The 52,808-nt window shown below is 36.2% G+C and overlaps 1 protein-coding gene across 2 annotated transcripts; it reads right to left on the minus strand.

The window, feature by feature from the left end:
- Positions 1-22,277: 22,277 nt before the first annotated feature.
- On the minus strand, positions 22,278-39,520 carry LOC106068737 (fructose-bisphosphate aldolase C-like). Of its 2 annotated transcripts, none has more exons than XR_001217960.2 (9): positions 39,382-39,520; positions 37,322-37,628; positions 34,307-34,376; positions 32,212-32,368; positions 30,737-30,901; positions 29,572-29,760; positions 28,376-28,486; positions 24,709-24,799; positions 22,278-23,246 (listed from the first exon to the last, which is right to left on the minus strand). XR_001217960.2 is itself a non-coding variant. In XM_013228193.2 (9 exons), the coding sequence occupies exons 2-9, from the start codon at positions 37,617-37,619 to the stop codon at positions 23,169-23,171; spliced, it is 1,263 nt and encodes a 420-aa protein (XP_013083647.2). In that variant the 5' UTR covers positions 37,620-37,628; positions 39,382-39,520; the 3' UTR covers positions 22,287-23,168. The 2 variants fall into 2 exon arrangements, 1 of the variants encoding a protein (XP_013083647.2); XM_013228193.2 differs by having other exon boundaries at positions 22,287-23,246; positions 24,709-24,903.
- Positions 39,521-52,808: the final 13,288 nt, after the last annotated feature.

A 52,808-nucleotide genomic window follows, 5' to 3' on the forward strand; every position in this document is an offset into this window, starting at 1 on the left:
TGTTTCGTAAATAAATACGCTAGCCAGTAGAGGAAATAAATCCAAACAAGCAAAACATAAATAACCGTTAAAAACACAACAACAAAGCTTATCTAAGGGATAGAAAGCCACAATGACAACGATATCTCTCAATAATGCAGAAGCTATTTCCCTTTTTCTATATCAGAAAAAAAAATCAATATTTAATTGACTAATTAATTAATTTTTTACTGGATTCATGTTTCGATATGTAAAATAAATAATCGTTTTAAGTTGAAACTTGATACTAGAAATGGTGTGGAAGAAAAACTTTAAGATTGGTCTGCATAGAGAACAAGAGACGATCAGGCCCACCAAACGGAGCTCTACTCTTCCGTGCAGTCACAACACCATCTCAAAAGAGATGCCAACTATTTCATATCGTGTTGTATGTCCATCGTTGAAGTTACCATTCTTGTATCAGTTTAGCAACAGTATCATGCCCCGTTCATACCCTGTCGATACCCTGTCGATGCTGCCTGAGATGAAACGGATGTATCTTTGCAAGGTTCTCAAAGCATCTCATACCCCAGCCTTCCCAACCTCGCTGTCATGTACTAGCTCTAAATATCATTACCATCTGAAATTCTTATCACAAAAATAGTTTTCAAAACCAATTCCACGTGATGTCAACGACAGGACTATTTCCATGTGACATTCTCTTCAAGCCAACTTCCCCGTTTTCCTGTTTCGTTTTAATAACCAGATGGAAACAGAAGATAAGATTCGAACCAGACTCAACACCTCAATGGCATAACATTGTTCTCCTATCAGTCATACCCTCCCCCATTTTCAACTCCATCCACTTATCCCCCCTACCCCTTTGTACAATTCTCGGTGCTGATTTTCAGACAATGTCCGCTTTTAAAGATGTCTGTTTTCTGTTGTCGATCTCAGGTACTTTACTCATCTTGCACACGCAGATAAAAAGGAAAGAGGAGGAGGGGGGGGACGGTGAGGATATGGGGGAACTGTTCACGCCTGGCCACTATTGTTCATTTCTTAACCTCGACTCCGCGGCACCCACGTTATTCCGCAGAGTAAGCCGACTTTCTTTGTTTCAAATCCACACTTTTTATGGCACTTCTAAAAGAGGTTTCAGAGAGAGGGTGGGGACACAAATCTGATGAACTTGAAACTTTTGGATTAGAGAGTCCTCTTCACTGACGCCGATGCTATTGTGTTCCCGATACGCTGGTGCGATAGCAGCTGTGTAACATTAACCAATCGTTAGCGTTGTTACATCCACGGGAAGAAACCCGGGCCTGCAGCTTAAGAGTAGGATTAAGCCGCGAAAGCAGAGGCTACCGCTGAAAAATGGCTTCCGTTGATGGCCAAATGCGTACCTTCCAATTAAAGGACTTAGGGGGATGAGAACGCGAGAGTTAAGACAGAGAGTATAGTCTAAGGGAGCTTAAGCGAGGGACCTAAACATATGTTTTTAGGATCTTTGTGTTTTATGAGTTTGTGAAGTAGCAGACACTGCGAGGCAAGTGTCAGACAAGGGCGACAAATAGTTCGTCTGTTGTTTTGTTTTCAGCTCGTATAACCAAAAGATCAGTTGTCATTTTTTGAGGGATTTAAAAACTATTTATAAAAAAAAAAGCAATTCTTCCTTTGGTTAAAAATAAAAGGGTTGTTGGGTTAGCAAGAACTTTATTTTTCTCTCTCTATTGGTTCGTCTAAGTATGAAAAGTATCTTACCTATGTCAAATGTAATACAATGAAATATACTTCATGTATTACTATTCATGCTACAGTAAGCCAGAGAGTAATCTCATGCAACTAAGACCTAATGAGGACAATGCCACTTATGTTGCATTATTTACAACCAATCTCTAACCTCTTCCGACCGTCACCATAGAAACACATACACACCATAACAGAGGCGAGGCTCAAAGACCGAGCACACCAGAAAAACTCCCCCATATTTTTTCCATACACAGAACCAACCGTGCGGGTGACCGCCATAAAAAGGCCCATTGAAGAACGACATGTTTGTTGGGGCTCACCCCAATCTTCACCATTGAAATAGACTCAATTCTAAAGCACCCCAACTGGGAAGGGGGGGGGGTATGTTTCCTCAGTGGTCCAATCATCTTAATGGGGAATATACTTATCAATCTCATCCATTTGTAGTAAATAGAATGCGCTTAGTATTAATAAGAGTTTATCGGGAAATAAAGTGCATGTCCCATGTCTTCAATTCTCCTGGATAATCTCTCTGACTTTTGAAGCACTATTCTCTTTAAGATGGCCCAAAGAAAATTTATCTGCTCGGTCGTTGTAATGAGGTCGTGACAACATGAAAGTAAGCAGAACAAAAAAATCGAACCAATAATTTGAATTTTTATTTTTGTGCTAACAAACGAATGGCAAGTCTCTTGCTTTAAACACTATTTTACAACAATTTTTCCCAAAGTGGGGTACGAGTTACCCCCAGTGGTACGGGAAGACTTTGGAGGGGTACGCGTTGCACCACATTAACTATGCTGATTTTCGTTACATACCCATTTATAAATTGCTAATAAATTAAAGTGGGGGGGGGGGCGAGGGGGTACTCAGCATTACAAAAATTATAAAAGGGGTACACATAGGTCAAAAGTTTGGGAAACACTGTCCTACAACAACGGGGCTGGATATGTAAGAACGATCATGAAGTGGGTGTATGAAATCCAATCGAAAAGAATACCGGTCTATAACAATCACCATAGTTTCTCCTATGTAGTTGAGGATGTCATGATGTATATATAGATTTATATTGTACTTTAAAGTTAAAATGTCATTGTTTCCCCTAGTATTAGCTCACATGGATGGAAAGTGAATTGTGGATGTCGAAAGTAAAAAATTCAATCGTAAAATTTTGTAAATATAGTATGGCAGGCTAGAGCAGTGGATAGAGTGTCCCGCTAATAACGCGAATGTAGTCATTTTGAGCCCATGGTTGCTTTGTCGTCGTCTCGGTGGCACCAGGTTCGAACCCCGCCGCCAACCCCCCACCCCCTCCCCAATCCTGCGGCAGGTTCGGTCTAGGACGTGATAATTTACAATTCTGAAAGAATATTCGAAAAAAAATAAATATACTGGTCTATTTCTTTTGTTGTTGTTTTTTTTTCTGCGTTTTTTTTTACGACAATTAAAATACGAAAGTTTAGTTCCCTGTAGTCTAGTGTAGACTGTCTAGTGTAGTCTAGCGTAGACTGTCTAGTGTAGTCTAGCGTAGACTGTCTAGTGTAGTCTAGCGTAGACTGTCTAGTGTAGTCTAGTGTAGACTGTCTAGTGTAGTCTAGTGTAGACTGTCTAGTGTAGTCTAGCGTAGACTGTCTAGTGTAGTCTAGTGTAAACTGTCTAGTGTAGTCTAGTGTAGACTGTCTAATGTAGTCTAGTGTAGACTGTCTAGTGTAGTCTAGTGTAGACTGTCTAGTGTAGTCTAGTGTAGACTGTCTAGTGTAGTCTAGTGTAAACTGTCTAGTGTAGTCTAGTGTAGACTGTCTAATGTAGTCTAGTGTAGACTGTCTAATGTAGTCTAGTGTAGACTGTCTAGTGTAGTCTAGTGTAGACTGTCTAGTGTAGTCTAGTGTAAACTGTCTAGTGTAGTCTAGTGTAGACTGTCTAGTGTAGTCTAGTGTAGACTGTCTAGTGTAGTCTAGTGTAGACTGTCTAGTGTAGTCTAGTGTAAACTGTCTAGTGTAGTCTAGTGTAGATTGTCTAATGTAGTCTAGTGTAGACTGTCTTGTGTAGTCTAGTGTAGACTGTCTAGTGTTGTCTAGTGTAGACTGTCTAGTGTAGTCTAGTGTAGACTGTCTAGTGTAGTCTAGTGTAGACTGTCTAGTGTTGTCTAGTGTAGACTGTCTAGTGTAGACTGTAGTAATAGAACTTTAGGCAGGAATTATTGAAATAAAACTCTACTATGTGTTTCAATCAATTTCTTCGGTGTATGTGGCGAAAATTAAAATAACAAGCGAATCAAATAATATTTTTAGCTAGATCCAGAGCTCTACGTATTTTATTTCATTTTTGGTAAGGAATTTACAGATGTATTAACAAACTGACATTTCAACAACCTGTCTAGACTGCCAAGAGAAGATAGAGTCACGTGACAGAAGAGATTATTTTTAAAGTGATAGTTATGGCGGCGGATGCCATTTCTGAATTGAAATTAGATCACCATCTTTTTTTTTTAAATATATATATTTAGGTCACGATAAATGTTTGCTTGTCAATATACGAAGACAATTACACGCACAGGAAAGTCTAAAGAACATGACGTATACTAAAAATTTAGTGCTGCATTGGGTCAAGTCAGTTAAATACTCCTTTCAAACATTGTGATTTATAGGGCAGATGATGTCATTTGTTTCTATGGACGCGGGGTGTCATAACCTTAACCATAACCATAACGTCAGGTACCCAACAGAGTGGGATGCACACTGTGGGGTGCTTAAAATACCGAAGTTCAAAATTCATGTTTTCACCCAGATTCGAACATTAAACCCCTTTATGACTAAGCCAATAATAATAAATTGATCCGTAAAAATAGCGACCATTAGAGCATGGAACGGATTGCCCGAATCACCCAGGAAAACGAGACTCTGTCTGGATTTACCAGATAGCTACTTGCCTTTGGGAGGTCAAAAAGGAGAAAAAAGCATTACATCAATTTATAGTAAACCATCTACTTCTTACATTAACTATATCTGTGATACACAAAATAGTGAAGACCCGCGTGCCGTGGGTAATATCTGGCTAGTATCTAATATATTATATATATATATATATATATATAGTATATATATATATATATATATATATATATATAATTGAATGTAAGGTGTATGTATGTGCCACAAAGAAATAAAAACCGTTTGACCAATTGTGATAAATATTGGCATATATGATCTTTAGATCATGACGGAGACCGTAGTGTAAGTTTAATGTCACTCTCAAAACTGGAGGGCCCTAAGATAAAATGAAAAGCTAAAGTAATCTCTATTAAAGAATGAAACGTTTTAACAAGTTAGGTAAACCCATTTTCACAGTATTTTTTAAAATAAGATATGAATATGTCAGCTAAACAGGTAACTCCATTTTCACACCGTACTTATATTTTCGTGGCAAATTAAAATATTTGAAGGAAACATTCTCCATGTTTGACATAGATCTAAATCCAATCCAATGGATCAGTAATACCCTAAATCCAGCTGGCCGTGGGTCATATCCAGCTAGTTGGAAATAGTTTCATTCAATCGTTTTGTTCAACCCAACTTTCATGCTTAGAGCATGCTCAACGAGCTTAGCTGCTATGGTCTACTCACTGTTGTGGACCAGTCTAGTGACTGGGGGTGGGAGGCAGAAGGTTTCCATGTTTCCTTTTTTTAAAACATTTTTTTTTTGGGTCAAAAGACACAAATCAAGAACTTGGAACGTAGACTGGTTGAAATGAGAGTATTGAATACAGGTGACGTCAGTAAGGGGGAGGGAAGCAAACAATTGTGTTGGCATTAAAAAAAAGATAGTGAACATTTTGTGGTTTTATTGAAAGACTTTTAAAGTAGTTCAAACATTAGCCAGATAGTTGAAGCAGAAGTAATACCGTGATAACCTGGTTATACGTTTTCTTTCTTAATTTTTCTTTCTTTTGTTTATTGCAACAATAAGTGCAACTGGCATCTCATTAATGCATCTCATTACAGCTTTTTTTTTAAAACCCAGATACGTTGCCAGATTTACGGTGCTGCAAGATAGTGTGTCTAACCCTCAAGAGCCTCCATAAACCAAAATATATATAAAAAGTATTTTAAACAAAAAGAAGGGAAAAGATTACAATACTCTCTTTTTCTTCACAAAAGTGACATAAATATTTCAGATATTAGATATTTCATCTGACAAACATACATGAATTGTGTATTAAACTATTGAATCTGTTACAATGAAATGAAACGGCCAGCTCTTTTTCCTTCTCTCTTTTATCTTTCGTTGTCTGAAACCACATTTTTGTGTTGTGTTTTTTTCTCATCCTGCTCTTGACTTGAATTGGAAAAACCCGCTCTATAACGCCCCCCCCCTCCTCCCGACACTAACACATGCTTTTGACTTATGAATTCAAGTATCACCAAATCACCAATACTGACGTTACTATTTTATTTTATTTAGCAGCTATAGCAACTTTGGGTAGTTTTTTGTTTGTTTGTTTGTTTGTTTGTTGTGCATCCTTTAACCACGAGGCAAGTACTGCAGGTTATTATAGTCTTATCTACACACAGTACTGCAGGTTATTATAGTCTTATCTACACACAGTACTGCAGGTTATTATAGTCTTATCTACACACAGTACTGCAGGTTATTATAGTCTTATCTACACACAGTACTGCAGGTTATTATAGTCTTATCTACACACAGTACTACAGGTTATTATAGTCTTATCTACACACAGTACTGCAGGTTATTATAGTCTTATCTACACACATTACTGCAGGTTATTATAGTCTTATCTACACACAGTACTACAGGTTATTATAGTCTTATCTACACACAGTACTACAGGTTATTATAGCCTTATCTACACACAGTACTACAGGTTATTATAGCCTTATCTACACACAGTACTGCAGGTTATTATAGTCTTATCTACACACAGTACTACAGGTTATTATAGTCTTATCTACACACAGTACTGCAGGTTATTATAGTCTTATCTACACACAGTACTACAGGTTATTATAGTCTTATCTACACACAGTACTACAGGTTATTATAGCCTTATCTACATACAGTACTGCAGGTTATTATAGTCTTATCTACACACAGTACTGCAGGTTATTATAGCCTTATCTACACACAGTACTGCAGGTTATTATAGCCTTATCTACACACAGTACTGCAGGTTATTATAGCCTTATCTACACACATTACTGCAGGTTATTATAGTCTTATCTACACACAGTACTGCAGGTTATTATAGTCTTATCTACACACAGTACTGCAGGTTATTATAGTCTTATCTACACACAGTACTACAGGTTATTATAGTCTTATCTACAAACAGTACTACAGGTTATTATAGCCTTATCTACACACAGTACTGCAGGTTATTATAGTCTTATCTACACACAGTACTGCAGGTTATTATAGCCTTATCTACACACAGTACTGCAGGTTATTATAGCCTTATCTACACACAGTACTGCAGGTTATTATAGCCTTATCTACACACAGTACTGCAGGTTATTATAGCCTTATCTACACACATTACTGCAGATTATTATAGTCTTATCTACACACAGTACTGCAGGTTATTATAGTCTTATCTACACACAGTACTGCAGGTTATTATAGTCTTATCTACACACAGTACTACAGGTTATTATAGTCTTATCTACACACAGTATTACAGGTTATTATAGCCTTATCTACACACAGTACTGCAGGTTATTATAGTCTTATCTACACACAGTACTGCAGGTTATTATAGCCTTATCTACACACAGTACTGCAGGTTATTATAGCCTTATCTACACACAGTACTGCAGGTTATTATAGCCTTATCTACACACAGTACTACAGGTTATTATAGTCTTATCTACACACAGTACTACAGGTTATTATAGTCTTATCTACACACATTACTGCAGGTTATTATAGTCTTATCTACACACAGTACTGCAGGTTATTATAGTCTTATCTACACACAGTACTACAGGTTATTATAGTCTTATCTACACACAGTACTGCAGGTTATTATAGTCTTATCTACACACAGTACTACAGGTTATTATAGTCTTATCTACACACAGTACTACAGGTTATTATAGTCTTATCTACACACATTACTGCAGGTTATTATAGTCTTATCTACACACATTACTGCAGGTTATTATAGTCTTATCTACACACAGTACTACAGGTTATTATAGTCTTATCTACACACATTACTGCAGGTTATTATAGTCTTATCTACACACAGTACTGCAGGTTATTATAGCCTTATCTACACACAGTACTGCAGGCTATTATAGTCTTATCTACACACATTACTACAGGTTATTATAGTCTTATCTACACACAGTACTACAGGTTATTATAGTCTTATCTACACACAGTACTACAGGTTATTATAGTCTTATCTACACACAGTACTACAGGTTATTATAGTCTTATCTACACACAGTACTGCAGGTTATTATAGTCTTATCTACACACAGTACTACAGGTTATTATAGTCTTATCTACACACAGTACTACAGGTTATTATAGTCTTATCTACACACAGTACTGCAGGTTATTATAGTCTTATCTACACACAGTACTGCAGGTTATTATAGTCTTATCTACACACAGTACAACAGGTTATTATAGTCTTATCTACACACATTACTGCAGGTTATTATAGTCTTATCTACACACTGTACTGCAGGTTATTATAGTCTTATCTACACACAGTACTACAGGGTATTATAGTCTTATCTACACACAGTACTACAGGTTATTATAGTCTTATCTACACACATTACTGCAGGTTATTATAGTCTTATCTACACACAGTACTGCAGGTTATTATAGCCTTATCTACACACAGTACTACAGGTTATTATAGTCTTATCTACACACAGTACTGCAGGTTATTATAGTCTTATCTACACACAGTACTACAGGTTATTATAGTCTTATCTACACACAGTACTACAGGTTATTATAGTCTTATCTACACACATTACTGCAGGTTATTATAGTCTTATCTACACACAGTACTGCAGGTTATTATAGTCTTATCTACACACAGTACTACAGGTTATTATAGTCTTATCTACACACAGTACTGCAGGTTATTATAGTCTTATCTACACACAGTACTACAGGTTATTATAGTCTTATCTACACACAGTACTGCAGGTTATTATAGTCTTATCTACACACAGTACTACAGGTTATTATAGCCTTATCTACACACAGTACTGCAGGTTATTATAATCTTATCTACACACAGTACTACAGGTTATTATAGCCTTATCTACACACAGTACTACAGGTTATTATAGCCTTATCGACACACAGTACTGCAGGTTATTATAGTCTTATCTACACACAGTACTACAGGTTATTATAGTCTTATCTACACACAGTACTACAGGTTATTATAGTCTTATCTACACACATTACTGCAGGTTATTATAGTCTTATCTACACACAGTACTGCAGGTTATTATAGTCTTATCTACACACAGTACTACAGGTTATTATAGTCTTATCTACACACAGTACTGCAGGTTATTATAGTCTTATCTACACACAGTACTACAGGTTATTATAGTCTTATCTACACACAGTACTGCAGGTTATTATAGTCTTATCTACACACAGTACTACAGGTTATTATAGTCTTATCTACACACAGTACTACAGGTTATTATAGTCTTATCTACACACAGTACTACAGGTTATTATAGTCTTATCTACACACAGTACTACAGGTTATTATAGCCTTATCTACACACATTACTGCAGGTTATTATAGTCTTATCTACACACAGTACTGCAGGTTATTATAGTCTTATCTACACACAGTACTACAGGTTATTATAGTCTTATCTACACACAGTACTGCAGGTTATTATAGCCTTATCTACACACATTACTACAGGTTATTATAGTCTTATCTACACACAGTACTACAGGTTATTATAGCCTTATCTACACACAGTTCTACAGGTTATTATAGTCTTATCTACACACAGTACTGCAGGTTATTATAGCCTTATCTACACACAGTACTGCAGGTTATTATAGTCTTATCTACACACAGTACTACAGGTTATTATAGCCTTATCTACACACAGTACTACAGGTTATTATAGTCTTATCTACACACAGTACTACAGGTTATTATAGCCTTATCTACACACATTACTGCAGGTTATTATAGCCTTATCTACACACAGTACTGCAGGTAATTATAGTCTTATCTACACACAGTACTGCAGGTTATTATAGTGTTATCTACACACAGTACTACAGGTTATTATAGTCTTATCTACACACAGTACTACAGGTTATTATAGCCTTATCTACACACAGTACTACAGGTTATTATAGCCTTATCTACACACAGTACTGCATGTTATTATAGCTTTATCTACACACAGTACTGCAGGTTATTATAGCCTTATCTACACACAGTACTGCAGGTTATTTTAGTCTTATCTACACACAGTACTACAGGTTATTGTAGCCTTATCTACACACAGTACTACAGGTTATTATAGTCTTATCTACAAACAGTACTACAGGTTATTTTAGCCTTATCTACACACAGTACTGCAGGTTATTATAGTCTTATCTACACACAGTACTGCAGGTTATTATAGCCTTATCTACACACAGTACTGCAGGTTATTATAGCCTTATCTACACACAGTACTGCAGGTTATTATAGCCTTATCTACACACAGTACTGCAGGTTATTATAGCCTTATCTACACACATTACTGCAGATTATTATAGTCTTATCTACACACAGTACTGCAGGTTATTATAGTCTTATCTACACACAGTACTGCAGGTTATTATAGTCTTATCTACACACAGTACTACAGGTTTTTATAGTCTTATCTACACACAGTACTACAGGTTATTATAGCCTTATCTACACACAGTACTGCAGGTTATTATAGTCTTATCTACACACAGTACTGCAGGTTATTATAGCCTTATCTACACACAGTACTGCAGGTTATTATAGCCTTATCTACACACAGTACTGCAGGTTATTATAGCCTTATCTACACACAGTACTACAGGTTATTATAGTCTTATCTACACACAGTACTACAGGTTATTATAGTCTTATCTACACACATTACTGCAGGTTATTATAGTCTTATCTACACACAGTACTGCAGGTTATTATAGTCTTATCTACACACAGTACTACAGGTTATTATAGTCTTATCTACACACAGTACTGCAGGTTATTATAGTCTTATCTACACACAGTACTACAGGTTATTATAGTCTTATCTACACACAGTACTACAGGTTATTATAGTCTTATCTACACACATTACTGCAGGTTATTATAGTCTTATCTACACACATTACTGCAGGTTATTATAGTCTTATCTACACACAGTACTACAGGTTATTATAGTCTTATCTACACACATTACTGCAGGTTATTATAGTCTTATCTACACACAGTACTGCAGGTTATTATAGCCTTATCTACACACAGTACTGCAGGCTATTATAGTCTTATCTACACACATTACTACAGGTTATTATAGTCTTATCTACACACAGTACTACAGGTTATTATAGTCTTATCTACACACAGTACTACAGGTTATTATAGTCTTATCTACACACAGTACTACAGGTTATTATAGTCTTATCTACACACAGTACTACAGGTTATTATAGCCTTATCTACACACATTACTGCAGATTATTATAGTCTTATCTACACACAGTACTGCAGGTTATTATAGTCTTATCTACACACAGTACTGCAGGTTATTATAGTCTTATCTACACACAGTACTACAGGTTATTATAGTCTTATCTACACACAGTATTACAGGTTATTATAGCCTTATCTACACACAGTACTGCAGGTTATTATAGTCTTATCTACACACAGTACTGCAGGTTATTATAGCCTTATCTACACACAGTACTGCAGGTTATTATAGCCTTATCTACACACAGTACTGCAGGTTATTATAGCCTTATCTACACACAGTACTACAGGTTATTATAGTCTTATCTACACACAGTACTACAGGTTATTATAGTCTTATCTACACACATTACTGCAGGTTATTATAGTCTTATCTACACACAGTACTGCAGGTTATTATAGTCTTATCTACACACAGTACTACAGGTTATTATAGTCTTATCTACACACAGTACTGCAGGTTATTATAGTCTTATCTACACACAGTACTACAGGTTATTATAGTCTTATCTACACACAGTACTACAGGTTATTATAGTCTTATCTACACACATTACTGCAGGTTATTATAGTCTTATCTACACACATTACTGCAGGTTATTATAGTCTTATCTACACACAGTACTACAGGTTATTATAGTCTTATCTACACACATTACTGCAGGTTATTATAGTCTTATCTACACACAGTACTGCAGGTTATTATAGCCTTATCTACACACAGTACTGCAGGCTATTATAGTCTTATCTACACACATTACTACAGGTTATTATAGTCTTATCTACACACAGTACTACAGGTTATTATAGTCTTATCTACACACAGTACTACAGGTTATTATAGTCTTATCTACACACAGTACTACAGGTTATTATAGTCTTATCTACACACATTACTGCAGGTTATTATAGTCTTATCTACACACAGTACTGCAGGTTATTATAGTCTTATCTACACACAGTACTACAGGTTATTATAGTCTTATCTACACACAGTACTGCAGGTTATTATAGTCTTATCTACACACAGTACTACAGGTTATTATAGTCTTATCTACACACAGTACTGCAGGTTATTATAGTCTTATCTACACACAGTACTACAGGTTATTATAGCCTTATCTACACACAGTACTGCAGGTTATTATAATCTTATCTACACACAGTACTACAGGTTATTATAGCCTTATCTACACACAGTACTACAGGTTATTATAGCCTTATCGACACACAGTACTGCAGGTTATTATAGTCTTATCTACACACAGTACTACAGAATATTATAGTCTTATCTACACACAGTACTACAGGTTATTATAGTCTTATCTACACACATTACTGCAGGTTATTATAGTCTTATCTACACACAGTACTGCAGGTTATTATAGTCTTATCTACACACAGTACTACAGGTTATTATAGTCTTATCTACACACAGTACTGCAGGTTATTATAGTCTTATCTACACACAGTACTACAGGTTATTATAGTCTTATCTACACACAGTACTGCAGGTTATTATAGTCTTATCTACACACAGTACTACAGGTTATTATAGTCTTATCTACACACAGTACTACAGGTTATTATAGTCTTATCTACACACAGTACTACAGGTTATTATAGTCTTATCTACACACAGTACTACAGGTTATTATAGCCTTATCTACACACATTACTGCAGGTTATTATAGTCTTATCTACACACAGTACTGCAGGTTATTATAGTCTTATCTACACACAGTACTACAGGTTATTATAGTCTTATCTACACACAGTACTGCAGGTTATTATAGCCTTATCTACACACATTACTACAGGTTATTATAGTCTTATCTACACACAGTACTACAGGTTATTATAGCCTTATCTACACACAGTTCTACAGGTTATTATAGTCTTATCTACACACAGTACTGCAGGTTATTATAGCCTTATCTACACACAGTACTGCAGGTTATTATAGTCTTATCTACACACAGTAAACCAGGTTATTATAGCCTTATCTACACACAGTACTACAGGTTATTATAGTCTTATCTACACACAGTACTACAGGTTATTATAGCCTTATCTACACACATTACTGCAGGTTATTATAGCCTTATCTACACACAGTACTGCAGGTAATTATAGTCTTATCTACACACAGTACTGCAGGTTATTATAGTCTTATCTACACACAGTACTGCAGGTTATTATAGTCTTATCTACACACAGTACTACAGGTTATTATAGCCTTATCTACACACATTACTGCAGGTTATTATAGCCTTATTTACACACAGTACTGCAGGTTATTATAGTCTTATCTACACACAGCACTGCAGGTTATTATAGTCTTATCTACACACAGTACTACAGGTTATTATAGCCTTATCTACACACATTACTGCAGGTTATTATAGCCTTATCTACACACAGTACTGCAGGTTATTATAGTCTTATCTACACACAGTACTACAGGTTATTATAGTCTTATCTACACACAGTACTACAGGTCTTATAGCATTATCTACACACAGTACTGCAGGTTATTATAGCCTTATCTACACACAGTACTGCATGTTATTATAGCCTTATCTACACACAGTACTGCAGGTTATTATAGCCTTATCTACACACAGTACTGCAGGTTATTATAGCCTTATCTACACACAGTACTACAGGTTATTTTAGTCTTATCTACACACAGTACTACAGGTTATTATAGCCTTATCTACACACAGTACTGCATGTTATTATAGCTTTATCTACACACAGTACTGCAGGTTATTATAGCCTTATCTACACACAGTACTGCAGGTTATTTTAGTCTTATCTACACACAGTACTACAGGTTATTGTAGCCTTATCTACACACAGTACTACAGGTTATTATAGTCTTATCTACAAACAGTACTACAGGTTATTATAGCCTTATCTACACACAGTACTGCAGGTTATTATAGTCTTATCTACACACAGTACTGCAGGTTATTATAGCCTTATCTACACACAGTACTGCAGGTTATTATAGCCTTATCTACACACAGTACTGCAGGTTATTATAGCCTTATCTACACACAGTACTGCAGGTTATTATAGCCTTATCTACACACATTACTGCAGATTATTATAGTCTTATCTACACACAGTACTGCAGGTTATTATAGTCTTATCTACACACAGTACTGCAGGTTATTATAGTCTTATCTACACACAGTACTACAGGTTTTTATAGTCTTATCTACACACAGTACTACAGGTTATTATAGCCTTATCTACACACAGTACTGCAGGTTATTATAGTCTTATCTACACACAGTACTGCAGGTTATTATAGCCTTATCTACACACAGTACTGCAGGTTATTATAGCCTTATCTACACACAGTACTGCAGGTTATTATAGCCTTATCTACACACAGTACTACAGGTTATTATAGTCTTATCTACACACAGTACTACAGGTTATTATAGTCTTATCTACACACATTACTGCAGGTTATTATAGTCTTATCTACACACAGTACTGCAGGTTATTATAGTCTTATCTACACACAGTACTACAGGTTATTATAGTCTTATCTACACACAGTACTGCAGGTTATTATAGTCTTATCTACACACAGTACTACAGGTTATTATAGTCTTATCTACACACAGTACTACAGGTTATTATAGTCTTATCTACACACATTACTGCAGGTTATTATAGTCTTATCTACACACATTACTGCAGGTTATTATAGTCTTATCTTCACACAGTACTACAGGTTATTATAGTCTTATCTACACACATTACTGCAGGTTATTATAGTCTTATCTACACACAGTACTGCAGGTTATTATAGCCTTATCTACACACAGTACTGCAGGCTATTATAGTCTTATCTACACACATTACTACAGGTTATTATAGTCTTATCTACACACAGTACTACAGGTTATTATAGTCTTATCTACACACAGTACTACAGGTTATTATAGTCTTATCTACACACAGTACTACAGGTTATTATAGTCTTATCTACACACAGTACTGCAGGTTATTATAGTCTTATCTACACACAGTACTACAGGTTATTATAGTCTTATCTACACACAGTACTACAGGTTATTATAGTCTTATCTACACACAGTACTGCAGGTTATTATAGTCTTATCTACACACAGTACTGCAGGTTATTATAGTCTTATCTACACACAGTACTACAGGTTATTATAGTCTTATCTACACACATTACTGCAGGTTATTATAGTCTTATCTACACACAGTACTGCAGGTTATTATAGTCTTATCTACACACAGTACTACAGGTTATTATAGTCTTATCTACACACAGTACTACAGGTTATTATAGTCTTATCTACACACATTACTGCAGGTTATTATAGTCTTATCTACACACAGTACTGCAGGTTATTATAGCCTTATCTACACACAGTACTACAGGTTATTATAGTCTTATCTACACACAGTACTGCAGGTTATTATAGTCTTATCTACACACAGTACTACAGGTTATTATAGTCTTATCTACACACAGTACTACAGGTTATTATAGTCTTATCTACACACATTACTGCAGGTTATTATAGTCTTATCTACACACAGTACTGCAGGTTATTATAGCCTTATCTACACACAGTACTACAGGTTATTATAGTCTTATCTACATATAGTCCTGCAGGTTATTATAGTCTTATCTACACACAGTACTACAGGTTATTATAGTCTTATCTACACACAGTACTGCAGGTTATTATAGTCTTATCTACACACAGTACTACAGGTTATTATAGCCTTATCTACACACAGTACTGCAGGTTATTATAATCTTATCTACACACAGTACTGCAGGTTATTATAGCCTTATCTACACACAGTACTACAGGTTATTATAGCCTTATCGACACACAGTACTGCAGGTTATTATAGTCTTATCTACACACAGTACTACAGGTTATTATAGTCTTATCTACACACAGTACTACAGGTTATTATAGTCTTATCTACACACATTACTGCAGGTTATTATAGTCTTATCTACACACAGTACTGCAGGTTATTATAGTCTTATCTACACACAGTACTACAGGTTATTATAGTCTTATCTACACACAGTACTGCAGGTTATTATAGTCTTATCTACACACAGTACTACAGGTTATTATAGTCTTATCTACACACAGTACTGCAGGTTATTATAGTCTTATCTACACACAGTACTACAGGTTATTATAGTCTTATCTACACACAGTACTACAGGTTATTATAGTCTTATCTACACACAGTACTACAGGTTATTATAGTCTTATCTACACACAGTACTACAGGTTATTATAGCCTTATCTACACACATTACTGCAGGTTATTATAGTCTTATCTACACACAGTACTGCAGGTCATTATAGTCTTATCTACACACAGTACTACAGGTTATTATAGTCTTATCTACACACAGTACTGCAGGTTATTATAGCCTTATCTACACACATTACTACAGGTTATTATAGTCTTATCTACACACAGTACTACAGGTTATTATAGCCTTATCTACACACAGTTCTACAGGTTATTATAGTCTTATCTACACACAGTACTGCAGGTTATTATAGCCTTATCTACACACAGTACTGCAGGTTATTATAGTCTTATCTACACACATTACTACAGGTTATTATAGCCTTATCTACACACAGTACTACAGGTTATTATAGTCTTATCTACACACAGTACTACAGGTTATTATAGCCTTATCTACACACATTACTGCAGGTTATTATAGCCTTATCTACACACAGTACTGCAGGTAATTATAGTCTTATCTACACACAGTACTGCAGGTTATTATAGTCTTATCTACACACAGTACTACAGGTTATTATAGTCTTATCTACACACAGTACTACAGGTTATTATAGCCTTATCTACACACATTACTGCAGGTTATTATAGCCTTATCTACACACAGTACTGCAGGTTATTATAGTCTTATCTACACACAGTACTGCAGGTTATTATAGTCTTATCTACACACAGTACTACAGGTTATTATAGCCTTATCTACACACATTACTGCAGGTTATTATAGCCTTATCTACACACAGTACTGCAGGTTATTATAGTCTTATCTACACACAGTACTACAGGTTATTATAGTCTTATCTACACACAGTACTACAGGTTATTATAGCATTATCTACACACAGTACTGCAGGTTATTATAGCCTTATCTACACACAGTACTGCATGTTATTATAGCCTTATCTACACACAGTACTGCAGGTTATTATAGCCTTATCTACACACAGTACTGCAGGTTATTATAGCCTTATCTACACACAGTACTACAGGTTATTTTAGTCTTATCTACACACAGTACTACAGGTTATTATAGCCTTATCTACACACAGTACTGCATGTTATTATAGCTTTATCTACACACAGTACTGCAGGTTATTATAGCCTTATCTACACACAGTACTGCAGGTTATTTTAGTCTTATCTACACACAGTACTACAGGTTATTGTAGCCTTATCTACACACAGTACTACAGGTTATTTTAGTCTTATCTACATACACAACACACACACAATAATTATCATTCTTTGCTCTCTGTCTAGAAATTAAAAAAAAACCTGTAGATCTTTTATCTTGCTATTAGGCTAAGTTTTTTTTTTATTGTTTTTTTTTTTTTTTTTTTTGTATAGGCCGTGTCTATACTTTATTTTCACCTATAAGGAAGCGGAAATAAAATTTCAATTAAAACAAATTAAAAATAAGTTGACTAAGGAAAAAAAGAGAAAATACTGGTATGCTTTAAAAATGTCATTCTTATTATTTAATACTATTTATACTATTTCTATTTGTGCTTTTATATATATATATATATAGAATCGGCATTTTGGAACATATCGAAAATAAAATTCTAAGGCTTCGCAAAGTGACGTGTTCAGGTTGCAAATCTGTTAAAAACCGTGTCTTAGCACCAAGGAGGTAAAAAAAACAACAACAAATCTGTGTACGAAATTTCACACAAATCCGTACGGCAATTATTGAGATCCTTTGATACATACATATGTGAATAAATGAGTGGTAAATATGATTAGATGTGATTTTTACATTGACACTTATGAAATACGGTAAAAAAAAAGGCCGCCACAAAATCCAGCCCCCCCCCCCACACACACACTTCAGGCACAGCTCAGATATTTCACTCAATGCTAGACAAAACCAACCCAAACTAAGCAAGAGCACCAGATATAGACAAAGTTTTGATTTGTAATTGAAGATGATTTATTGGTGATAGATGTAGAGCACCATAACAAGACAGGGAATGGTTGAATCCATTAGGAATAGGACGCTGGAAGAGATGGGCCATTACCTTGTATCACGTTTGTGGTGTGTCTCACGGAGTCTTCCTTCCTAGTGAAAGTGCACTCCCCTTTCCCTATTGAAGATGTCCATTGGCCGCTTCCAGTCGAGCGTGCCTGACAACGGTAGCCAACAATAACTCCTCTTTTACTCCCACACTTGTCACGCAAGAGTATTCTGTTGCCTCTACTGAAAATAAATGAGGGGGGAGGGGGAGAGCGCGAGGTGGATTCTCGTACGAACTGGCGGGAGCGGGACCCCAAAACACTTGGAGCTACATAAGCAGGGGCGGGGTAGGTGGAATAAGCGAGACGGGTAGGCGAAAGCTAGTCTGTGCTCGGGGAGAAGTTCCGATTGGCAAGGGAAGGGGTGGGGGTAGGGGTGGGGTGCTTGTTGGCAGAAGTGTAACATTCTTTTTCTTCTTCCGCGTCAGCCGTCTTCTTTACTTGAAGGCCTCCCATGACATGACGGGCTGCCATTGCCTTTTGAAAGCGATCTGTAACGAACTTACGGACGAAGCGATCTTTCTCCCATCGCTCAGTGTTGCCAGGTTGTGGTAATGACACCCACGGACAAGAGGGACTTTATTCCTGGCCATTGCTCAGACATTTCCAATCGTTTTGTGTTCACGTGCCCAAGCCGCCTCTAACCCCACCCCTCCCTCTTGTAATCTTTCCTCTTCTGTTGTATATTTATTTTTTCTATTTACAGAACCAAACTACACTTAACTTTAGAAGGCAAGAGGTAATAGTGGTCATGGTGTCAAACTGAGATTCAAAGACCACGAGCTCCTACACATCATCAGATACAAAGACAGAGAGAAGGTCGCTGAGGACAGTCAGTTGAATTTCTTTTTAAACGAGTCTTTCAATTGGATCAAGAATAAAAGGAACACAAGACAGAAAGAAAGAGAGTAAAAATGTAAGGAAAGATAGAAAGCGAGAGAGAGAGAGAGAGAGAGAAGAAGAAGAAAGCTTGATTGAAAGAACAGAACGAGAAACCGCAAGAAATAAAGGAAAGAATAGTAGAAAGAAAGAGAGAAAGAAAGAAAGAAAGATAGACAGGAAGAAAGAAAGAAAGAAAAGAAGGAAGAATGAAAGAAAGGAAGAAAGAAAGAAAGAAAGAAAATGAAGAAAGAAAAAAAAAAGAAAAAAAGAAAGAAAAGAAAAGAAAGAAAGAAAGAAAGAAAGATAGAAAGAAAGAAAGAAAAAAAAAGGAAAAAAAGAAAGAAAAGAAAGAAAGAAAGAAAGATAGAAAGGAAGAAAGAAAAGAAAAGAAAGAAAAGAAAGAAAGAAGATAATAAAGCAACAAAAAAATACACACACACAAACAGGTAAAGACAGAAAACTCAAATGAAGAGAGAGAGAGAGAAAGGGGAGAGAGAGAGAAATATTCATTACATAACCTAGTTAGAGAGCTGTAGTTAGAAGTCTCTCGTTAAAAAATAGTCTCTAAAGTATTTAAACTATCGTCCGCGAATTCCGAGCTAGTATGGAGGACGCATCATCCATTTGTGACCAAATTAAGCATGATTACACATGAGCTTTAAGCCAAAATTAATTGTAAAGAAATAGTTGGAAGAAACCAAAAAAAAATGCTTTGTTTAGTTAAAGCCGGTTTAGAGAAATATGCCAGATTGGAAGTGTACATAGAGCATTAAACAGATTTTAAAGGTGGGTTGGGGGGGGGGGGGTCTAGAAGTTATTGAGCTGAAAAGATGTGATTGATTGCTTGTTAGCTGTCACGCCAGGAGTTGAAATGTCAGGGTGACCAAGTGCGATATCACTATTATATCTTTTGGACTCTTTCCCCCGCGCCAAACCGACCGTATGTTTACACCGTTGCCCTACCCCTGCCATAGTTCTAAACGCTGTGTCTACCTAGCGAGGACCAGAATAAAAAGTTATTTTATTGTAAGGGGGATAATACTCTTAAACGCTGTTTAAATAATTTGTCACACGACGGTTCTCGTTCTTGACCTTATCTATTCACAAACTAGGAATTTTTTTTCGTAAATTATTTTTATTGACACTGAGCTTTGTTGTGCGCGCGCGTGTGTATGTGTGTGTGTGTGTGTGTTTGTAATGAGTGTATTTGTTCATATTTGTGGGTGTGAGAGGGAGACTACGGTCAGACCTAAACGACTTAATGCACGCCAATGACCATGCTTGGAATTACCCCCACGACAGTAGCACTGACAGATTAGCACCATCCACAGGGCATTTGGCAGATTCCTAAAATATTTGCGACATTTATTTGGCTCGATGCTGAAAAGATATTTCTGTTGTTGATGATGGTGGGTAGGATGAAGGGAGTCCAGGCATTGAATGAATAACATTGTCTAAGTGAGCAAGATAATGTAGACTATTTGCCTTTCACAGCCAGTTGCCTTTCTGTATTGGAGGGAGGAGAATGACAAGGTGATAGGCTAACAGCAAGAAATATTTGATTGATTGGATTCAAATCTCTCAAGTGATAACATGTGCATGAGAACCAGGAGAAAGATGAAGAAGAGAACGAGGAAGAACATGTCAATGTCATAAATAATGGCATGAATGTCCCACTTTATAAAGACCTAACCAGCTTTGATATGGCCAAGTACTACAAAACTCACCGGTATGACTTTTGTACATTTTTGAGTTAAGTTTCTCAAATACCAAATACATACAAAGATAAAAGTCTTGAATGTTTCGGCCTAACGATTTCCAGGGACATGAGTCTGCATCACCAAAAACAAAAACTCTACAGACGTATTGTGAACATACGTTAGGAGGGCCTGATGGAACACTGTGAAGGACCGGATATCGCTCGCGGGCCGTTGCTTGGTGCTATAGGTTGTTACCGCTTTCACCGTTGACTTGACTCTGGAGAGCGATAGCAAGCCCGTTGCAGCTGCCGTGTAAAGGGAGAGAAGGCGATTGAGGAAGGATTAAAGTCGACTTATGTGTTTTCAATGTGCAGAGAACAGGTTCTGGCGTTACGACCAAAAATAAAAAACATAAATAAATAAAAAAGTTACACCTAAAGAAGACACTTGAAAAATGAAGATAGTTCGATAAGGTAATAGAGAAAAGCAGTCCTGAAGGTTAAAATTGAAAGCAGAAAAACAAATAACGCTCTTCAATATAATATAGCCTACTATGCGCATTTCAAGTGGCAATTAATCATATATCAAAATAATCAATAAATCCCATTTAAGGTACTTCATATTTGGGATATTATGTCATTTCCAGAAGGCAAAAAAAAAAAAAAAAAGAAAAATCGATATGTATTATCGTATTTTCCTTTATAATCCAGAATATAGTAATGTATTACCTGCACATATAATTAAAAAAATAGGTGACATTGAAATAAATACGGGGGTATACGGGACTGAGGGGGGGGGGAGGGGACAGGCTAAGAGACTACCCACCTTCATTTAAACATCAATATAATTATTATATCATTGTTTTTGGCTCATTTGCATAATATGAAAGTTAGTCGAGAAGAAATGCTTAGTCCGATCTTTCCCCCAAACCCCCCATTTTAATTTTACAAACTATACCTAGATTTCCATATCTTCTTTACACCTGTTCCATCGCCATTTTCTTTTAATTAAATTATAAATATAAATTAGACAGTCGAAGATGAGTTGGTGGTGCACCAGTTACACGATTGGTAAATAAAATTTTTACAAGTGTCATACCTAATTTAAATGATCAACGAATTATTTACGCCTAATGTCTAATACTCAGCAAAAAGCATTTTTGACTTTAGCAATCAAGCCATTCCTGTGTTGTAGCAGGCTATATAGGTAAAGGTATTTAGTAATACGCTTGAACGTTGTAACGGAAAATCAGATTATGTATCTTTTTATAAAAAAAATAAAAACACTGTATAGAAACAAAAACAACAAAGGCGTATAATACGGGAAAGAACTGTACATTTACAGACATATGTCTCAATACTGTAAGATTTATTTCCCTTCAAAATAGATACCGGACAGACAGAGTATAAGGTTTGTATTAAATTAGGTCAGCGGTTCTCAACCTTTTAAGCTCGGTGACCCCTCTTTACAATCCCACTCCCCCCCCCTTCCCACACAGCAATAGAAGAATAGACAAAACTATTCATTTTTTCGATGGTCTCTGGCGACCCCTGGCCAATCGTCAATCGACCCCCAAGGTGGTCGCGACCCACAGGTTGAGAACCCCTGAATTAGGTGAAGCTAGTTGCTCTTTTTGACTTGTTTGTTTATTGTTTCAATTGTTTGGTCTAAACCAAAGGACGTTGCTGTTAGTCATCAGCTCCTCCAAAGTGCTTCTTTTTTTTTTATTTTGGTCAGTTGGCGACTCAAAGTACTGTGATGTTTGTGACGAAAATTGTTTGGTTCGGTTCTGGACACTGACCCATGGCGGCAATACTGCAAGACTGTTGGAGAAGTAACAGAAGGATTAGAGAGGCTAAAACCAATACAATGAAATACATAGACTCAGTCAAGTGATGGCGACTACACAACAGACAGAAAAACTGTTGGATTGATGTTGATCTCCATCTCAGCACGACGTGACTATATATCACTTTTATATTGCTAACGATGTATCAGAACCATATAGCTAATAAATCAGCGTTCACCACACTTACATCTTATTTTTAAGCCACACCCACGTTGTAGTACATACTATTACACCAGGGCCGGCCTTAGATAATTGGAGGTCCTGGAGAAGTGAATGTGGGGACCCCAAATGAAATAGAAAAAATAAAATTTATAAAAAGCGAAAAATAAAATGACGCAATGTATTTATAACCTTGTGTACTCCAACAAGAACGAGTTGACCTATTTCTTCTCTCAAACATTCTTTTGAGTCCTAGGCGGCTGCCTAGTTTGCATATACCTAAGACCGGCATATGTAAGAACATGTATACTTTTCATTACAATGGCATCATACATGATGGTTGGAAAAGAGATTTTTTAAAAAAAAAACAAGGTTACAAAGACAGTTGGTGTGGAAACACAAACTCGGCCCCCGAAGTGGTCCACCCAGTCAGGTAAAAAGGTAGGTTTCAATATTTTCAGAAAGAACATCAGAATGAAATTCTATCAAAGACAAATGACAGAGAACAATGGAGAAAGAAGGTTGACAGATCTTGTGTGGTGCCCCAGCGGTCCACAGACTAAAGGATAGGTGAAAGTGAATGTGAAGTTAGATATGAACCTGGCCTAACTGATAAATATCTAATTGATCTAATTGTTTTGTAAAGGGTCAATCTCTTATTCAAAGCATCAAATCAATAATTAACTTTTCCGTATTAAATAAATAAATAATAAGTGTGTAATTTTGCTATGTGTGTGTTCCAGTTCACGTGATAATATGAAAAAATACTAATTAATTATTGTTTTAAATTATGTTCAACTTATTGCATTCTAAATAGATTTTTTCTCTTTAAAAAAATAGAAAACTTTTTTTTTGTGTGTAAGTGTAGTAGTTAATATGACAGAACTTACTTAACTTGGCAATTAAAATGCAAAAAAAAAAAAAAAAAAATTTGACAAAAATCTAAAACCACTTGCATAAATATGTTAAGAATATGGTATATCATGATCTCCCCTTCCAAGGAGTCTTTGTTACTATTAATAGTGAATAGTTGTAAAAGTGGTGTATTTTAAGAAAAAACTGCTTGCATAAGTGGTTTAAAAAATTAGATTTTTCGCTTCAGAAAAGAAAAAATAGCCTTTGCATCCAAACTTTGAATGGTCTAAAATATTATGATGTCAGATTTACACTATTTTTTTCTAGTTTACGAGATTTAAACGGGACGGACGTACGGACAGACATTCCACACAAAACTAATAGCGTCTTTTCCCCTTTCGAGGGCCGCTAAAAAGTCAAACCTTAAACCTCCGAAGTAGCTCATCGATGACCTTGGTGACATTCTTGTCATTTCCGCCCCAGATGTCAAGGACACCTTCCTGGATGACATTGCTGAAACAGAAGCTTATAATGGTTGGCTTCTTGATAGGGCATTTATTGATGGCGTCTAGTACTACCAGAGACAGGGAGAGATCTTTCAGACTGGAGAAATACAGCTGCCATTGGTGGAGATAGATGAAGCCAAAGAAGAATGAATTTGTAATAAAACAATATCATCTGCTATATTTTAAAAAGCTAATGAGTATACGTATAGTTAGTGCACAATGTTCCAAATAGTCATCTTTGAGACAAGATTATGGGTTTATGTTGAGGAATACACAGCTGATACACTTATTATTACCACATTAAGCTGGTAAGGTTACGTAGGCCCTTATTATCTCTGTATAGATGCAAATGTCTGTAATTAATAGTTAAAGATATATTGAGAAAAGATAATGTTCTAGACCAGTGGTGCCAATCAGTGGTGCCAACTTTTTTGGGGTCATCACTAATATAGGTTCTTTTTACAAAGCTTATCTTATCTTATCTTATATAATACAGACGTTACTTCAAAAAAGAAGATGATTACGTCCTACGCGTCATGCATTTAGTCATGCATATTAACCAATGACTTAAATTCTGCCAAGTCACTGGTTTTCCTGGCTAGCTCAGGCAACCCATTCCATGCTCTAATAGCACTAGGGAAGAAGGAGTATTTGTACAAATTTGTCCTAGCATATGGGACGAGGAATGTGCCTTTATCTTTGTGTCTTTCAGAGTATTTTATTAAATTTTGTTCTTGTATTTGAAGATTATGGTTCAGTGTTTTATGTATGATTGCTACTTTACTTTTGAGCCTTCTGTCCTGAAGGCTTTCTAAATTTAGTGATTTTACTAAAGGTGTTACTCTAGTCAAATGTGAATATTCGTTTGTTATGAATCTCACTGCTCTATTTTGTGTCTGTTCCAGTTTCTTAATGTTTTCTTGAGTTGAGGGGTCCCAAACGGAGGATGCATATTCTATTATTGGCCTAACCAAGGTTAAGTAACATTTTAGTTTTATGTTCTTATTTGATTTATAGAAATTTCTTTTAATAAATCCTAATGCTTTGTTTGATTTTTTTGTAGTTTCATCAATATGTGGATTCCATGATAGTTTTTCATTTATTATAACACCTAGGTATTTTGCGTTTTTAGTCTGTGATACTGGTTTGCCATGAATAAGATAAGTGGAATTAATTTGTTTTAGTTTTTTTGTTACTCTTAACAACTGACATTTTTCTGGGTGGAAAGACATGCTCCAATTTGATTCCCATTTCTGTAATTCATCTAATTCTCTTTGTAAAATATCTGTGTCTTGTGTTGTTTTTATTGTTCTATATATTATGCAATCGTCTGCAAATAATCTGACTTTTGTTCCTGAACTAATGCGATTTGGTAAATCATTTATGTAAATTAAAAATAGTAGTGGACCCAAGACTGTACCTTGAGGTACACCTGAGTTTACTGTTATCGGTGTTGATTTAGAGCCATTTATTATTACAGTTTGTTCTCTCCCTATCAGAAAGTCTTTAATCCACTGATGCAGTGGACCATTAATGCCGAAATATTTTAATTTTTTAAGCAAACTATGGTGGTGAACTTTGTCAAAAGCCTTAGAAAAATCTAGTAAGATAGCATCTATTTGTTCACTATTATCTAAACCTTTTGAAAAATCATCAATTAGTCCTATTAGTTGTGTTTCACATGATCTATATTTCCTAAAGCCATGTTGGTATGGTGTGAGGACATTATGTTTGTCTAAGTGGTTTATGATGTTGCTACATATTATGTGTTCTAGGATTTTACATGTGATGCTGGTAAGTGATACTGGTCTGTAGTTCCCTGGGTCAGATTTTTCTCCTTTTTTAAATAGGGGGGTGACATTAGCTTCTTTCCAGTCCTTTGGTACTCTGCCCTGGTTAAGTGAAGCCTGAAAGAGTATTTTGAACACTGGGGCTAGCTCATTACTTAGTTCTTTGAGTAATCTAGCTGGAATACCATCAGGTCCAGAAGCTTTATTTGGTTTGGTGTTGGCTAATAGTTTTTGAATTCCATTTTCTTGTACTACTATATCTTCTATGTTGTCTACTTGGTTCAAATTCAGTAATATGTCTTTGTCTCCTGGGGCTGAGAATGCTGATGCAAAGTATTTGTTTAGAATGTTTGCTTTAGTTTCATTATCATTATGTATTATGTTATGTTCATCTTTTAATGGCGCTACGCCTGTTGTTTCCATTTTCTTAGACTTAATGTATGACCATAGGTTTTTGTTGTTATCTTTAGATATTACATTGTTTATGTATTCACTCTGCAGCTGTCTGCTTACTTTTTGGGTTAAGTGTTTAATTTTTATATACTTATATCAAATCACTCTATCTGTTTGTCTGGTAAAAAATTAGTACAAGTGATTTCTCCCACACCCAATCTCGGATCAAGCTGAAATTTTGAACAATTAATTCTTTTACATGAAAAACTATTGGTATCTAATTATTTAGTATGGTATCTTGAACTAGGGAAAGAAATTGTACTTGACTGAAGTGGTGGTATAAGCTCAATTGGTCCCCTTTATAAGTCGCCGCTTTAAAATCAGTTCAAAGCAAACAAATTTTCAATTATTAGACTGTTCGCTTGAGGAGGCATAAGACATGAGTTCGAATTCCGGTCGCTCCTCTCTTCCCCTCCCCCATTAAAAAAAATCAGTTATGGTAAAATTCATTCAGTTCTCTCTTTCTACCTCCTTTCCCCCTCCCTCGTTTTCTCAAGTGGTCCAGAGAAGTTAATTTGATCATAGCGTATAGAGAAAGTCGACAGTATAAAATAGAGCAAAAAAAAAACATTGTTTAAAATATATCTAATCGCTTAGATTGTGGTTGGTCTAGATCTATTACTAATTTAATTACATGACTGATTGTAAATAAGTGATACAGTTACACTGCGTTAATGTTATTTATATATTTATATTTACAAAAGTATTTCTTTGTTTTTCATGTTTGTAAATGTAGAGTGTGGGCTTCAACTATTCTTATAGTGGGCCGAAATAGTTTCAGCATTTTAAAATGAGTAGACAGACGCTGACCACCTTGCCAAGATCTATCGCTAATCTGTATAATGGCTGTTAACCTGTTCTTTAGGATTGAAACATTTGTAGACCCTTCTGCGGGGCGCTGTGGCTGAGTGATAAAGTGCTTGGATTCCGAACCGGGGATCCCGGGTTCGAGACCGATAAAGACTGTGATTTTTAATTTCGGGATTTTTAAGCACCTCTGAGTCCACCCAGTTCTAATGGATACCTGACATTAGTTGGGGAAAAGTAAAGGCGGTTGGTCGTTGTGCTGGCCACAGAAACATGACCTTTACATCATCTGCCCTATAGATCGCAATGTCTGAAAGGGGGACTTCACTTGTACTTTTAGAACCCTTCTGCGGCATTTTAAAGAAATTATTTTGTTCCGTAACCCTTAAAATAGGATTGGTATTTAAAGTATTTGGTGTTAGCCTAACAAAAAATAGTAAAATAAAATATAAAAAACAAAAAACATTTAGATTTATCTGTTCTCATATTATGTTGTTGTCATAATGAAGTGCAAAAAATTGGTGACAACTTACTCCTCCGATTGCAGGGGGCAGTGTTTGATTGACCACATTCATAGTAACATCTGCTATTGTCTGGGCAGTATAGTTGGGTAGGTAGATGGCCGGCACACGTACTATGGTCCCCTATAAATTATAGAGAACAAAAAATATTTGTTTTAGGCCTCATACAGTAGCCGTACAGTGGAAAATATTTCCTGAAACAATGAACAACAAATATATCCTGAAACAATGAACAACAAATATATCCTGAAACAATGAACAACAAATATATCCTGAAACAATGAACAACAAATATATCCTGAAACAATGAACAACAAATATATCCTGAAACAATGAACAACAAATATATCCTGAAACAATGAACAACAAATATATCCTGAAACAATGAACAACAAATATATCCTGAAACAATGAACAACAAATATATCCTGAAACAATGAACAACAAATATATCCTGAAACAATGAACAACAAATATATCCTGAAACAATGAACAACAAATATATCCTGAAACAATGAACAACAAATATATCCTGAAACAATGAACAACAAATATGAAAAAAAAAAAAAAAGATAAAGTGATCTTAAAAGAAGAGACTTTTTTTATTTTGTTTTACAATATTTACACCTTTACAACACCACCAAGAAGCTAAACACTATAAGGAAAAGTTTACTCAATGTTTTTTTTTCCACCTCACATTCTCAGATCTAATTGAATTTTTTTCCATAATTATTCATAGTAGTAAACTATTGACGAATCAATAAAAAAATTAACCAATTAGTTAATCCTTTAGTACTAATTGATACATTTTGTTTTATATAGCAGAAAGTGAGCTAAGCCTTGTACTTTTCAGATAAATGGTAGTAATAAGCGGTTATTTCCCTTTAGATAAGCTTTGGTTTTAAAAGTGAAGGAGATTAAAAGAAGGTTTGGCATATTCGTTTCAAATTTAATTCAATAGAAACAATAGATTAATCTTTAAAGTGCTAGTCTATGTTTACAAATTTTTATATATTTTTTATAATATTGAGTGTTAAAATCAAACGAAAGTTTAAATAGTCCAAACTTAAATATTTTGTCTCTTATACCTTACAGATCAATACATGCGATTTATTGACAGAAAAGGAAATACACAAGAGCAGATATTGCATAGAACGATAATTAAGTGACTTGTAGCTAACCAATGTATTTCTGTTTACAACGCCTACCTCTATAAAGACTTGATGCTCTTGTAACGACTTGAACAGTGAGGACAATATCTGCCTTACAACGTTCTGACAATCTTCAGCGCTTTGACCAGGCTCCCACAGCACCTCTACGGCCACAATGGGCACCAGGCCCATCTTCTGGCTGATGCTCGCAAACCTGGCCAGGGTGTTGCTGTTCACTTGCAGTGCCTGTAAATAGTTGTCATGGAGGTGAACTAGTTGTCATGGCGGTGAACTAGTTGTCATGGAGGTGAACTAGTTGTCATGGAGGTGAACTAGTTGTCATGGAGGTGAACTAGTTGTCATGGAGGTTAAATAGTTGTCATGGAGGTGAACTAGTTGTCATGGAGGTGAACTAGTTGTCATGGAGGTGAACTAGTTGTCATGGAGGTGAACTAGTTGTCATGGAGGTGAACTAGTTGTCATGGAGGTGAACTAGTTGTCATGGAGGGGAACTAGTTGTCATGGAGGTGAACTAGTTGTCATGGAGGTGAACTAGTTGTCATGGAGGTGAACTAGTTGTCATGGAGGTGAACTAGTTGTCATGGAGGTGAACGATGTCGACGTTTGGCTTCTCAGAAATGTACTCAGGGGAGTGAAGCTGTTTGTTTTTACCCTTGTGTTGGTTATAGGCTCCATATGTTTTCTGTTTAGTTTTACTTTGAACTTTCCTGATGGTTTTCATATTGAGGGCCACACCAATCACGTATGGAATATTGTCCAACTTGTGTCTGTACATTTATATGTACATGTATATGATAAGTGAGTTTGTGTATTGATCTTTGAGAATAATGTCAAAGGTAAGGAATGTTTTAATCAAAGCTTTCCCGGGCAATGTTTCTCAGACTCAATGTGGTTCCCGGGCAATGTTTCTCAGACTCAATGTGGTTCCCGGGCAATGTTTCTCAGACTCAATGTGGCTTTGTGGTGCCCGGGTGAAAACGGTCGTTTATAATATTAGTACATTAAAGACTTTAAAAGTCATGTCTTTTGTGCAATGAGAATAATGAAATTGATAAAACATTGTAGTTACAAGATTATTGTTTTTTTTTTTGTTTTTTTATTATTATTATATATTATTATCGCAGACCGGAACGCGATTTCTAGTTTCCTTTGGTAATCAACGTGTTGGGAAGTGTATAGGGTCAACCCTTGATTAACTTACGAGATTTGAAGGCGTGTTCAGTCCGGTAGTGGTGTAGACACACCTCCACATGACAAACTCCGCCCCAATGTTTTTCAGCCTTGCGCAGGTGTCTTCGTAAGTGTCGAGTCCATCCGTTGCCCATTCACCTAATGTGCCAGGTATGGGCACCAGTGCTCTGTCAACCTGCAATGCCATCCTGGGCATTAGAATAACCATTGCTGTGGTCAGTCTGGGCATTAGAATAACCATTGCTGTGGTCAGTCTGTGCATTAGAATAACCATTTCTGTGGTCAGTCTGTGCATATATTTTAAGGGGGAAAAAATAAAAAAAGGGGGAGGGATGTATAACGTTAATGAATGCCATTAGAGAAGGGATTGTCTGGATCAGCCTGGAAAACCAATGAATGACTTAGCAGAGTTTAAGTCTCTGATTTACATGTACGACTAAATTAATTAGGACAAGAATTCGTGAAGGGCGTAATTAACTTATCTTTTAAAGGGACGTCTGTAATTTACAAAATAAGATAAGTATATTGACCAAATGAGGACAAATAAAGACAGTGGAGGAGTAAAAAGAAGCAGAGAGGAGCTGTTTATACAGGGAACGGGCAAGGAGGGAGGACCCGGGGGGTGTAGCCTGAGTTTAGTGAGTTAATCTATAATTGGGGTTAAATGTTTTTTTTTTCTGACATTTTAATATAGGCACATACATATATATTGCAGTGACGTAGCCAGACAGATGAATGACGTTATAGAATAGGAGTACACTAAAAAAAAGAGAGAATATGGCTTGGGCTTGACGCGTAGGAGGTAATCATCTTCTTTTTTGAAGTAAGGTCTGTATGATATGGCGGCATGGTGGAGGAACTGCTATTTCAAACTGACGGATTCACAGACAAGACGATCATTCCCGTTTTGTCAATAAAAACATCGTTTGAAGTCTTGAAAGGTCTTGTCGATCGTATTGTTGTTGGCAAGTATCTTATTACTGTGTCCCTTGTATCTTATTACTGTGTCCCTTGTATCTTATTACTGTGTCCCTTGCATCTTATTACTGTGTCCCTTGAATGTGTCGGATTCGTGTTTTATATTAAGTAATAATCAACAAGTCTTCGAAGTCAGTAAGCTTGTGAGATCAAATCAAGAGCAGTGAAGACGAGAAGTACCCAGAACTATATATTGATACATTCCTATATTCAATTATATATATTCCTATATTCAAGTATATAGATAGTTTTGATTGAGATTACTCTTGTTCTTCATTTCATCAGAACTATCTCTAGTACAAGAGTAATCTCAAACTTTAGACCTCTGTTATTCACTTTCTTTCCCCTCTATTTCTTTGGAAGTTTTTCTAACGACTTTCTCCCTAGTTTTTTTTTTTCTGTACTTATTCTTCCTTTACATTCTCTTATACATTTCTTTTTTCTCTGTCTGCCCCTTTCTCAAAGTTTATCTTCCTTTCTCTCTTTCTCTGTCTCTCTTTCACTGACCCTTATGCCAAGTTTTAGTCCAGCCTCCTTGACAATCGTTACCAGACGCCTCCCCATGTATCCTCTCTGATCTATGACTTTTTCTCTGAAGACGACGCCGCTGAGGTACAGCCTCATGTGATGGTTGGCGCCTAGCAACATCTCCAGATACCTACGCCTGCCAAAAAAAAACAACAAGAAATTTAACCAAAATATTATCATTTTATTATAAACCATCTTTATCATAAAATGGGAAGCGTGGTCGAGAGGCTAAGTACGCTTGAACTTGGCTTGTCTTGGCTACCTATCACACCCAACTCGAGCAGAGTTGTGTTTACTGAGCGCCTAAAGGCAGCACGGAAAAACCTTCTCCCAGATACCACCCCCAACTGGTCCACAAAGCGATTGGATCATAGCGCTCTGAGCATGCTATAAGCATGAAAGTAACGCTATATAAAAGCTATAATTATCATTATTATCAAATGTCATCATGTCGAAGTCATTAAAAAAATTGACTTATGTGACAGTTAGGCCTAAGATTTCTATGAGAATTGACTTATTACAGGCCTCCCTAATGTGACAACAACCTAGCATTACTCTATGTGCGGTGCGGAATGGTTGCGAAGAACAGCTGGCTACTTTTCCAAGACTGCAAAAGAAATTACAAATTATAAGATGAAGATGAGAAAATGTCATTCTTATTGAGTTGGCTGGCGTTATACTTGAATAAGAGGATAGATCAATACGAAATGCTGACTTTAGTTTAGACCAAATAGGCCAAGCTGGTGGGATAAAGTGAACTACAGATGTCAGAATCTAGTTCTGAAAAAAGAAACCCCATGATATAAAGTTGATCTCATGTTTAGCTCAGGTAAAAGGAAAACGTTGAGAAATGCAAAGAAAAACTCTCACAGGGTTAACCAGGGAAAGTGTAGCCAGCACAACGCCAAGAAAAGAAAAGTTTTCATAAGGAATTAAAATTGTTTACTGCAGCTCAAGTCAAAACATCGTTCTAATGGGAATGGGAATCCACTTTTAGTAGTTTTAAGTGTCAACAACAGTATCACATTTAGCTTTCTTCCTTCTCTATTGTAACCTCTGGAAGAAAAAAAAAATAACAACACACTTCTCTTTAAAAAAAAAATAAGAAAAAACTCACCTACCTTTAAAACAAAGATTAAGGCAAAAATTAAAATCGTTTAAATCCAACTGTGACGCCAGTGTTCTATATAAGAGTCAGCAACACTAAGAGTCAGCAACATTAAGAGTCAGGAACACTAAAAGTCAGCAACAATAAGAGTCAGCAACATTACCCCGGAGGCGTGGTGGCTTAGCGTAAAGCGCTTGACTTCCGAACCGAAGGATCCGGGATCGAATTTCAGTGAAGACTGGGATTTTTAATTTCAGGATCTTTGGGCGCCTCTGAGTCCTCCCAGATATAAGGGGTACCTGCCATTAGTTGGGGATAAGTAAAGGCGGTTGGTCATTGTGCTGGCCACATGACACTCTCGTTAACAGTGGTAAACAGAAAAGATGACCTTTACATCATCTGCCCTATAGATCTCAATGTCTGAAAGGGGAACTTTTTTTTAAGCATTACCTCAGAATTCAATCGACTCTTCGTGCCTCTTGGCTTAACCCTTTGGTATTCTTAAAAAAATAACTCATCTACTTCAAAAAGGATTACTCCCCATCATTTACTTGTACAAAAAAAAAAAAATGCCCTCTCTTTCCAGTGGCAGAGTAGCGTTATGGAAAATAAAATTTTCTAGAACTTCAATATGTCTGTCTACTTGTACTAATAGAGACTCTACATAATCACAATGTAATCCTCTATATTTATGTATGCATATTTTTTTCCTAGTTCACGTCTGAAGTTCACACTTAGCGGCGGTGCTCGTCTGTTCTAAAACTATTGACTTCTGTCACACAAAGAGAAACTCTTTCTCTGTCATCTTCTCAAAGCTCTGTGAAAACAAACAATCTTCAATTATCTCTCCCTGGTTCAAAGCATACAAAGCAATTTCATCTTATGATCTTTCTTTTCAACCTCATGTTGTCTATTATCTCCCTTCGACGTTCCGTGAAAAAATATCACAAAAATGGATTAACGTACCTGTCATCTTCTTTGGGCTCAGCAAAAACTTGTTTCAACTTTTTTTCAAGAAGCCTGATCGAGTCGTCCACTGGAATGACAATAATGGCGGCTTAACGGATGCAGGCACAAAATCACCTTTGTGTGGGGGGGGGGGAGGAGCACGAAAAGGGGGAGGGGGGGTATTATTCCTAAGAAGTATTTTGTGTTGTGCCAAATTGAACTTGTAATTTGTGGTCCCCGCTCTAGTCTCGCCCCTTTCATTTAGGCATAAACCCTTTGACTGCATGCAGCGTTCCAAAAGTCATAGGTCACACTTTAATGTCAGGGTCATTTACAGATAATGTTAAAGTATATTGTTATTGTTATAATAGTAATGCTGGGGGTGGACTATTGTATTCAAACTGAAAAATTATCTTATCTTATCTTTGTTTTTAACAGCAACGCGAGATAATGTCGTGAGTGTTGATTGCCAGTTAAAAAAATTGGAGCGGTTTTGGGATATTTAAATGACCTCTATTAGAAGATGCAGTGAGGTCTACATAGCGATTCTGTCTTGTTCTCTATTCAATAAGGAGCTAACAAGCAAAATTTAAAAAAAATCCTTTAAAAAAAAACACAGCTTATCTAAAAGGGAAGAGCTTCTTCCTTAAAACTATATCTAGAAATAATGTCAAAGTTATTTCCCTTATTCGATACCATAACTAAATAATCAATCACCAAAACTTACTTGACTAATGGAGTATTTTTGTTTATTGATTTTGTTAGGTATAATAAATAATGGTTTGAAGTATCAACTGGATCGTAGAATGCGTGAGGGAGAAATCTGTGGCATTTTACGTCTCGTGAGACGATCTTTTCCCTTTGCAACTTCTTGTGTGACTAAAGAGGCCAATCCTTGATACACAGCTGCGATCACAGGTTGGGCATATAAAATCACCAGGCGCCATTGCATTTTCACCCTTCTTTCTGCTTCTGTTGTGTATGACATCTGCAATCTGTGACCCTTCCTTTATGCTCTCTCTCCATGTGGATCTGTCCAGTGCCACCTCTTCCCAGTTGCCAGTGTCGATTTTGAAGAGCTTCATGTCGCGTTTGCATACATCCGTATAACGTAAAAGTGGGCGACCAGCGGCTCTCCTGCCTTCAATTAGATCGCCATACAGGATGTCCTGTGGAAGTCGACCTACTGGCATTCTACGAACGTGGCCAAGCCAGCCAAGGCGTCTGCTGCTGATAACAGAGCGGATGTCCTGGCATCCTGCTCTATGTAGCACTTCCTCATTTGTTATCTTATCTTGCCACCTTATTTTAAAGATCCGCCTTAGGCATCGGAGGTGGAAGACATTCAGCTTTTTTTCCTGCCATGAGTAGGTTGACCATGTTTCACTTCCGTACAGCAAGGTGCTCAACACACAGGTCCGGTAGACTAGGGCTTTAGTACTGCTAGTCAGCAATATGTTGTCCCAGACTCTTTTCTGCAACCGTGACATGGTGGCCATTGCCTTGGCTATCCTGTTGTTTATGTCTTTATCCAGTAGAGTGTTGTTGGATATGATGGAGCCAAGGTAACAAAAGTGATCAACAATTTCTAGTGGTTGGCCATTAATGCTTACTTGAGGTGCAGTGTTTGTGTTTTGGACAAGTATCTTAGTCTTGCTTTGACTGATGTTTAAGCCGAACTTCTGGCAAGCAGCAGATAGTTTGTCAACCATGGATTGTAGCTGAATATCAGAATCAGCCACAATAGCTGCATCATCAGCATACAGGAGTTCCCTGACGAGTAGCTTCCTAACCTTGGTTTTTGCCCGCAGCCTTGATACATTAAATAGTTTTCCAGAGGATCTTGTATGGAGAAACACACCTTCGTTTATGTCGCTGTACGCATAATGCAGTAGACAGGAGAAGAATATGCCAAACAGAGTAGGTGCGAGCACACATCCCTGCTTGACACCACTGCAAACCTCAAAAGGTGCTGATTGGGCTCCATTGAATTTGACATTACATTTAGTTTCCTCGTGAAAACATTCAATTAACTTCAGTAGTTTGGGAGGGCAACCTATTTTCCTCAGGAGTTTGAAAAGGCCACTTCTGCTGACCATGTCAAAAGCTTTAGTCAGATCGACAAAAACAATGTAAAGGGGTCTGTCTCTCTCTCTGAATTTCTCCTGCAGTAGTCGTAGAGAAGATATCATGTCTATAGTGGACCTACCACTCCTGAATCCACAAGGGAGAAATAGCGTTAACTAAACCCAACAAATTTAGCCATATCTGTGAATACAGAAGTTTGGTTTCCATTGTTGCTATTAAACAATATAATGAATTACCAAGAATTAATAGTATAATTGGCTACTTTTAAAAAATTGATTCATGACTTGTCCAAGTCAATAAATAATTGTCCGAAATTTCAGCTTCATCCGAGATTGGGTGTGGGAGAAATCACGTGTATAATTTTTTGTTACCAGACAGACAGACAGAGTGAGTTCATATAAGTTTTGTAAAAAAAAAATGTAAGACTTGATCATCTCATCTAGTCCATACGTTGTAAACTTGACGTTGAATCTACCTTTTGCTTAGTTATAGAAACATATGTGCCAGGTGAGACTATCATGAGACCAGCCACTTGCCAGGTGAGACTATCATGAGACCAGCCACTTGCATCGAAAGAAAAACATGGGACCTAGGGGCGATCACCCAAGAGGGTCAGTACTATCAATATCTAGATTTACATTTCAAATCGGGGGCTACCTTTTTTTTAATTGCGCCTTTTCCACCCCCAGTTCCCCAAAGACAGCACGAATGAGATACGTGAGACCATTGGAGACTTGAGTTGGACATGATGATAAAGAGAATGCTTTTGGCCACTCAAAACACACACACACACACACCCAACCTTGCTGTATTACGCTAGGTGGTATTCCGTTAGCAACAGTCAAAATCTTTTGCAAGAGAATTAATATAGGTCGTTTGTTTTAGTGGTAACTTATGTAGTTCAAGCCGTCACGCGCATCCTCCTATAACAGAACGATATATTACCTGCCAGGATCCCCTTCCCTGGTTCCATCAGCTCCTTGACAGTTTTCTGTAAGGTTTGTTCCTGATCGGCGAAGAGCGGCTCCACAAACCTGATCCTAAGTTCGGGATATTTCTCCAACCGCAGGGGCTTCTTCTTCAACTTTGGCGCAGGCTTCGTCTTGCGGTCATTAAGTCTCGGCGTAGTTTTGAATTGCACTTCCGGTTTGGTATGCCCCTTATGGGATAAGGATGGAGGTCTTAGGTTGAGCTGGTCTTCATTGCTGCCATGACGTGTGCTTCCTTCAAATGTGGAGTCCATGGCTGTTATCTTAAGAGGGAAGGGATAGCGAGAGGAGTGCGTCAGAATGAAAACAGGTGTTTAAGTTGTTGCATAAAAAATAAATCTTTTTCTAACCAACATCTCTAATTCATTTTCTTTAACTATGTCTTCATCATTATCTCGCCAAATCTCTCTTTACCTCTCTCTTTAATTCATTCTCTTAAACTCGTTCTCTTAAACTCATTCTCTTCAATGCTCGCGCATCTCTCTCTATCTCTCTCTCTCTTTCTCTCTCTCTCTCTCTTCTTTGTTTTTTTTTTATTTTCAGTCGTTTAATTTCTTACCTTAGTTCAACAGAATAACATTGTGTTTGTATTGATAGTAGCAAATGGAAAGTTATGAAACCAATATAGTGTTTTATACACGCAAAATAAATTGATCTTAATCGTAAGGCCACAACACCGCACCACCGTATCAGATAATCTAAGACACTTTGTAAGTGAATAAACTTTGGTATACATTTAGTCCAAGACATATTACAGCCTTCGGTTATTCCTTTTGCACCATAAATATTTTACACATACGAAAATAATAACAATAAGTAATTGTAATAACGTTATACTTCCGTAGATGAAATAACAAACAACATAAAGTTAAAACGTTGCCAAATATTAATCCAAGATTTGAAAAGGAGGTTAAAAAAATATGGGGAAAAATACATTTGACTATATGTAGCTAAATGTAATTTGTGGCTCTCAAAGATAGATTTATGTAAAAAAAAAAAAATACAAATACAGCTTCGATATTTGTTCAATACAATTGCATCAAACCTAAATTTACTCTGTTATCGTATAATTTCGGAAAGCCAAATTTACATTTATTTTACTTTGAAAAATTATAATGGTCAGACTAGAGTTTTTACTATGTGGCCAATGAGCTAGTAATTCTTTTCTCAGCGATATACATCAACTGTTAAATTTCTATTAAAAACGTTAGAGCCATTTTTGAGGTCAGCTGTCTGCCCAACCACCAAAGTTTTCCCATGAAGAAATGATTTGACTAAAGGTTAAAACATAATGTATCTATTGAAACACTTGACAATCACAAAGGAGATTACAAAAAGTTAGACACAAGAACTCTTTTGTTCCTTTTGCAATAAAATAGTTGAATAAAATGCAACTTATTGTTGTAAATTTCAAATGTAATGTTGAAGAAAAAATTTGGGGTATGAACGTATATTTTGTGTGCTCTCGTACTAATTGTACTAATTGTAGTAATGTATTGTTATGTGTAATGTACGATTGTAAAATTAATTTCCTCATGGATAATAAAGATTATTATTATCATGGTTATTATTGTGTTGAGCTGAAAAATGGTCGGCGTAACAGAGGTGCCCCACAGAAACGCTTCAAAGACCAGCTTAGGCTCCAACTAGCTTTAACTGACCTAGAAGAGAGAGCACCTGGTTGAAGGCGGACTCAGAACAGTAAGCTGGACATCACTTACAAAGGCCGCGGGATACACATTTAAGACCAAAAGAAAATCCGCTGCCGAGGACAGATGTTGACGGCAGAAGGAAAATCTAAATCGACCAGCGGCGGACAATGGTTATTCCTGCGCTAGATGTAGGTCGCAGCTGGGGCTGCTTAGCCACGTAAAATACTGTATACCTCATTACCTCGGACTCGAAGACAAGCCTAATTATTAATAATTATTAGATCTATATGCAGTTATAAAATATAATAATAATCCCTAATCTAGATCACCTGGGAAATAATTCATTTACAAGTTAGTCACATACCTTCAAATATTGATCTGTTTAGTTAAAAACAAGATCATCAGTTCTTAACTAATCAGATTTTGTTTTCATTTTCAGCTAAACCTTTGGGAAATGTTTTCTGAACTTTTGGTTTGTGTAGTTCAAAGCTGGGATATTTTTGTTTCTTTGCCAGGTTGAAATTTGTGTTTTTACTTGTGTTTGAATTTGTGCGCATAGATTAATGACGTAATTTGTAAAAAAAATATTATTTCGGATTTTTCACAATCAACAAGGTTGCTTTAATAAGATGATATATTTATGTCTATGATGATATATTTTTGTTGTTTTTTCTTTTTAGAAGAAGAAAGTAAATCAAACCACAAAAGAATCTGCTTAATCGAACAACTGGCTAATCAGACCAGATCAGATCTTTAAATATAGAAAGGAACCCTAATATATACCTGTAATGTTAGTCGCTTATTTGGACCGAAAGTACGTTTAATCGTAACAGATAAGGTGAGCATGAAAAAGAAACTAAATCCACAGGTCATAATGTAGAACTTAAATAAATGGAAAGTTATGAAGAAATTATAGCTATCGACAACGCTCATCAATGCTACAGTGACATGAAGATCAAGACACTGCAATTGTTGCTAGAATCGCAGAACAAAAAGAGTGCAATCGGTAAACAAGAGATGTGATGGTGCGTCCCGTAACCAGTTGGTACAAGTGGAAATGCATGCTATTAGGAATAGCATTTCACGCAAGAGGGAGTCCAAGCAAGACCAATCGTCCTAGAAGGCCTGAACACTGACCAGCAACGCTAAAGAATAGGCAGTTTAGACCATTAGCTCGTTGCCAGGTCGCAGGTCTGTACGACATGGCAACTAGCTATTGGTATAAACTGCCCACAGGTTGCAACGTTTAACGTCAGTGTTGAGGCCACCTATAACCAATGGTTTAGGCAGTCCTGTTGCTTACTTGGAGTTTTGTAATGTACAATGTATTAGATTCAATCTTGTAAATGCTAATTTTTTTTTAATTGTTTTTTTTATCTTAAAAAAATATTTATTTTTTTGTTACATTTCCATTAATTTCTTTCTCCAAAAGAAAAAAAAGAAAAACAAATCGTTAACAAAACAAAATGGCTGCCGAATATGACCGTAGCAAAATGAATAGTACCAAGAAAAAAATCGTTTTCAGCTTCTCTTCCAAACGAAATATTTGTTGTAAACACATCTTGCAGACAATATACACTTCTGATATAGGAAAGTAATTTAGAGTCCAGTATTTTACTTTACTCGTCTGACTCAGTTGCGACCTGAATATTTTGCCACATTCCATGCAGACAACGCTGTTGTCAGATAAAACAGGATGTATTGTGTTAGACAATTTGAAGATGAAAAGTCGTTTTCAAATTGTCACAAATATTGGAGCCTTGACAGTAATGTTTCGGAGTGGCCCCCCTTGAGTTCAGCGGGCCCGCGTTGTGCTGTGCAAGAGTATTATTTGAGTCAAGAAGTGAAGGAGAACTCGTCCGCTTCATGTTGGTATTCTTTGAATGCACTAATAAACTTTAGAAGCATTTTGCCCCGCACGACCTGGAACTTCAATGACAGACTTTAGCAACGACGACCACCTCGACACTTCAAGTGACTTTATAGAAGTCAACGTGTGACAGGCGAACAGAGTATGTGCGCGCGTGTGTGTACGTGGAGCAGGGAGGGATGAGGATTCATCAAAGAGCTTGCAAGGTCTCAGAATGAGACCACGTGACACCAGATCGAGTTTGTGTGAGTTATTAAAACTCTCATCAAAGAACACACACACACACACAAACAGCGACACGAGGCTGCAGTCAATGAGTCTCAAACTGCTTCAACAAAAAGTCCGCGAGTCAATATCTGCACTTTGTTCAGGAGGGCGGCGCCATTGTGCGAGATCAGATGTGAAGCGGAGGGATTTGTGCATTGTACTTTTTGGTTGATTTGAAGGTGAAAAGGATTTGACGGACAGGGGGCTGAGGGAAGCTCCTGAGATAGACAGATCTTTTTTTTTTCTTCTGATATAGATTAGTTCAGGTGTTAATGATAAAAAAGCGCCATCTCCAATGAAATACCCCCCCTCCTCTTCACTCCATTTCTCCTATAAATGAATGCTACGGATGTTTGGTCGTGTATATACCATCACCACGATTTGTTGGGGTGCGTGCCAATAGACGCGCTTTACCTTTGATGTGCGTTCATATCTCTCATCTCTTTCTTTCTCTCTCTCTCTCTCTCTCTTCTTTCCCCATTCTTATTCTATTTTCTATTTCTCTCTCAAAATAAATAGGATTTGTTGACAGTGAAAAACGTTTGTTGGACTCATTAAAAAGTGTGATTATATTTACTCGTTCTTAAAAAAAACGAAACAAAAAAGGAAAGAGATATGTCTTTTTTTTTGTTGACACCGCTTCTGCATATGTATTCACCCTGGCGTAGCCTATGTGCCCGAGCCGTTGCACCCCTTTTGTCTATATCCACACCTTGCAGGTGACAAAGTGTGAAAAGAAAAATCTCTCCACACAACAGAAGCAAGAAGTCAACAAGTCTTAAGGTAAACTCGGTGTAAGTCAAGTCAAAACTCTTTTTTACCCCCTGGTCGAACTGTCTATTTACACGTCTGGACCCACTCTGTACGAATGTTTTCACATTGAATAGACTTCTCAGTGATCCATTCAGGCAACGTTCATTCTCCCCCTCCAAATAAGTTGTTCTTATTTCAATTTTAATTTAACTTCTCTCCCCTCTTAATATGTCTAAGTACTAGATCTATTGATTCTCAGTACCAGTCCATTCAAAGGCTCATTCTCTTCTAAATCTATTTAGAACGAAGAAGAAGAAGAAGAAAAAAAAAGAGCACTGCCCATGAATTCATTGATGAAGTAAATCTGTCTTGTTCCAGTTCGTCGCCCTTTTCCTGTCCACTTTATCTTTGATCTTTTGCTCCCACTTCCCAAAAGCCGATTTCACACTTTGACGCGCAACTTCTCTTTTAGCCCCCACCGCGCTCGGCTACAAATCCCAACATGGCCGACAAGCGGTGTTCAACTGATTTCCCCTGTTCCCCCCTCCTCTCGGACCATTCACGTCTGGAAGCCTGTATTCGGAAATTCCCAATAACTATTTCTTCCCACCGCTTCACGTTGGCACCCCCGCCCACCTGACTTAGTTCACATGAAGCAGGTGTGAACAATTTTATTAATTTTATTTCGCTGTAAATGTAAAGAGGTGGAGGGGTGGGGGGGGGGAGGGTGTAAAGGGAGAAAGCTCCAGTGAAATTGCGTGATACTAATGTCAGTGCCATGTACAAAAAGGACAAGGAAAAATAGCGTCACGATTAAACACTCGCATAATGGCTGATTGATAGACCGAACCAACGCTTCAGGTTACTCAGATACAAATACAATTTCATGAATAATCATAATAAAAGAGTAGGAGAAAAAAACAACCTCGATACCGACAATATGGCTGCCACTTTCACACGAGGGAATTTTTTTTTTCTTTCCATTATTTAGTCAACACGTCCTATTAAAGTGCTGTGTCAGGATGTGAGGGTTGACTTGAACCAGATAGAATGGCTGCCTGGTCGTGCGGTTTGTGCGCTGGACTGTCGTTTGGATTTATCGAAGGTCCCGGGTTCAAACCCTGCCCGCTCCCATCCCCCGTCCTCCTGCGGGAGGTTTGGACTAGGAAATAAAGTATCTTCAACTCTGAAAGAACATCCGAAACATGTCAAACATTTGACAAACAAACATATATGTGGTTTATATAGACTTACAGACGAAGGTGATGTTTCAGGGATAGGGTTAAAGGTGACATATAAATTCCATTAGATAGCCCGCCCCATGTCTCTTATCTTATACAGTACAAGCGTTCCTTCAAAACAAACAATCCTTGGGTTAAGTCCTGCCTGTTAATAAGACACTTAAACCACAAACTTATAATATCAGAATATCACTTTTCGTATAGAAATGTGTTTTATTCGTTACCTTGATTGTTTTTATAAAGTTATGTCTGTCTGTCTGTCTGGTACGATTTTTTAATACGTTATTTCTCCCACACCCATTCTCAGATAGAGTTGAAACTTTACACAATTATTCCTTGTTACATAATAAGACATGAATCAATAAAAAAAAATAACAATTATTTATTTAATTATTGGTAATTAATTAATGGTTTGTAATAGAAAAAAAAAGAAAATAACTACTACTTATTGGTTGTATATGATGAAGTTATTCCCCTTAATACGTTCTGAACACGTTTTTTTCCAGTATCGGATCAAGCTGAAATTTGGAACAATTACTCCCAGTCGATGACAATACACGAATCAATCAAAACATTAATAAATTCGTTATTTAACTGGTAATTAGTTATTTTGTTTTGGATAATAAAAAGGAAACTTATTCCTGCAATGTTGAGATATATTACATGGAAGTGATTTTGAGGTTTTCCCTTTGATAAGCTTTGATTTTTAGAAACGTTTTTAGCGGCCCCCAAAAGGGGAAAAGACGCTATTAGTTTTGTTTGAAATGTCTGTCCGTCTGTCCGTCCGTCCCGTTTAGATATCGTAAACTAGAAAAGATAGTAAAAATCCGACATCACAATATTTTAGACCATTCAAAGTTCTGATGCAACGGCTACTTCTGAAAGCGAAAAATCTAATTTTTTAAATCACTTATGCAAGCAGCTTTTTAAAGAGAAAAAGCTAATTAGTATGCATTATAAGATATACCTAATTTAAAACGAATGGTATTCTTGAGATGTGTATGTGAAATTCAGCTATTTTCAAAACAATAACATGTATTATAAGACTTCAGTTAGGCCAGGGGAGGCGCGGTAGTTGAGCGTAAAGCGCTTGGCTACCGAACCGGGGGGGTCCCGGGTACGAATCCTGGTGAAGACTGGGATTTTTTAACTTCGGAATCCTTGGGCGCCTCTGAGTCCACCCAGCTCTAATGGGTACCTGACATTAGTTGGGGAAAAGTAAAGGCGGTTGGTCGTTGTGTTGGCTACATGACACCCTCGTTAACCGTAGGCCACAAAAACAGATGAACTTTACATCATCTGCCCTATAGACCACAAGGTCTGAAAGTGGAACTAGTTAGGCCAGGTTCACATCTAACTTTGCATTCACTTGCACCTATCCTTTGATCCGCTCATTCACTTGCACCTATCCTTTGATCTGCTGGACCGTTGGGGCACTACACAAGATCTGTCAACTTCCTTCTCCATTCTTATCTCTCATTTGTCTTTGATATAATTTCATTCGGATGTTCTATCTGATAATATTGAAGCATGTCTGAGTTGACCACTTTTTAGTTTGTGTTTCCACACAAACTGTTTTTGTAACCTTGTTTTTTTTTTTTTTGCTTATTGTTTTAAAGCCTATAAGTTTCAATACTCTGTTGACTCATTTTTTTTTAACCATCATTGCTCTTTGTATAACATCAGTCGAAACTATAATGTCTGCTACAAAATGTCGTCTGGTACTAAGATTGAACGGAATGTCAGAACAATGGAATCGAAATGTCGTATAGCTTTGAAACTAATGAATGGAGGCTTACATTTCGTTAAATTATCAGATGATCAGATTGGGCAGAAGTAAATAGAATAAAATGAAATCACGAGCCCGTTACAGTTAAACAATACAGAAAAAGGCGGGAATCATTTCTATGACAAGGGGAGATAAAAAAAAAACCTAGAACAAGAAGGCTCGCCATTGTTACCTACTCGCGTGCGAGCAGACGATGTAATGATATTTTGTTGGTGAGTCCTTTGTCGTCATGTCCGGGGTTAGCGTGAGAAGAAATGAGCTAGCCATTTGTTGTAAGAAAAAAAAATGGTTGCATGCACGGATCTTGTTCTTTGGGTATGGAATATGGTGGTCCATGAGGACAAGTCTTTTCTCTGCTTGGAATCAATTTGACAAAAAGGGGGAAGTCACTTTGGTTAATGAATGGAGCCCATCGATATTTCATTTTTTTTTAGTTCTCTCCCCTTTTCCCATCTTTTGACCAGTTGTTCCAAAAATAGCAACATCATTCATTTTTGTTTTGTTTGACGGTACAATGTGAACAGGGCAGTGGAAACCAGTTGCCAACTTGTATCTAGTGCAGTTCAAATGAAAAACCTAAACTAATAGGACTATATCTAGTACATATAAGTGTAAGGTCACTAAGGTATATAAATACATATATGCATGTATGTATATATGCATATGTATGTCCCGCATAGAAATCAAAACCGTTTGACCAATCTTGACAAAGCTTGGCAAAAATGTTCCATAGATCATGTCGAAGACCGTAGTGTATGTTTTATGTCCCTCCCACAATAATATAAAAAGAAAAATAATAAAAAAAAAACAAAAAAAAACTAAATTTATCTCTATTAAAGAACGAAACTTGTTTTTAACAAATCGGTTAAACTCGTTTTCAGAGTGTTTTATATTTGATATGTATATGTCGGCTAAACAAATAAACATATTTTCACACTCTACTTTTATTTTTCGTGGTAAAATTAAAAATGGAACATTCTACATGTTTAATATCCAATCCAGTATATCAGTAACACCCAAACTAAGACCAACAGGCCGTTACTTCAAAAAAGAAGATGATTACGTCCTACGCGTCATGCATAGTCATACATATTGAGTAATAACCTAAATTCTGCCAAGTCACTGCTTTTCCTGGCTAGCTCAGGTAACCCATTCCACGCTCTAATAGCGCTATGGAAGAAGGAGCATTTGTACAAATTTGTCCTAGCATATGGAACGATGAATACATGTTTATCTTTGTGTCTTTCTGAGTATTTTATTAAATTTTGTTTTTGTATTTGAAGATTATGGTTCAGTGTTTTATGTATGATTGCTACTTTATTTTTGAGTCTTCTGTCCTGAAGGCTTTGTAAATTTAGTGATTTTACTAAAGGTGTTACTCTAGTGAAATGTGAATATTCGTTTGTTATAAATCTCACTGCTCTATTTTGTGTCTGTTCCAGTTTCTTAATGTTTTCTTGAGTTGAGGGGTCACAAACAGAGGATGCATATTCTATAATTGGCCTAACCAGGGTTAAATAACATTTTAGTTTTATGTTCTTATTTGATTTATAGAAATCTCTTTTAATAAACCCTAATGCTTTGTTTGATTTTTTGATAGTTTCATCAATGTGGGGATTCCCTGACTTTTTTTTTCATTTATTATAACACCTAGTTATTTTGCGTTTTTAGTCTGTGTTACTGGTTTACCATAAATAAGATAAGTGGAGTTAATTTTGTTTTAGTTTTTGTTACTCTTAATAAATGACATTTTTCTGGGTGGAAATGAATACTCCAATTAAATTCCCATTTCTGTAATTCATCTAATTCTCTCTGTAAAATTTATGTATCTTGTGTTGTTTTTATTGTTCTATATATTATGCAATCGTCTGCGAATAATCTGACTTTTGTTCCTGAACTAATGCAATTTGGTAAATCATTTATGTAATTTAAAAATAGTAGTGGACCTAACATTGTTCCTTGAGGTACAACTGAGTTTACTGTAATCGGTGTTGATTTAGAGCCATTTATTATTACAGTTTGTTCTCTCCCTATCAGATAATCTTTAATCCATTGATGCAATGGACCATCAATGCCAAAATATTTTAATTTTTTAAGCAAACTATGGTGGGGAATTTTGTCAAAAGCATTGGAATAGATCTATTTGCTTATATCATCTAAACATTTTGAAAAATCATCAATTAGTCCTATTAGTTGTGTTTTACATGATCTATATTTCCTAAAGCCATGTTGGTATGGAGTAAGTCAATTATGTTTTTTTAATTGGTTTATGATTTTGCTACATATTATGTGTTCTAGGATTTTACATGTGATGCTGGTAAGTTATACTGGTCTGTAGTTTCCTGAGTCAGATTTTTCTCCTTTTTGAAATGAGGGGGGGGGAGGGTGACATTAGCTTCTTTCCAGTCCCTTGGTACTCAGCCCTGGTTAAGAGATGCCTGAAAAAGTATTTTGAGCACTGGTACTAGCTCATTGCTTAGTTCTTTGACTAATCTAGCTAGAATACCACCAGGTCCAGAAGCTTTATTTGGTTTATGTTGAATAATAGTTTATGGATTCCTTTCTTGTACTTTTTACTTCTATATCTCCAATGTACTTGGTTCAAATTCAGTAATATGGCTTTGTCTCCTGGGGCTGAGAATGCTGATGCAAAGTATTTATTTAGGATACTAGTCGTTTCATTATCATTTTGTGTTAAGTTATCTTCTCCTTTTAATGGCGCCATGCGTGTTGTTTCCATTTTCTTAGACTTAATGTATGAGCATAGGTTTTTGTAGTTATCTTTAGATATTAAATTGTTTATGTATTCACTCTGCAGCTGTCTGCTTACTTTTTGGGTTAGGTGTTTAATTTTTATATACTTTTTATCAACTCTTTCTGCCTTAGTTTCTTTTAAATTTTCTATATAGGTTTTCTTTCTGTTTACAAAGCTTCTTTAATCTATTATTAAACCAGCTTTTATTTATTCTGTCAGATGTGTGCCACTTTGGTATATTTTTTTTCTTAATTTTTTTTAAAAATAGTTTTTAATGAAATTCCATAGGTCATCGACTGGTTGGTTAATGTCTTTTTCTGATAAGGATGTTTGTTGAAAGTATAACGCAGCTTGGTGTAGTTGTGTTAGGTTGCATTTATTCCAGAGTAATAATTATCTTTTGGTTTTTTTATTGGCTACTGCTTTTATCCGACTGTTTATTTTAATTATATCATGGTCTGATAGACCAGGGATATTATCATAATCTACTACTAATCAAGGTCTGTTGGATAAGAAGAGATCTAATGTGTTGTTTAATCTAGTTAGTTTTTTAATGATTTGATTTCAACTTCTGTTGTGTAAAGTGTCTATGAAAAGCTCATTTATGTCCTTAAGGTTTTGATGTTTATCTATGGTTAGTGTTTTCCAATTTATATCGGGTAGGTTGAAATCACCCATACATACATAAATACGTCTTACTTTCTACTTTATAGTATAGATTACTATATTAAAAACCACAAGAATATAGTAATGTTGAAAATTGTATATAAGGAATTCATTAATTTTACTCCATCAATAATTACCAGAATACTAGTAGTGTTTGAACTATTATATAATAAACAAAATTACTGCCTGTAAGATGACGGGCTACAGAGACTACTCCCGCGAGCTTTAATTAGAAAAGAAAATCCTCGGGGCCTTCCTAAGATTTTAAACACTACAGAAGCATGTTAGTGTTAATTTTACGATGTTACCATGATAACAATGAGAAAAGACGCCCTATGTTTCTGCGCCCTATATGGTGTGTCTACAAGTTTTGTTTTCCTCTTGTAAGACATTAGTGAAAAACTAAAACAAATGTCTAGTAAAGGTCAAGAAGAAATGTTTTGGTTTACTTTGGTTTACTTTGGTTTCTCCAGCTATTATTAAATAAACCCATGAGAACAAAAACACCAAAATACAATGATAAATAATTTTCCTTACATAGGTATATGTCACTATTGAATTGAGCATCACTATTATTAGAGACGCTAGTTTTTAAATTAATCTGCCAATTAATGTGATGGTCATTGTTTAGACAAGAAGTCACCCACTGTGAGAAGACTACTTTGGACTGTTTGATTTGATTTTTTTTTTTTGGTGAAAGGGACATAACCGAGAAAATATTATGATTTAAATACACTTTTAAAAATGATGTTATCTCTTATCTCTTCTGATGAGCAACAAATGATATTTACTCAATTTACTCTGGGAATTCAAATACAAATAGTGATGGCAAAAGTTAACTAAAAAGCTAGAAACTTTTAGTTTAACTAAAAAAAATTAGTTAAGGCCATTGTTTAATTAGTACAAAAAAGTTTAGTCAAAATCGTAGTTTAATTAATTTTTTTTAGTTACTAACTAAAAAGTTTAATTAAAATTTGTAAAACTTTTCAACATGTGGTCAGGGTTGAAATGCACTCCCTGTTTTCTGGTCATGTGATATCAATAACTTTGATTATAAAAAAAAAATGATGCAGTTAACAACTATTTAGACAGTCTGCATTTGAAGAGGGTAAAGTAAGATCCTGGCAGAAGTTATGGGAGTAAATATTTGCATTTGAAAGTAGCAGTATTATAAAATGTTAAACATTTTTTGCCAAAAGCTTCTATGCAGTATTATGAATGAGGTTGTTCCGAATTTTTTTGTGAGCCACGTGGAGGTGTTTAATTTTTGTTTCTAGTGGGAATCTGATTAGTGAGTTAGGTCAATATTTAGTGGTTTTAATCAATTCATTTGCGGCAAACAATATTTTTTTTAACTGCAGGAACATCAAGTACACCCTTTTATAGTCTTAAGACTTATTATTGAGATCTATTAAGTCTAAATCAACAGCTAGGCCTATTATCGCCTATATAGATCTAAAAGAATTAGGATAACCAACTCTAGAAAAAAAATCTTAATCCACACCCTCTCTAACCATAAAGTAAATAAAGACTGTGTCCAACTGATTTTAACAACCTGGTCAGCTAGACATACACATGACCACATGTAGGCCTAGTACATACTGTACGTATGTAGTCGATAATACTGTAAGACTACCCTGCATTAAGCGTTATGCAATAGTTTTTGCTTAATGTGGAGAGGTCAGACAAGAAAAAAACACACTAGCGTGGCTAGTCAAGCATGTTCGTAGATATATATCTTTACACTAAAAAAGTAATACACCCTCCCTGCCCAGAAAGTAAATAGACAGTGTGTCCGACTGATTTTAACAACCTGACCAGATAGAGGTACATGTGTAGGCCTATATAGTGTACTGAGTGTACAGTCCATAATAACAAGATCACCGTTTTTTTCCCTTGTGCGTTTAATGGTTATGCAGTAGTGTTAGTTGTATTTTTAGTGGTCAGACAAGAAAATAGCATATCGGCATGGTTAGTCAAGCATGTCATGTATTTTACACTATAAAATAGTTATACAGGTCAAATGTTTTAAAAACTCCAACGATTTCGTTTCTATTTCTTTGGATACTAGATCTAAATTTGAAATTCTAAATATATGTTATTTAATGAGATTTTAACCTTTACCTGTATAAGTAAGATTTTCCGTTATATAATAAGTTAATATAAATTTAAAAAAAAAAGAATACCATTATTTTCTAAAGATTTTAATTCAAGGCAAAAATACAAGCACACATATTTATTTAGACATTTTATTTTATTGTGCATTAACGTTTATGTAAGAAACATATTCCTTAATACTGATTTTATTATAGATAAGTATTACTAGAATGTTAAAAGACTTAGACTTAGGTCCTCCCGCGCCGTTCGGCGCATTGGGCGGCAAGCTGTCTCCATAAAGATCTGTCAATGGCAATGTCTGAAGCCTCCTCCCACCTGGTGTCCACTGTTCTGAGGTCCTCCATGAAGGTGTGTCGCCAGGTAATACGAGGACGTCCCTGTTTGCGCTTTCCTCGTTTTGGCTTCCATGTTATCGCAACTCTTGGTATGCGTAGTTCATTTTGTCGCAGAACATGTCCCGCAAACCTCATGCGACGCTCAGTCACAACCTCACTAAGTGTTCGACTCCCAGTTCGGCATAGGATTTCCTTGTTTGAGACCCGATCTGTGTAACTGACTCCCAAAATCTGTCTCAGCCATCTCTGTTGAGCCACATTTAGTCTTTTCTTAATTTTGACAGATGACTTCCACGTCTCACATGCATATGTAGCAGTTGGAATGACGATTGTGTTGAGAAGGTGTATTTTTGTCTCGAGTCCAATGGCTTGGCTAGTCCAAATAGGCTGCAGCCTTTGGAAAATGCTCCTTGCCTTTCCTATTCGGCACGCTACATCATGGTTAAAAGAATAAGATCGAACCGTTGGCATACAGTCGGATGATTATATCTATATAGTTCTAGTTCAACCCCGCCCCTCCCCCCCCCCAAAAAAAAAGTTTGTTATAGTTTAATTAACTTTCTTTAGTTTAGTTCAACTATTTTCTGGAAGCCATGATAAACTAATAGTTTAACTACTTTATTTTAGTTGAAAATTAGTCTTAGTTTAACTTTTAAAAGTTAGTTTAGTTCCCATCACTAAATACAAATAAATAGTTTTAGACATTTTCTTTCCATTTGAAAATTTCTATGAAGACTGCAACTATTATAAAATGATATCAAACTTTTATATACTAACAGTTTCTCACTAAAATGTAATACATTACACCATATGTTTGATACATTATGATGAGGAAGGGCAGTTAACTAAGACGATCCTGGCAAAATATTTATTCATTTTCTTATTTCCCTTGCCCCATTCTTTTTCCAATACTTATTTGAATACCGTTTGAGAGTTTTTCTGTTTTTTTGTTTGTTTGTTGTTGTTGTTTTTTTTTTTAATTATTATTATAATTGAACTTTATATTTGGATCCAACTATCCGAACTGACTGGTTTGAAAATACAATCTAGGCATTGATAGATTTTAACTTCAGTGTAGTATAGAAAGTGGTCTTTATGTTCTGTTTAGAGTAAGAGTATTTAATAGAGGCCTACATAGAGTCCATGACGACTTTCAATAGGTGTGCTCTACGAGTAGGACAAATTGAATTAGGGGCTCTAGGAGATGCAACTGGGGCTCTAAGACAGCCGATCTCATTTAAGTAGTTCGTGAATTTTAATTGTATGTCCTATTAATGGAATTTACTCAGACACATGATTTGTACCTTAGCTGATCTTTTGAGTTTGAACCGTTTTTCGAATGAATATTTTGATTTAATTTTTTTTTTAATTAGCATCTTATTTAAATATTTTTATTGTGTCTACACGAATACAACATTAAACATCTTATCTTATCTTATATAAAACATGGCTGAATCCAAACAGAAATGTAGACAGCAAAGTCTTGATTATTTAAAATTTGGCTTCATTTCTTTCCTTCTTAGGTTCATTTGGATGCGGCAAAATATGTAGGTCTGCGTAGCCACTGGAAATACTGCATTCCTTACTAATCTTCGAACTTAAAGAGACGCCTTATTATTATTATGTGCATTTTATGTCACAAAGTTTTAAATAATGACAATATGATATACGAATATACAAAGATTTGAAATCAAGTGTCATGATGTTATGTAGCTCAAGCAAAAAGGAGGCGAGGTGGTTGAGCGGTAAAGCGCTTGGCTTCTGAACATGAGGTCCAAATTCGAATCCAGGTGAAGACTAATATTTTTAATTTCGGAATCTTTGGGCGCCTCTGAGTCCACCTAGCTATAATGGGTACCTACATTAGCTGGGGAAAAGTAAAGGCCGTTGGTCGTTGTGCTGGTCACATGACTCCCCGTAAACCACAGGCCACAAAAACAGATGACCTTTACATCATCTGCCATATAGGTCTGAATTGCTAAACTTTACTTTACCTC

The sequence above is a fragment of the Biomphalaria glabrata genome, chromosome 7, assembly GCF_947242115.1.
Source record: "Biomphalaria glabrata chromosome 7, xgBioGlab47.1, whole genome shotgun sequence".
In the NCBI taxonomy this organism is placed as follows: Eukaryota; Metazoa; Mollusca; class Gastropoda; family Planorbidae; genus Biomphalaria; species Biomphalaria glabrata.

What these genes read in the sequence shown, in the direction of transcription:
- LOC106068737 (XM_013228193.2), bottom strand. Translation starts at nt 37,619, where the DNA reads ATGGACTCCACATTTGAAGGAAGCACACGTCATGGCAGCAATGAAGAC. An exon ending in AGGGAAGGGGATCCTGGCAG is followed by an intron (nt 34,377 to 37,321) that starts GTAATATATCGT and finishes TTGTCATTCCAG; the next exon opens with TGGACGACTCGATCAGGCTT. An exon ending in TGCCCCCTGCAATCGGAGGA is followed by an intron (nt 24,904 to 28,375) that starts GTAAGTTGTCAC and finishes CACCAATGGCAG; the next exon opens with CTGTATTTCTCCAGTCTGAA.